Raw genomic sequence first — 65614 nt, forward strand, 5'->3', positions numbered from 1 at the left:
AATGCATGCATGTGATTGTTAATTTACTTGCAAAAAGCCCTTTGCAGAGACTTTCTTGATCTGTAGCTGGTAGCTTCTTCCTTTAATTCGGCAAGGCTTAGCTCACTGCTTGAAACCTGGAAAATTAATAATTAACATTTAGAGCTGCATGGTTGTAGTATCCCGAACGTGTAGAGAGGGTTCTACTAGCCCTGATCATGCATAAGTGAAGTAAATACCGTATAGCGCGAAATGTTCGAGGGGCTTAATTTTCGCGGATTTCGTGGGTTAGAATTCTATACGAAAATTAAGTCCACGAAAATTGTTCTTTAATTAGAATTACCTGCTATCGTGCAAATATTTAAAGGCGTGGCTTCCGGTAAGCAGTCATTCCGCGAACATTGTGCAACGAAATGGTTTTTAGAGGCCAATCCACGAAATATAAGTGCCTCGAAAATTTCGCGCTATACGGTAAGTATACTAAGTTGGATAGAACACTTCCTCTATAGCCTATCAGATTGCAGGCAAACATGATCTAAAAAACTGTTACTATTAATTCATAACAACTTCAATGCAGATATAAATAGATTACGCTGTCAGGCTCCTATATTATACCTCTGCATGTACTTCTTTACACGTAACAATATTATTTTGTCTATAGAAAATCTTCTCAAGCGCTTGTATACCTTTGATAACATTTCCAGCTTGAACTCATCAGGAAGGCACTGGATTGGGCTAAAATTTTGCTGCTTAAACTCGGGCTTTGTAGTCAGAGATTTTGTTGAGAGGGTCTGGTCTTTCAGCTCCCCCTCCTCGTACAAGTTCATGACCGATACGGCCAATGCCCAGACTTCCTTAGTAAAGCTTGCCTGCTTAAAGATATTCTCCATTGTGCAGCGGCCCATATCCTAAGATTTGGACAAATATTATGAGCATGCATGGATCAGTTCTGTAAAGTACAATGTATATTAACAGACGAAATAGTATAATACCTGAGGTAAAATGCATCGCTTGCACACATCCTTCCATTCCACCGAGTCTTTTGGGGTTTCCTCCTCAGGAGCCTTACCGCACATTGAAAACAGTTTCGATCGGCAGGCCTCAAGCTATAATCATAGCAAAATGAATGAACACAGCTTATTTCTTAGAGGAATTTTGAATTCTTTAACTTACATAGTCCCGATGTGTCATCTTGTGGATAAAATGACTATTTGTGTTGTGGCGAGAGGCGAGCCTAAGTGCTTCATCGTCTGTCAGACCAACATACACCTCAGCAAGGACAGTCTGTAGCAACGTATTGTCTGGAGACTTGGCTGCTACTATCCTTCTTGCCAAGGCTGTATGCTGGCCTCCAAGCAGCTCGTACTTATAGGCGTCCACTCTGTTGGTGTCAAACACATCTATGCTCTCGACAGAAATGCACAGAACAGCAATCGGAGGTACACCTGGAGCAGAGGGATCCTTAGTGAACTTCTTCACTAGTTCCTCCACAAATACAGTGTCAACCGTTCTTAAACAGCGTTGTGTTTTGGGTTCTGAGAGGTTTCTCAGCTGGAGATCAATAGTTCCTGCATGCATGCATATACAATATCAAGTGAGAGAAGTTCAATTGTGCCTTGGTGCGCATGCGCAAGCAAGGTTGAAATTGCATGTGTGATACAGTTGGCACACATGCAGCTTACCAATCTTCTTGGTGAAGATCGCATCGTCCATAGTATCTTTGTGCTTCATCCTCTTTCTCGATACTTCCTCCTCCTGCTGACTTCTCTTTTCTCCAAGTTGGTGGCTGCCGTCTATGCTTTGGGTACTTGTCAATGAAGACAGCGGGTGGTCATCCTCAGAGTCACCACCATCAGACAACGCCTCCTCAGTTAGCAACTCCGAACTGGTGGGCAGGGGGCTTACAGGAACTAAGAAGCCTCGGTCAGAATTGAACTGTAGATAAAGTAAGAATATGTACATACATATAGCTGCTGTAACAATTCTAATACCTTATCAGGTTAGCTAGTGTAGATTATAAACACGAGGTTTGTATACAGTGCATGATGTCAAGATATAGAATTCACACGTACAAACATTGATTGCCATGCACTGATTGTATGTTCAACTGTTTTCCCACGCATGATGCATGCATGGGTATATAATATTATAAGCATGCATGCAGACAGCAATTTGAACGGTTATATATTGGTGGGTTAGCGATCATACATGAACTCTATACTATAATTATTAAGTAAACTTTATAATTATATAGAGTTATTATTATGTTAATTTTATGTGCAATGTATGTAAACAAGTGATGTACATGAAAAACGCATTGTACATCAATTATTACATTTTCCCTATCACAAGGATCTATATGACCCCCCCCCCATTATTCCTATGTGAAAACAGGGACTGTATCAACTGTTGTACACCTTAGCAATCACGCAGAAATGGGCAAGACACATTATTATGATACCTTTGTCAGTTGGTTGAAGACTTGAATGAAGTCGACTGCTCTCGCCCCAGGAGACAGCCTCAACAGTCGACAAAATGCTGATTTATTCCATTCAAACTCCTTCCGGTTCAGGAGCACAGTAGTCTTGCATTTAAATGTGACCTGTATGACCAATAAAAACCAGGATTATATCTGTGGTGCTTATTACTAAAATTACAACATTGTTATACATTATAGCTTACCTCAATGGCTTGATCTAGGTATTCTTTAACCTTATCACAAGTCTTTCTAGTAGAAGGAGTACCTATTGAATATACACTTTCCAAGACTGGGCGATTTGGGAGTTTGTAGCTCTTAATCCTTGCACCATTCTTGTACACAGTGATACCACTGACTCCACCCACGAGAAACTCAAAGTGCCACCTCTTGGTTGCAGGCATTCTTCACCTATGCTGTAAACTAGGGAGCTACAGTAGCTAAGCACGTACTACTAAGTGCAGCGCAGTGCAGTGCAGTTTTAAATGCAGCTGAATAGTGCTAGTCCATCGGCGCATGCGCAATAAAGTAGCCATGCGTGAACCCGCAGGTGTGATAGTTCAGTGCGCATGATTTGTGGCTTGCATGCATGCAATGATGAATGATTCATGTCCTCTCTATGATGGCAGTTATAGCCAAGACTCTCTCCTTATTGTGTCACCAGGGACAAGCAGTAAGCAAGACTCACAAACTAGCATCAGGGGTGCATGCACTCCTGCTAGCATAGCTAACAACAAGCAAGACTCTCTCCTCATTGTGTCTCCAGAACTCGAAACAAGCATAGTGCAAGACTCTCTCCTCATTGTGTCTCCAGAACTAGAACAAATCCACAACACAGTGTTACCATCATCATTGATGGCATGGATCAGCACAAGACCAATCTTCCTCGCCTCGCAAAGATCCCAAAGTCTGTGCAGGGATTGCTTCCTCTCAGAACACACGTCACTGGAGTGCTAGTACACACCCGGGCACCTCATGGAAAGTTAGCTCACGTCTACATTGACATGCTGCAATTCCCTCATGACTGCAACGTTACGATTCATGTGCTGCTCAAATCCTTGATTGCTCTAGATCATCTCCCACCAGTTCTCAACATCCAACTGGACAATACAGCAAAAGAAAACAAAAACAAGTTCTTCCTGGGGTTTTGCGCATTGTTGGTAGAACGAAAGATATTCACTAAGGTATCATTATAGTAATTATTACATAGCAACTGCATGCACTGCCCTGCCCTAATGACTATAATTATAATCATTCATGCACACATTGTCAATGCATGGTTGCCCATGCATGCATGCATATGACACTGTATACATTGTGCTATAATAGGTGCGGGTAAACTTCCTACCTGTTGGTCATACTCATGAGGACATTGACCAGCTTTTCTCAAGGATATCTAAGCAGCTCACTCTAAAAGGAGCTGAATCTTTACCAGGTAATAATTATGCATTCATAATTATACATGTAGTATGTAGGTATTATGCATGGTGGTCAATTATAATTATAGCTATAATTATACTTCCTATAAATTTATTAAGGTTGGTTTTGAATTGATTGTGACATTACATAATTATTGTTGCATGTATAATTGTACAGATCTCCAAAAGCAGATTACACAGTCAAGCACACCTACCCCAACGGTTGAGGTACTCAATACTATTTCTGATGTGAGGTCGTGGCTGGAACCTTGTATTGACGGACTAAATGGTCACTCTCTTCCACATTGCTTCAAATTCTTTTTAGAAGATGGGAAAGCTGTGATGTATTTCCGGCATTGGAGCAGTGATGCTTGGTGCAATGCTGATGTAGCAGTGAAACTACTTCTGGCAAGTCCGCATGTAATAACGTTTTTTTTGTCAGTGATCATAATAAATACCGTACAAGCACATGCATACTACATTATGTATGGCAACACACTTTGTGTTAGGGTGTATGCAGTTGTTATAATAATTAATAGCAGTTTTTTACAGACGCTGAAGTTCGAACCATAAGTATATTCTACAGCTCTCTAGGCCCTGATAATACACCCATTCGATTCTTGAATTCTTTAAAAAATTAATGTGCCTATTATGTTCATAAAAATTTGGATTTTGCACTATTATAGCGTAACATTTTTGAGGGTTAAATTTTTGCTGATTCGTGCATTTTACTGTAACAAAAATGGACAATGTATTTATCGACCTACACCTCTTAGGCTATAAATTAAGCTCATGCATTCGTATAGATCAAATTACACGCTTTTAACTTTACATGCAAAATGTTTACTGTGCAGGAGATTCCATGTGGCATTCCAAATAGAGTTCACCTGTCTGACAACAAGATAGACCTGCCACGTCTACACATAGATATTCCAAAGTTTTATTCTTGGATCTCTGATGATGCTCGTATTTGGTGGGAGCAATTTGATATGGACGCTGTCTACTCTGATGATGAATTTGGAATTACCCCCTGGCCCTTGCTACATCTCCAAGAAGGTGAGCAAACTCTCATTTCAATCAGAATTATATACGTAACACCATAATATACTTTACATTACGTATATCACTTATATTCTAATAATTATTACACAGTTCGTCAACTGGCCCAACTCCCAGCCTCAGGATCAGCAGATATGAGCTGTGATGCGCCTCAGAATACCCAGCTTCAAGCTCTATTTGCTGCAGAGAATGAAGAGTGCAATGTAAGCAATAATTATACGACAGTTCAGCACACCTATTGCACTTTCCCTAAATTTATAATAACCTAAATTTAGGTCACTTTGCATAATTCTTCAACTTAGGTATATACGTAATGCATATAAGTATATACACACAATTCCCTAAATTTAGGTCAATGTGTGCATGCACACACACAAATTATACCATCCCTAAATTTAGGTCACTGAGTAGGCTTCCTAAATTTAGGTTGCTTTGTTCACATGGTATCTACCTTCAAATTCAATGTCATACAGGTGTACACTGGCGCCTACCGAAAGCAATCACGGACAGACGTTAGGGAGGTGCAGGATTTAGCAGGTCTCAAGATTGATCAGTTGCTGGCAGTCAGAAGCTGTCCAAGCAGTAACATCGAGCCATGGATTGCTCAACTTCGATCGATCTCAGATTCAGAGGTAGGAGTTGTCTGGATGGAAGGGAAGTACAACAGCAAATGGAAAGTGGCAAGAAGACAGGATCCAGAAAACAAGAGGAAGCGAATTGAGTGGGAAGATTCAGTCACGAAATCCTCAATACTCTTGTACGATTTCCAGTTGACGTCCACCGGTCATCTACGTAAAAAGACAATAGAACATTTAAAGAGTGTATACCAAGAGCTAAAGCAAAGTAACACCTAATGTTGTGTATATTTCATTCTGTTTATCGTGATACAAAATATATCTCTGTTAGCTTCTCCAAATCTAGTATGCTAAACAGAGTCAATAAAAACAAGTTAACACAACCATGGAATACAACAATAACATAACAATGCAGATAAGATTTACAAATAGACAAAAAATCAAACAATTTTTGTTTCACTTAACTAATAAAACAGTGAATTCTATTCTGATCCTGCAAAAGAGAAAGGGAACTTTTAACAGTGAATGTGTTACTTGCAAAACATGTCATTTACTGATTGGCGTGCATGTGAGTTATTCACATGCATAATATAGCTGACGGTTCGAACCGTCAAGTGAATTGGTAGTGACAAATTGCAATTATTATAACTTTTTCTCCTGACAACAAATGCTGCATGCATGGTGATCTGCCACACAGGTCTAAGTAGTGCAAGGATTCCATGCAAAGGTCCTCATTTTATTAACCTGAGGCTATACATAATTATATAAAGCATACACCAGATTGCAAAATTGCAATAATTATAGTCACACTATAACAATGTATCTCTGATTGGCTGCTTCCATAACTTGGCCCTTGGTCAAAAACATTCACTAAGTATCATGCACAGCATGCAGACACACTAAGTTTGCACCCATATATAAACTATCCATATCAAGACTTTCATGCTGAGTGTTTGTTCATTTTAAGAGGATGTACAAAAGGTATCACTATATGGGGGGGGGGGGGGGGGAGTTTGGCTTTTCACCTCTCATTCTATCAGACTCAATGAAAGCACCACGGGTGGTGATGCCTCGGTGGAAGCTTTTTCGACATATAAAGCTATAAAACAATGATTGTTGCTTAAAAGGACGTTATACAGTTACTGTACAGCTATAGTTTAATTTTCAAACTTATAATAATAATTATAATAGGGGCCATGCAAAAAGTAAAGCCGACAGCCTTCAATTTTGCCAATATTCATGCAGATCAGATGCGATACTTACATTATGTAAGATGACTCCTACTGGACTACATGTACACAAGTTGCATGAATGATACCTTATTTCATCGTGCCATAGTGATACAATTCAATTAAACTTGTTTTAAATGAACTGTATAGACAGAACAGGAACCAACTATACCATTTTTGGAGTCCTAAACATAATATTATTATTGTGGTGGCACTGCATGTAAACACATACAACTTCAACTACTGTAAACACAACATAATGCGTACTAATTACAACGCCACTAACAATTTATTATGATTTTCCAGTGGCACACAAAAACTATAAAATTCCAGTTTGGCGTTTATAATTATTACAGTGACGCTTAGCAATAGAACGTATAGAATACTAGTTGCTGCATGGTTATTATAGATCAGTCGTACATGCATGTGACCTCGATTTAAGGCTGGGTTATAATTTCACCTACATCAGCAAATAATAATTTATACTTTTCTTGGCGCTCAATTAGTGTTTGCGATTATACGCCCAGTCCCCTAATAATCTTAAACTTCTTGCAGAAAAGCTAGGGTGGGCGTATTTATTATTTATGTGTTTTAACACTTAGATTGGTTATTATTTAGTTACCATAGTTTGTGTTAGGAATGTTTATGTAATCATCTCTGTTGAGTTTCCTGGAGCAGAGCCTCTCTTAGTAGTCTTTTGTTTTGTACTATAGTTCTTTGTTGTAAAGAGGCCCTGCGCGTCTCTGTGCACTATACCCTGCATGCATGTTCAGTTCTGTCAGTGTCTTTCTGTGATCTCTATTGTATTCTGAAACTCTGTCTAGTTTAACTTGCTCGTCGCTTACTAGCTATAGCTCAAACTGCTGTGCATCAGATCTCTTGCCAATAGTATTTCTCGAGGGTACAATGTGTGCTTAATTATCATGTTTGTGGTTTTATTGCATCTGGTATGGTTGGTTTTAATTAACAAGAAATGAGATTTACAGGAAGTGGTGTCACTTTAAAATAAGGATAGCTTTCCATCAGTGACAAACCAGAAACATGAATTTCATTAACAGTGGGCCTCAATGCTAGGAAACTTAAAAAGCAAGAAGTTTGGCCAGTTGCTAGTGTTTTTTGCTACACAGGTGAGCCTCAATTCCAGGCCTATAATACTATAAAGTAGATCCAATTATAGCCAGAACAATTATATTTTAGCTGCATGTGTTGTATTTATATTATAGCTATAGCACTGTAGTTGAGTTTGTGCCATTCAGTGCCTCCCCTCATTCTTATCTCATGTCCACAGGTTGTTTCTATACTAATGACATGAGGCTGTTAATAGGTGCCATAATAATATGTCTGCTTGTAACGCTCCAGACAGCCATCTCCCAAGACGTACGTTGCAGCCACTGTATACTACAACCTCGATTATCCGGCCCTCCATTATCTGGAACCTTGATTATCTGGCTTGACAATATTTTTTTTTTAATGGGCGTGTCCCTTAAATGCGCGCATGCGCATTGCAGCTGTTACCATGGAGATAGGCCTGCTTATCTTTTGCGCATGCGCAGACAACCATGCGGCACTGCTGTTTATCAATTAAGTGGGTGGATCAAGACGTGGTTTATCTAATTCGATTATCCGGCATATTCAGTTATCCGGCCTGCCTCTGGAACCAAGGTGTCTGGATAATCGAGATTTTACTGTATTGAGCTATAAGGCCACACCAAATTAATCTTATGTTACATATAACAATTATTTTAGTAGTCATGATCAGAGTTCAAATAGGCCACGTGATCTATCAAAACGCAGTGAGGTAGTGACTTGTTATGGTGTTGTGTGATTCTGTTAGTGGGTTTAATTACAGGAAGATACATCACACACTGCCCCTAATCCAGGTCACTGTGAGTAGTAAGCATAATAATTATAGTAAAACGACCACTAATTACGTTTGCGCAAACATTACCGGATAGGAAGCTACCTAGGAACATCCACAAACATGCACAACACCTCAGAATTAGCCCTTTGTTTACTACAGCTAAATCGCTTCTGACCCAATCTGAACCACCTGGATTAATTGGCTAATCCGGATTACAACCCGGTTTACACGAATGCGGATATATTTAATCTGAATTTCAACTTGGATTAAAGGCCTCGTGTAAATCCGGTGTCTGTTCCCCACCTTGCTGACACCCTTAACCTCCGCAAGCATCTTGTTCGTCAAAGAATGTCTATGGCCCAGTCCATACTCTTAGCCTGAGACCTGTGTTGTCAACCCAGGGTTTAATAGTAATACTTACTATTCAGGTCTTCGTCTGTCTATCCTTGCGGATCTCAGATTCGGTCTCAATTTCCAAAACCACCTCTTGAGGTCTGTGGTCTCACAACATTAAAGGTAGAACCTCCTGACTTTTTTGCCAATCTAACGGCTGATGTCCACCCAATCGCCACCAAGTCACGAAAGTAAAGTTAAAAGTGCAACGTCTACTTGGTGAAAGAATTATCAAATCTAGCAAACCTCCCTGGAGGGCTCAAGTTGTGGTTACCCACAATGAAAATCACAAGAACTATAAGAGAATAGTTATGGACTACTCGCAAACTATATCATTTCACTCTTCTGTATGCTTTTCCCTTACCCTAAATTGACGACACTGTCTATTCTATAGCCCAATATCGTGGTTTTTAGCACCATCGATCTACGCAGTGCATAGCAGTAGGTCGGTATTAAGGAAAATGACAAACCTTGCACGGCCTTCCAAGCTGGTGATGCATTGTATTAGTTCACACATATCATCAAGTACCCTTTGGGGTAACGAACGGAGTGGAATGTTTTCAGAGAATCGTGGCTGATGAAAGTGAAACGCCTACCTTTACAATCGTAGCCATAATTATGTGGAAAGACTCAAGAAGAGTACTACGAAAATATATATAGTGCACATGCGCTTTAAATTACCCGGTAATTGTACTACATGTGTTGTAATTTCCACTGCCGTTTTACGCAAGAGTCCATAATAAAAGAAAGATTGAATGAAGCATTACCTTATACCGTATAGCAGGTATATTTCGAATGTATATTATTAAACTGTCTCGGATGACTGTTAGAAAGGTTTTTTAATTTTTGCATGCATGCATATGCTAGTAAATTTAAATTTTCGCAGTAGATACTCAATCAGCGAAAACCACAAACATTTATACCCTCGAAATATATGGTAACTGACCAATCCAAGTGCCTGTGGAGCCGCCACTTGCCTCGAGGCAGGGGCGCTTAGCAATAGTGTTATTGCCAAATTATCCTTTGATCACGTTGTTCAGACAGCAAGTCACGTTACTTTCCTGTTGCACAGCGTTCGATACTCTCTCTCTCTCTCTTTTATTATGGATCTTGCTTATTATTGCAACGCTGCTTAATGGAAGTTTTAGCATTCACAATGACTAATTATAAAGGGGATTGAATGTGTGCATGCATATCGGAGTGTCACATAATAATCACATGACAGGTAAGGATACATACAATGACTGGAAGTACACTGTGGAGTACTCGGAATTTTCATTAGGGCTGGTGACTCCCATCGTGACCTTTGATCCGTACCTGAACCTTACGGGTCTGACAGGGGATGCTCTGTACGAGCTAGACATTGTGGCTAGGGGATTGAATGTCTCAGGAGACCGTCGGCTGTCAGTACCTCTCGTGTTCAGTACAAAGACAGAGGGTGAGTGCATGGGTGAAGCACAGTGCAATGTATGGTAGCGAAGTCGATTTTATTGTTCTATCTTCCCTCCAGCCAACCTTCAGTTTGTGGTGGCTACACAGTCTGGTGTCATAACAACGAACCTCGGCAACAACAATGCACCTCGCTGTGTAGACACAAGCAGTATTGGCTCCATTGGTGTGATATATAACTCTCACACTGACACGCCTACTGGGTCACTGACAGGAGCGTGGGAAATATCTTCTCTCAGATTGTAGGTGGCACGGTTACCATGTCATCCTATTTTGCCTCCAACGCGTTTGCCCTGCGGCTTGACTGAGTCACTAGGAGACTATTCTGGGTACAGGACGGGACAGAAGTAAGTAACTAGTTTATATAATTATGACTCATCGACACCCCCACCCCCCAGATTGATGCTTCAGTCATTATGCCTCGGTGCGCATGCGCAAGCGAGGTATACGGTAGTGTGTTTGTGTGTCTGTCTGTCTGTGTAGACTGCTACAGCTGCTCAAGGATGAATCAAGTGCAAGTAAGAGTTTCTATAGGCTTCTAGTCATGTTTACTTGGATTTTAATTCGTGGATTTGCAAAATAATGCTTCGTTCTCGAGTTATGCCTAGTTTTGCTTACTTGGAATGCCATTGCAGCCTTTTCAGAAGAGCACGTAGCCAAACTTGTTTACCGAGTGTTACTACTCTACTTAGTAGTTAGCTCTGCACTAGAACGCTAGCTATTGGTAGCTGCAAGAGTGAGGAAGAGAGCTGCAAGGCTCTGTTGATGGCAGCCATTAATTTTAGACTTGAACTTTTGGTATCGATCGTTTTTAACAACAATCATGGTCGATCATTACCCACTCTTTAAGTCTGCATGGCAGCAAAATGCAAAAATGTTCATCAGTATAAAAGCTATTAGTAGCTTCATGTTATGTATATATAGCTTTGGCATCTCCACCGAGGCATCAGCACCTGTGGTGCTTTCATTTCTTTATTTAGTATGGCGTCAGTTGAGGGTGAGAAGATCGGGAATGCGGAAGTGTTCCAAACATTCCCCACTGGAATCGATACCATAGCGATTGACGCTACTAATGGGTGAGCAGACATGCATGACTGCATGGCTCTATGTGTGTAGTATACTGTGTTACGCTTCGTGTGTAGCTATAATAATTATGTTATGCTATGTTTTGTTGATATTACCATCCAGTTTTGTGTGTAGTTGTATATTATTATTAACTCTGCTATAATATTTATGATTACCTTCAAGTTGTACGTGTTGTCACAGTCCTAATGCAATTTCTGACAATAAGCTCATGTAGAGTGTGTTAATTGTGTACTTTAGCTCGTGATGCTACTAAATTTGTCCATCTATTGTGCTGTTTGTTAGTTTAATGTATATAAGTGATGCCATGCATTTATTACGTGTTGGTATACATGTACTGGGTATATGTAACCGAGTGATCCAAATTAAATTACCGGTAGTAAGCCTATACTTTAAAATCAGCTTATATACTGAAGCCTACTTTAAAATCAGCTCATATGTAAATAGAACAGTCACAAGAACACAAAAACTAATGCTCACAAAAAAAAGTAACACTCAGTCTCTTTACCCTCCACGAGGTCAATCTCGTGACCTCTGTCGTCACTAACCACAAAAATAACAAAAACACACTACACAACTTAACATAATGAAAGCACCACAGGTGCTGATGCCTCGGTGGAGATGCCAAAGCTACATAACATAAAGCTACTAATTATAATAGCTTATTTTTTATAATTAGCATGCAAACTCAAAGAGTGGGTAATGATCGACCATGATTGTTGTTAAAAACGATCGATGCCAAAAGTTCAAGTCTAAAATTAATGGCGGCCATCAGCAGAGCCTTGCAGCTCTCTTCTCACTCTTGCAGCTACCAATAGCTAGTGTTCTAGTGCAGAGCTAACTACTAAGTAGAGTAGTAACACTCGGTAAACAAGTTTGGCTACGTGCTCTTCTGAAAAGGCTGCAATGACATTCCAAGTAAGCAAAACTAGGCATAACTCAAGAACGAAGCATTATTTTGCAAATCCACGAATTAAAATCCAAGAAAACATGACTAGAAGACTATAGAAACTCTTACTTGCACTTGATTCATCCTTGAGCAGCTGTAGCAGTCTACACACACATGCACACAGACACACAAACACACTACCGTATACCGCACAGGCTCGCTTGCGCATGCGCACTGAGGTATAATAACAGTTCAGTTCCAGTCTTTCACAGTATACATGCATGTACTGCACTGGTAATAATTACGTATTATGGTATCCTAAAGCCTGAGGTCTGAGGGACACTAGCTGAGATACCAAATGCACATGAGCTAATGATTTGGATCCCACTTTAGAGCTAGCAACCGTACAAGCATAATTATGCCTCGAGGCGTAGCCGCACGAGGGATACGGTAAAGCTGACTGTGTGCACGAGGGATACGGTAAAGCTGACTGTGTGTGTGTGTGTGTGTGTGTGTGTCTGTGTGTCTGTGTGTCTGTTCCAGCTGTAACTGCTCAACGGTTGCAACGCGACGAAAACTAACAGCTTCTATAGGCTTCTAGCCACGTTCTCTTGGATTTTGATTCGTGGATTAGCAAACTAAAGCTTCTTTCTCGAGTTATGGCTAGTTTGACTCACATTGAAGGCTGTTGCAGTCTCTTCAGAATCTTTCATAGCATCATCTGTCCGCACAAACTTTCTATTCAACATATGAGTTAGCCTTGCACTAAAGCGCTAGCTTTTTGTTAGCTACAATACTCAGAAAATACCTGTTAAAACAGCTAGCTAGCAGTCCATTTGTGAAATTGATCTCTTTGGACACACCCTTTAATTATTCCTATGGATGTAATGCGCATGCGCGCTCATTCCCCAGATCCAGATCCTCCTGGCAGAATCATATTTTTCTTGAGGGCCTGGTAAGCCACAAAACACTACTATAGATAACAATATGCATGTACACAAGTCTTTTCTTCTTAAATATTATAATTATACACTGCATGAACTACAGATCCAATTTTCTTCTTTCTTGAGGTCCTGGTATTAAAGCCACATAATACAACAATAGATGCATGTAATAAGTCTTTTCTTCTCAGTGACTTTATATAGATAAGCTAACTTTATGAAATAATTATGCACTTCCGCTTATAATTAATTGAAAACAAAATCTTCTTCTTTGTTGCTTCCTAGATCCTTGAGGTCCTGGTATAAGCAGCCACAAAACACAACAATGATACCATAATTATACAATTGCAAGTCAGTTTTAGACAGATTATTTTATACACTTTTTCCTCTTCTATACTTTCTCTTCTATACTTTTGAGCGAAAGCAAATCATGGCGAGAGGCATTAGCACAGCGCCAGCTTGAACACTAGTTATGTATAGGTAAATTTCATTGCCCTCATGCAGGCCTACATTACGACTGAACCAATATCTGAGTTCAATGTGTGCACGAGTAAAGCCGTATATATTAACCCCCGCCATATCATTGTGTATCATGTTGTATCAGAGGAGGGAGGACACGATTAACCTTAGCTCTAATTAGCTAATTATCACGACCTTTTAATTACATTCTTTGAACGATTCATCTTTTTTTCCTTTATAACCTCTACACATTGGACACAAGAGCTAGAGCCTTTTCTCCTACTGGAGGTACCCCTATGGCCAAGTTGTCAGGACCTAAAGGTAATAGGACCTATAAGAAGCACCTCAAGTACTCCTATCTCTAAGATCCCCGTGAGAAGCATCCCAGGCACTCTGATCTTGTCTCTGTGAGAAGCACTCTTGATCCTGGAGACAGGATCCCTATGAGGAGCACCCCAGGCACTCCTGTCTCCAAGATCCCTGTGAGACCCACCCCAGGCACTCCTGTCTCTGTGATAAAGCTGCAACATGGAATTGTTTAGTTCATGCAGAGTGTGAAGAACATCAATGACACTAACAGTCGCAGCTTCTAGCACCCCTTTATTTGTATGGTTTAAAAGGTCGCGATAATTAGCTAATTAGAGCTAAGGTTAATCGTGTCCTCCCTCCTCTGGTACAGACCTTTGCAGAGTTCTTGCAACTGCAGCAACATGCGGTAATTGGTGCCTCACGTGCTGCATATAATTATTGAGGTGTACATCCGGTCACACCCACACACGTAGTTTACCGCGAAAATGAGAAATTCAAAATTTAATAATGATGGCCACATCTTGTGAAAAAAGGAGATGCTCTGCGTATAGCGAAGATCTAAGATGGAGAATAGTTTGGCAGAAAGAAGGCCTAAGCCTTACTAATGACATGATAGCAAGAAATCTAAATATCCACAAATCAACAGTTTCAAGAATATTGTCTCTCTTTCATAGTACAAGTATACTGTCTGTAAGAAAGTGTATGCAAAAGAAAAAGCATATCGAAAGCTTACTACTCCAGTGATTTTAATGATTTTGCACCTTGTGCTAACCAAGCCTGGAATATATTTGCACGAGATACAAACTGAGGTTTCTAGTACACTGCTAGTAGATGTTGACACATCTACAATATGCAGGTGCCTTCATAAGAGTGGTTTCACACGACAAAAGTTGAAGATAACAGCTTCCCAACAAGATGCTTTTCGAAGAGAGCAATATTCCTCGGATGTTTCTGTTTACAACAAAGAAATGCTGGTTTTTGTTGATGAAACTGATGCTGATCACAGGAACCAAATACGCCGGTATGGGTATAGCATTCGCGGTAGACCACTAAGACATTACAAGCTATTAAGTAGGGGTGAGTGAGTATCAGCTATTGCTTGTATATCAGTTGCTGGACTACTGGACGTGAAAATTGTTAAGGAAACAAGTGATGGAGACACGTTTTACAGCTTCGTTCAGAGCAACTTGATTCCACATCTCATGCCCTTCAATGGTGTCAACCCACACTCAGTTGTAGTTATGGACAATTGCACAATTTATCATGTACCAGAAGTAGTTAAATCTATCACTGACATTGGAGCATTGGTGCACTTTCTACCACCATATTCACCAGACTTCAACCCAATTGAGGAAACATTCGCCAAAATAAAGTTATCACTTAAAGCATAATTATGATGATACTATGTTACAGATAAATGACACTGAAATACTTCTCTTGATGGCATTTAGTGAAGTAACACAAGAAGATTGCAGTGGGTGGATCTATGGTGAGCCTTTTGTTTCAAAATGGCGATACAAAATACCATGTGTTGGTGTCCCAAAAATCAACTCGATTTGTTTTATCAACTCGATTTTATCGACTTTATCTGGTAGGGATCGACTCGATGTGTTATATCAACTCGATTTTATCCATTTCATCTGGTAAGGATCGACTCGATGTGTTTTATCAACTCGATTTCTTCCGATGGAGAGGATCGACTCGATTCCAGGCCGCTAGGGAGAAAAGGCGAGTTTCGAGGGCGGCTTGATATCGAGGCTATAGACTATCTGTACTCTTGCAACAAAGGCGCTAGGCTCAGACAAGGCACTGAGACTCTTGAGGCCACAGGCAGGCTACAGCAGGTCAGAGTAGCTGACCCCTGCAGAAAGTCACAGCAGCTTACTTGTGCTGGATCACAGTAAATTAAATCACTAAATGCTTTTCAACTTGACTCTTGAGTTTATGAAACATAGCAAGTAGCTGCTGTGTGATCTCAGGCTCAGAAGGTCCCCATCTGAGCTACTCTGAGCTGCTGTAGGCGTGCCTGTGGCCTCAAGAGTCTCAGTGCCTTGTCTGAGCCTAGCGCCTTCGTTGCACGTTAGAGTACAGCGACTACAGCCTACAGCCATATCAGGCCGCCCTCGAAACTCGCCTTTTCCCCAGCGACCTGGAATCGAGTTGATCCTTACCAGAAGAGTCGCTAAATCGAGTTGATAAAACACGTCGAGTCGATCCCTACCAGATGAAGTCGATAAAATCGAGTTGATAAAACACATCGAGTCGATTTATCCTTCCAGTTTGGGACACCAACACATGGTATTTTGTATCGCCATTTTGAAACAAAAGGCTCACCATATGGATCAACCATTGTGAAATATATCACTAGACTATAAGAATAATTATTAATTTAGCTTACGTAGAGACAATACAATACTTTTTTTCTGTTCATTGTACTCCTTTTCATCAAAGATTCCATCTTCATATAATTGCTTAAGATATCTTAATTGTTCATAATTCTTCATTCGGAGGTCGACACTTTTACCTGGTGAAACTCCTTGTGGGTTAAGGCCAACTGTAGAGTTGCTAGGGGTTGACTTGTCCAAACTCTTGACAATAGCAACAGCAGCAGCACTTAGGACCTCACTTAAGGGTTCTTTACGTGTCTTCTTAGTAGATGGTGTTAAAAACATGGGCACATCAGGTGGGCTATCATAGTCATCATGGATTCCTGAAGAAATCATTCTTGCCCATAAGCGAAGCTTTGGTGCATCATATTCATTACCATGTTTTTCACGTAAGTCCTTAAAAACATTATCTCCCTGCAGATACATCATCCTGCTTTCTTTTACCACCAACAGCACTGTCACTCTGTGTCCGACCATCGCACCACAATGATATCGTACCCCCCTCACTATGTGGTCGATACATCCTCTGTAAATCATCAAATGATATTAATGAAATCTTTGCTTGTTGACTACCCTCTGTATAGCCAACATTAAAGTCAGGGGACAATGAAACAAACTCTTCTTTAATTTTCAGCCTCAGCTCACTAACAGAACGAAGCCGTGAAAAAAAGTTGTTTAAATATCTTGTATTAACCTCACTTTTTTTCTGTGGATTTATAATTTTCACTTTATAAGTATAGGTAGCTCGATCAGCCGGCAGGAGGCAGCTGTGGACTTACAACGGCTCCAGGTGATGCATTCAATTGAATAACTGAGCCACGATTTCCAGGCTGCTGTTGAGTGGTATTCCTAATCATAGTTTGAATGAGGTGAATAGCTTGAGCGTTCACAGAAGTAGAACTTGCCATCATGATCGATCACAGATAAGATAGTCTTTGATCACAGTATACAGTACAAAACATATGTGGATTATTGACCTTTACACTGATAAAAGATGCAGCGCACATGAGGCACCAATTACCGCATGTTGCTGCAGTTGCAAGAACTCTGCAAAGGGGTCTGTACCAGTCGAATGGCCAAGGCCAAATTTACCTCACGAACCGGAAGTACTTCCTGTTGTCTATCTGGACCTGCGGTTTCAAGCTCAATTTCTGCACTAACTTTAGCTCAGTGTAACTTTTTATTCCTTGCACCATAGATGATACAGTACTGACGTGGATGTGAAACGGCCTAGTATCCGGAGGGGTCCACGGGAATTGTCTGAAGCTATCATCGTAACGAGCAGATTATGCTAGAAACCCTGTAACTGTCATGTTTATATAGCAACCAGAGCGTAGTAAACAGTGTTCCGTGTCTGAAAACTGGTGAAAATGACCGGCACACATTGATACTTGCAGTGGGCTTGTAGGTAAGACTAGTTTCTCTAAGCTCATGGGAGAATATCATATTTTAGCATACATTTTCCTGTAAAAATACTTTGTGTGAGATTTTTGGCTTGGACAGTAAATATTCAGGTTACCATTCAGTAGTAATACTTGAAGTACACTGTAAACTACGAGGAGAATCTATGTTTGACAACTGTTATGAAAGTTTAAGTGCTATAGAAAGGGCTAAAGCATGAGTTAGTTGCACTTTTTGCGTGAGATTATTTCTAAACCTGTTGAGCCTACTTTTTGCATATTTAGCTGATGAAAACCTTCATGTATTGATGCAGCAGGAGAATCTATTAACTAAGCATACAGTGAAGTTATTGGAAAAATACAGCCTCAAGAAAAATATGTAAAATCCATGTACATGTTAAACAAAAATTAATACTACGTTCTTATTACAACTACAATTATATGATTTCTATCAATAAGTTCACACGTACATGTACATGTCATTAACTTTCCAAATTGCAGTGTTGTCTTTCGCTGAGCTAAGATATCAATTGCCAAATGTTAGCTAATTATACTATCAAGTGAAATTTATCCCAGGACCTACTCGAGTGCTATACTTCTCTAGGCAACACCATCGGTGAGGACAGCAACGTCCAACCTCTTTTCAAGTGCCGTGTATCTACACTTGTATAGGAATTTCAAACCGGCAAGTTGGAATGTGTCTCTCTCATAGCCACTTCGTAAACGATCAAGAAACAGTTTATCGTGTACTATAAATTAATACTCTGACTATTATAAAATTCTATTATCATAATCGTACAGATTATCAACAATTTTCACCCGTTTGCTTATCTCATGCTAGTGTTATGAGTCAGCCACACTTCTTTTGATCTACATGCATGCTACCAACATTGAGTGACTTGCTTTTGGATATAATTACATGGGTACAGGGGTAGATCTACTATAAAATAATAATTAAATAGACTTAATAGTTAACATCTTGCACTGGACTGTACTTCCTCTACTCATTCTACCTCCTCACAGTCACTACTACTGTCTTAATATTCGCTTAATACACTTGCAGCATCAATATCCTCTCTGTTAATGCATAGATTCTCTTTTATCTATATCTGTCTCTGGCCAGTTCTGCCAACTCACTTACACAGCTGCTTGGTATAACCTCGATAATTCCCTAGGCGTTTATTTGGAACAAATTGCCTAATTTACGGAAACTAGTAAATTACCTCGGATATCCCCGTTACTATGATAGCTTCAAGCAGAATACTGGAATCCGGAAACGTTTCACATCCACGTCAGTACTGTATCATCTATGCTTGCACGTATACAATATATATTTGCATCTTCTTTATTGTTATTGCATCCTCTTAACAACAACATGTATCTCACAATTTTAACACTGAGTCTTGCTTTACACAAGAGCTTTTTGCAGCCACCAAATCTTGCGGTTTTGACCTACCTGCACATTAGCCGATGTAAAAAACGGTTCCGCACTCCCCACCAACTCCAAAGTTTGCATATCAATAGTTCAAAGGCTGATGCGAATTATGTCCAAAAATTGGGCTGTTCTATTGACGTATATTCATCACTTTACAGCATGTCAAAGTGGGCATAGTTTACACAGCACACATGGTTTACAAGAGTTGACCACTTGTCCAAGTTATGGTAAGCTATGAAAACAATGCACACAAAATTGTCAACACAACAAATTTAATACAGAATAATGAGATCTGCTAGAGATACTGGAAGAGAGTCGCGTCATGTAACTTCAGCAGTACATCCAGGCCGATCATGCGAAGAATGTGCTCTATGTAAGAAGAAAGACCTATCCAAGTATTCCCATCCCAAATCCTGGAAAGATCCTTCACTGCTGCAGCAACTCCAAGCCGCTGAGCCTTCTCTCAATGTACAGCCAGAAAGCTGCATCTGCTTGCTTTGTAGGAGGGATGTAAGCGATGTCAATGATATTAGCTTCTCACCTAGATGGAGAAAGAATACAGGTATCATAAAACTGATCTGTTATATTCCTAATTGTACGAACACTGACATTAAAGCCAAGTCAATCGATGCACAACAATTATCAAAATTTTTCCCAGCGGGGCACAATGATGCTACCTTTTCTAACGAAAATGGAACTAACAATGTACCAATTTGCTCATATCACTACATGCAATGGTACAGGCATGCACACGCAACACATAGTGACTGCAAAACATGTGGAAAACATATTCGTAACTACAGCAGAAGCCGTCCTGTGCCAGAGCCAGTAGTACTCCAACATTTCCTAAATACTAATACTGAATTCAAAGGCACCTTTCAACCAGATGATCGTGTGTGTTATGCTTGCTATAAGTCTCATCTTATTGCTGTAAAGCACGTTAATAATTTAGTTACGAGCACAGATGCAGACCTGACAGATCTACTTTCGGAGATAAAACAGAATCTTCCTAGATTGTCAGATGTTCGTACTTGGGAGAATGTAATAGACTACGCTGTTCACATACTAGCTATTACAGTTGGTGAAGGCCTTCTAAAACAGACCGCATTTCTACTACCACAAGTGTATTTGAAATTTAAACTCGAACTAGATTCCATTGCTACAAAATCGGATATACAAAGGAAGACAAAGATCTTCACAGTCATACTTGGCTAAGAAGCTCTCTTTCATCACTGCTACAGCATCACATGGCTTACAGGTGTGCAATTCCAAAATATGTACACTAATATACCGCTATGGGGTGATCTTGTACATGCGCTTACCGTAGCTCTCGGGCAAGGAAACACAAATGTACATGCTAACGAAGAAGATGCTACATGTACGCTTACACAAGTATTAATAGCAAGCTACATGCTCACGCTAACAAACTGATAACAGCTGACTCTGTTGAGCCACACACAATTGAACATTTTGATGTAGATGCATTTGTTGATAATCTTGACCTGGCAATATGGAAGGCTGCATGTCTAATAACACAACCGTCCAACAAGAAATTAACTTATGTCCGAAAAGTCAGAACAGTGTTTACTCTATGCCAGATACTGTTTACCATCAATCGCCAATGCTCTTTCCCCATGCACACACTCATAACTGACGCTATTGACATTTGTGGAGGATCAATTAGATTAAAAACCATGCTAAATTGCTTAGGTGTTTGTGCAAGTAGTGAAACACATGCTAGGTATATGCAATACAGAGTCGAGATGAGGCAAAGGGAGGGACCACTAAATGGACACACACTGGATTGTCCTATCATTGTCTCAGCTGATAATTTAGACTACCAGCAGAGTTTCGCTCGTGTTTACAGTGGTAACCAAAGTATTGGCTGGCATGGTACAACTGTACAAATTTGCTTGTCAAGCTCCGAAGAACCCACACCAATAGAGACAAATGTAGATCTCCCTCAGCCTACATGTAGCTACATGTGTAATTACGACGCTACTAGTCTTGTAAAAAGGCCATACTCAACACGTTCTCCACATAAAAACCAAATTCTAAACTCTCCTAAACCGAAGAAAGCTAGACGAAGTAGAACTGGTGTTGAGAACCAAGCAATTGCTGCTGCTACCATCCCTACACAAGTACCACAGATGCAAGAACTACAGCAAACTGATAAGCCAACCATGACAATGGAAAATTTTGAGCTACGAAAGGAAGAGAAAATGTCATTGGACATATTAGGTGAAATCTGTGAGCAGTACATTGTGCTAAAATTGGCTAATGAAGAGAGCTCAAACTATCTAATCAGTATGCAAATGTACTATTGTCTCTCACAGAATGTACCTTCACCCAATAAAACCTCAATAGTGTACTTCAAAGTTCTAGATGAGAAATGTGACGACAAAGAGACCCTACTTAGTATCATCAATGATCTCTACACAGAATTTATACTGTCTGGTAAGAAGACACACGTAATACTTGAGGGCGACCAAGCTACCTACGAGAGATTACATTCAATCAGAGTAGAATATGGGAACGAAAGCAAATGGCTCATCTTATTCCCTGGGGATTGGCACTTCTTAAAGAATCACCAGGAGGTATTGCTTAAGATATACTTTGATGCAGGTCTGAGTGACCTAGCAAGATCTAGTGGCTACCTGCCAAGGTCATTAGGTACGAATTTCAAACGTACCCACCGGTTTCTTCTTGAATCATGGGAGGCCCTATACAGAGTACTGATGAGATACTTTCTCTCCAAACAAGCTCCCAGTGACTTCCTACAACAAGTATCTGCACTCTTGCAGAATGTTCCTCCATCAGAAAAGCAAGCGAACGCTCACAGAAACCTAAAAGAATTGATTGACACAATTAAAGAGATAGGTAGTGGTGCGTCTGACTTTAAAAGCTATATGAGCAATGAAGCAGAACAGAATCCCACCCTCAAGTTTTGGCTGCAATTCTTGCTCAGTGATTTTTTGGCATATCTTGCACTATACTTAGCAATGCGAAGTGGTAACTGGGAGTTAAGAATGGCAGCTATAAAACTGATGGGACCTCTTTTTACAGCATTTGACAGGCCAAAGTACTCGAAGCTCATACCTCTTCATATAAAAGAAATGTTGTCTGTCCCTGCTGATATTCTCTCTTACCTGAAAAAAAGCATGTTCACTGTTAGCATCCTCGGTTGAGCCTGTCATTCCATCGGTATTGATGAGGCACACGAAATGTGCATCAACAAGGACTGCAAAGAGTACATCACCAGACCATCAGCAGAAAACATGAGTCGCTTGCTTCATTTTTACCTGTAAGAGCAAAAGCGCTAAAAAATTTGGAATCACAAATTTTTGTGGGTAGCAAAGCAAAGCAGCCCGACAATCAAGTCACCAGTTTACATTAAATCCCCGACCAGAACAAGCTAATGACCTTTCTAACTTCAGAGAGATAGGTCTTATTACTCTCAAACAATACATTGACTACTACATTATAAGAACACCAAGTGTAAAGCCACCAAAACACAGAAAGGGGTTACTAACTTTCACCGAAAAACGTACTAGACAAAAGAAAGGCTCTCAAGTTGAAAGGGAACGAAAGCTTCAGCTTGAGGTGTGGAAAAAACGTGTTTCATTCACCGTCACAACAGGGATTAAAGACAACATGTCATACAAACAGTGCATTGAAATCCCAAGAGCAATAGCAACTACTGAACAAGGGTGCAAAGGCGAATATAACCAAGGTATATGAGAAGCGATACAAGCACGTGACACCCCCAATTATTACAACAGCACTAAAAGATGGGTGGTCACCAGATGCTGTCATTACTGAAGGCATGTTCCTAATAAACATCACCCCTTGGAGTTCCCACAGGACAATGGGGGACTATGCTGACTTCTTACTAAAACAGCACATCCTACCGCACTTCAGAAATTCATCAACAACTGAAGTTCACTTACTGTTTGACGATCCAAACTGCCAACAGGACAGCCCGAAGTACTTTGAACGACTTCATAGAGATGAGATCAATCAGATTCCAGATGATCACAGCTGCAGTGGCTTCTCAGCAGACATGATAATACCTCCCAAGTGGAGACAGAATGTCATTAACTGCAGAAAATGCAAGCGACAACTAGTATGCTTTCTTTCTGAATACACTCTTCAGAAAATCAGAAACAGACTTAAGCCTACACAACGATTTATAACAGCTGGAGGTTTTGACGGAGATATGGCAGAGAAGGCAATGTTTGTTACACATCAAACACAACCCATGGTTGATGAGAGGCTAACAAGCAACGCTGAGGAGAGTGACACTAGAATATGGCTACATGTTCTCCATTCAGCAGGGACAAAAAAAAAAGCTTGTTCTAAGCCCTGATACTGATGTGTACCACATAGGACTGACGATCATTGCGGAAACACAGCTAGATGTTATTGTACGACTAAGCCCATTCAATTCTATAGAACAAAGATTACTAGACTTACCAGCTCTTTTGACGAGCTTCAAGAACGACCCAGACTTGGCTGCAGTTGAAGAAAGCAAGATAGCACCAATTATTCAAACATTATTTATTGTCACAGGTTGCGACTACATTTCTTTTTTCACTGGACTAGGAAAAACCACTTTTCTAAACACATTGCTTGAGTACGCCGAATTTATAACATCAAACACAACCAGCACACCTGGTACACTCACAAATGAGCACAATGGGTACTTATCTTTCTTGCGGCTAGTAGGGTGTGCTTATTTTAAGAAGCACAAGTCAGCATTCTTACCTTCATTTCCAACCCCAATGACCTTGTTCAACTCAGTCCAGTCAGCTAGCAATCACCAACGACATGAGCAATGGCTTGACCTTATACGAGACAGGATATGGGCGAGAATTCAGTACGAGGAGGACATGACACCCTCGCATGAAACATTACTTCGACATTGGAAGAGGAGTAGCTGGGTTTCATCTGTATGGAACCAAGCAGCATCAAACCACATTGTACATCCACCACTAGAAGACTTCGGCTGGAAAAAGCCTGATCCAAACACCCTCATGATAGATTGGGACAGTGAAAGTAATGTGTCTAGAATCAGAGAACAAGTGGCGCTCGTTCGGAAAGGCTGTGGCTGTAAAACAGGATGCTCCTCATCACGCTGTAACTGCAAGAAACGTAACGGTTACTGTGGTCCTGGCTGCAAATGTACAGGATGCACTAACCTCCCTGTTGAAGCTCTAGCAGCAGAGCAAGAAGACATTGACAGTGCGAGTGATGAACAGTCGGACGTCAGCAGTGATATCGATGGTAGTCACTTGGACGTTGAAGTCAACCAACTCACGTGTGACATCTTTGGAGACTCTGAAGGTGAAGATTCTATAGCATAGGAGTAAGTTTCTGATTTAAACATAAACTGAGACACTAACTCTCATTAGTCAATGATTTTTATGATCTATATTACACACTTACATGCTGAAAACCACATGACACTTTCAAGTAGCATAAAATCTAGACCAACAATGGGAACAGCTAGATAGCTATTTTAAAATAGACCTACTTGAACAACATTAGCCAACTATAAAGTTGTGATCAGTTGCGGAACCAAAGTTACAGAAGCAGGAGGAAAGGCACCTACAACACACTTGTTCCACATACTGGCTTGTAGCTTCGCTCCAGCACAATTGCACACCTCAATCAGTAGCATGCAGCATAGCCTCGAGACCAGGTACCTATTGCATGTAATTAATTATAGGCGTGGCCGTCCACGCCCATGTACTATCTACTATTATATGAAGCTTTTTATAGCCTAGCTAGCTAGCTAGCTGTGGCCTTCTCTATGGTGTTGTGTTGAGAAGGCTTGCACATGAAGCCAGAAGAGGCTCTCATCTACCTCTATGATGGTTGGATGGTCGTGATGTTTTGAACTGGGTTTCTGACAGACTATGGCAAGTCTTTGACTTTGTGCTTCCAACTGCAACCATAGGGTCATCGTAGAGGTAGATGTGAGCCTCTTCTGGTTTCATAATAGTGTGCAAACCTTCTCGACAACACAATAGAGAATATAAGCCACAGCTTCACAAGAGAGAGAGTTTAAAGACTTAAAAGGGTTTCTGACAGACTATGGCAAGTCTTTGACTTTGTGCTTCCAACTGCAACCATAGGACCATCGTAGAGAGCCTCTTCTGGCTTTAGACAAGTGTGTAAGCCTTCTTGACAACACAATAGAGGGCATAAAGCCACAGGAGACAAGTATTTGTTAAAAATAATACGGAAAGAAACTAGTAAACAAACTAGTTTACGGTATAATTTTACAAAGGTTTACTAACGTGAACGAATCCCCATATTCTGGGAGACTCAGTTTGCGCATGTGCACTATCACCCATGCAATAGAGACCAGGCCGTATTTTAATCGGCCTGGTCTCGAGGCTACATGCAGCACAGACGATACTCTCCATGTTTCTACAGTCATTTCCTATCATGTGACTACTGACTGCTGATTCAAGCCCTCCAAAGTCATAGTGTTTACTCCCCAACATGACGTAATTGGAAATGCATATTTAAGTAACTACCTTAGTTTTACCATAGATAGTAAAGGGTTACCTTTACTATCTATGGTTTTACATGCAACTTCCGGTCTTTGGCCATTCGACTGGTACGTCTGTATATTAGTTGAGATCTGGTTGAGCTGTGTGGTGATCTACTAAGCTAAAGATGCAAGTGACATTAAGCCCTACAGTAAGTGTAGATACGCAATTAGATCATAATACTGATTAATGCTGCTTTTCATTTTACAGATCCTCTGTTTGTTGGGGTGTCTTGCCTATTCTAGTAAGTCGTATTCATTTAATCACACCTAATTGCTAGTTAGAACAGATAAAGTTAGTTCATACGGTACTGTGCTTCTAGCTAAATAAGGCCACACCAAATTAATCTTATGTTTCACGAATTTTCGGGGATTTTAACCGGCCTTGAATCGAGGCTATCCATGCACGTGATACCGTATAGCGCGAAATTTTCGAGGCACTTATATTTCGTGGATTGGCCTCTAAAAGCCATTTCGTTGCACAATGTTCGCAGAATGACTGCTTACCGGAAGCCACGCCTTTAGATCTTGCACGTTATAGCAGGTAAAGAACGATTTTTGTGGACTTAATTTTCGTGTAGGATTGCTAACCCACGAAATCCACGAAAATTAAGCCCCTCGAAAATTTCGCGCTATACGGTATGTTGTACCTCCTCTGGGGGGGAGGCCAGTGCAGCTCAACTCAGCAAAAACGTATGACGTGGGCGGATAATTATTGCTCAATCAAAGTGTAATTAGGGTCTGTGACATCATAATTACTAAAGTCTATTTGCGTTGAGTTCGGCCCCGGTAGTTATGTGGTCAATTATGGCTTCATTTTATGCTTTATGTGGTTGACAGTCCATGCCAGGGACTCTTACATGGAAAATGCTAACTTTTAGCTGGTTGGAGCTAATCAGCTCTACAGCATAGAGATAGAAGCGCTTTCAAGGAATTCAATGGTATATGAAACTGAATTTCAGTGAAGTATGACAAAGTTATGCCAACTTTATGACGGTCAAACTCAACACAAATATACTTTACCTCCGTAGTAAAAATGTGTTGAGCTGGCATGCTGTTTACTATGAAGTCAATGTAAACTAATGCGTTTTTGCAGCCTCTGCATTCTGCAATACAAGCGCTGTTATTCTAAAGAAAAGAAGTTTGTGAAATATTGAAATAAGAGCTACACAATGGTTTTTGTCCCAGAGCATGCCGAGAGTAGATGGGCGTGCTCGTCCAGCCATAAAAGGTGGGGACGGGGTTTCAGCCTTATCTAGCATTCGTTCTGCTGTATCCCGTACTAACTATGCCGCGCCTCTAACCACAGAGCTCAGCTTGCTGCAGAGAAGGGGAGGAGCTGGGATTCCAAGGAATGCATTACGTATAAGCAGTCTGCAATTTGATTGGTGCTGCATGATTTTCTGCAGCAGAACGAATGCTAGATAGGGCTGAAACCCGTCCCCCCATTTTATGGCTTGGGACGGGCACGCCCATCTATGCAGAGAGTGACTGTCAGTGAGCTAGCTATACCTACTATATACACAGTAAGTGCAGTATAGAGCAGTAGTAGTAGAAGGTAAACTACTACTCAAGGATGTACCACCAGTTGTCTGTCACTATAGTATTCTGTAAAGTTCTCTAGTATCCAGTCCAGTTGTCCCAGCATAGATAGAGGAGAAGGGGATTGGCAATGGAAGTGGTTCACGTGATACTTCTACAATGAAGTCTATGTAGAGCTCAGAAACAATCCGTTTTCAGAGGAATGAACGACTCCCTGGTGGGAGTGACCCCCCGGTCATTCATGTGAGGGACTCCCCCAGGAGTGAATGACTCCCTATGCGCATGTTTGTTTGTTCTTGCCAATGTGATCCATTTCCAACAGGCCTCTCACAGATATCAGCCTTGAACTTGGTTGTATAATTATAGTGTAGTCACTACATAGTGCAGTCTTTTGAGGATGTACTTAGTAGCCGTCCGCTGAAATCTCTCAAAGTTAAATTTGGTGGGGAGTCATTCGTAACTAGTAGTCAGTGACCGGGAGAGTTTCCCGGGAAACTTATTGAGTCTAGTCATAGTCAATCAGAGGAGGCACGACAGGCGCGGTGCAGCTTAAGCAATAGTTATCCGCCCACGTCGTATGTTTTTGCTGAGAGTAATCAAGGCTAATTACTTCAGCTGCACCGCGCCTGTCGGACCTCCTCTGATAGTCAATGCATACTCAACTTTTCAAGGTATAATTATTGTCCGGATATTTATATGCCTCGAGGCGTAGCCGCACGAGGGATACGGTAAAGCTGACTGTGTGCCTGTGTGTCTATTCCAGCTGTAACTGCTCAACGGTTGTAATGCGACGAAAACTAACAGCTTCTATAGGCTTCAAGCCACATTCTCTTGGATTTTCATTCGTGGATTAGCAAACTAAATCTTCTTTCTCGAATTATGGCTAGTGGCTAGTTTGACTTACATCATTGAAGGCTGTTGCAGTCTCTTCAGAATCTTTCGTAGCATCATCTGTTCGCACAAACTTTCCATTCAACTTATGAGTTAGCCTTGCACTGAAGGGCCAGCTTTTTGTTAGCTACAAGAGTCAGAAAGAGCTGCTGAAGAAGCTAGCTTTTTTAGTAGCCATTATTAATTTTTGTGAACTTGCAGACATGCACACCCCTTATTCCTGGATGTAATGCGCATGCACGCTCAATACCACGTGTAAGAAAATTCATTTTGAACCCCAGATTGTGGCAGAATCAATTTTCTTTTTTGTTGAGGTCTACAAACCAACCGTTTCTGATGCATGTAACTCTTTTTAGACTGCTTGTTATAGATACTACTTTCTGTGATTGAATTCTGTGATTAAACTCTTTTTAGACTGCTTGTTATATAGATACTACTTTCTGTGATTGAATTCTGTCTTTAATACTTATCTCACAGACTACTGACTATGCCTTTGACAAAGGTTTGCTCCCACTGTTTGGCTATACAGGCCATTTAAGACGATCAGTATGCACTACAGTGCCTTTAGTCTATAGAGTAAATAAACGCAATTTGGTCTGTATTGGTACATATATAAATGTAAATATTTTGAGATTGGAGCATTTCTAAGAAAATATGACGATACTATTGTGTTGGTGAACAAATTATCTAAAACTCATCCAAAAAGATTTCCATGGCAACCAAAGGTGGTGGGTATGTGGTGGTTTATATAACACCAACATTTTCTATAGTGGACAATCGCTTAGCGATGGCAATCGTTTTTGGCTAAGGTATGGAACTTTGGCACAACATTCCTGAATAGACATTATGCATGGTAACATATAGCTTACGTAAGTACAAGTACTGAATTATGGGGTATTTTGGGTGCCCTTTCGCTTAGCGATGGAACTCAAGCAAATTTGTCGGCTAAGGTCTAATTGTTTTTGCACTTTAATTGTTAATAAAATTTCTATCTTTTGATACAAAAAATGTGTCCAGAAATACTTTAGTTCCGGAGATATTTGATGTTACACATCCCATTTTCACCTACAATAATTTCCCACTACAACAATTTTTGGGGAAATATTTTTGAATAATGTTGTAGCTTATTCATTCACTGCAATGGTATCAGCACAATTTCTTAGAATGTTCCAGTCTTGAGATACATTTAAGTTGCAACTACTCACCCTATTGTGGTTTTACTCTCAAAGCTGAAGGCACTGTATTAACTGTGGACACCCCTTTCTTGTGAAACAATCAAAGCACATTGCAAATTATTTCCCTCTTCTATAACACTCTAATACTTTTAAACGAAAGCAAAAACATGGCGAGAGGCAGTAGCAAGCACACGCTTGCAACACTCGTTATTAAAGCACTGGAGTGTCCGTTGTAATTAGAACAACAAAAATTTCCCAAAAGAATGTCCGGGGTAATTAGAAGTGTCCAATAAATTAGAAGATATACGGTACCTTAAGATTATCATGGCACAACAAAACTGTTGTTGTGCCATGCTGAGCTAGATCTGCTAGACTAATATAACTTAGTCATAATTATCATCTAGCAGGTATAATATTATAGCTACTAAGCTACCAGCTATCAGAGCTGCACACAAAAACAGACCCTCTAAAAAATACCTGTGCACAAAAACAGACTCTCCAAAAATAATACCTGTGCACAAAAATCAGAACCCCCCCCCACAACACGTGCATATATAGAAGAGGAAGAGGGATTGGTAACGGAAGCAGGGTCAAGATGGTCGTTCTTGTTCTTGGTTCTTGACCTTGGCTGAATATAACAGCTAGCGCTTGTGTTGTTCATTTGCTTGCTTGGAAAGTATAAATATAATAGTGCAGCCAGCCAGTACATCAACCTATATAGTCGCAAAAGGCTAATTTATGGTTTCAAAGAATGCAATAAAAGGTCAAAGGTTGCAACTAAATCCTGAATCTACGGTGGCTCTGGAGGTCGCGTCATGCGCCAATGTTTGTGACCTTTGACCTCAATATGTGCGCCAATTGTCTTGACATTTAACCTCCAGATATGCGCCATAGGCCGGTTGCATCTTGAACTTTGACCCATGTGTAATCTAAGACTGCTGTCTCTGAGCTGAGACTGTCTTTAGTAGTCTCGAATACCAGCCGTTTCTCATTGTAGCGTGGGAGGATGATCATCCTGTTAATCACGTGGATAATAACCTAGCCTCGATTCCAGGCCGCTCTCAGTTGAGAAAGACGGCCTGGTATACACTGTCTGCGCATGCGTCAGTTGCCCCAAGATTCTTGGGGATCGAGATATCTTAGTAAATTAGTTAGTATATTGTATATTTTACAATGATGTCATTGCACAAATCACAGCAGTTTTAATAAAATAACACAGCTACTTACAACATTTACGACCTAGACTAGTGACTAGTTTTGTTGTGATGGCTTCTACTTCTGTTCTGCTCTTGCTCAAGCTCTCTCCAGTGTTGAAAAGTCAGATTTTGTCTTCTTTTGTACTGTGGTAGAGTGGTAGGCGTTTTTCTGTCAGTACCGACCGGCTCTGGCAAATCTACTTGCTTCCAGACACTTGTTTGATGCCATCTCAGTAAGATCAGTGCTCCTCGTATGAGCCTAGAGTTGTGATGGCGATTTCTCTCTCTTGACACTAAATAGTTTAATCAACCACGTGGGTGACCATAGTACAAAAGGTTAATTGATAAATTACAAAGAGTTTTACTAACAAATTTACTATTGAATCCACCCACGCGCAAACAGTGGTTACCAGGCCCTCTAGTGAGAGGGGCTGGGATCGAGGCTAATAATAACCCACAATTTAGTGCACACTAAATAAAATTGAAAATTGTTATATGTGACAGGGCCTAGGAAAACCCCCCTTAACGCGGCACTAATTAAATTAAGCTATAGGTCAATTTAGTAGAAATGAAAAACATGGGCAAAAAATTTTTTTTTCACAGGTGCTAACTTCAACCCTTCCTCTACCTATCTGTAAAAATTTGGGTCTCTACAAAGCTTTAAACAGGTCTAGCGCGGACTTTGAAGAAACTCACCGAAAGTTCATTTTTTATAATGAAATTTACTGTCTACGTGAGGGGAAATACCCTGGGAATTTCCCTATTATTGTTAATTATTTTTAACAAATAAAAGATGACAACTTGTACAGGACTATTTCATCAGCCCAGTCTTACAATCATCAAGAGGAGCCAGGTATATTATAGCTCCACTTCTTAACAAACATAATTTAGCAACAGAAATAGATTAGAAAGAGCAGCTATCTAGCTAGCTAGCTTGGCGTAGATCCACTCTTGTTTCTTTAGATGTACGTATCCCGTGCCACTTGTCCTCATAAACACTCCATAACAACCTACAGATAAGTAGTAAGTTAAGATAGACACAATATCAATGTCACTTACATTCTAGCCAATAGACTAGCGTTTCTCAGGCCTCTGACACTTACCACCACCTGGGGGAACCATCAATATAAATGTTATACGACAATTCCACGCAGTTTCCTGGGCCCTCCATGATGTGATCACCCATCCCATCAGGCCTGTTACTACTAAGCACAATGGCAGTGATACCAGTACTAAATTAAAGGAGGAAAGCTTCTTATAAGGCTACTAATAAGTTGGATCAAGCCTTAGATCGATACGGACGAATACTAAGTGAAAGACTACCTACAATAGATCACTTAGGCTTCCTTTAAGCTGTATGAAGGACAGAGACACTTTCTGTAGGCTCCATACAAGTGAGGGATCTTTTATAAGACTGATACATTACACAGATAATAAGTACAAGCTTATAACAAGACATGAGAGCTTACCATTTGAGCGACGGGAGTCTTTGCCTCTTTAATTCTTCGAAGATCCTTCCTAGGTGCCAAGCAATTCAGCTACATAGCTATACTAGCTAGCTAGAGAGTCCTAGAACGCCTAGCCTTCATCTAACTAACTTGTCTTCTCCAGAACATCTTTTACGAAGCTTTATGAGTATACGGAAGTGCCCGGAAGGCAATAATTGAACTTCAATTATTCATGACGTTTGAGCGTTTTACTCAAGAGGGCGTTGCAATACCTTGGTAGCGTTCCCTCGAACATATCTCCGGATAGAAAATAGCTAGGAGGTCGATCTTGGTATCATTTTGAAGCTTAGAGAACGCTTTATCCGATTCAACAATAAAAATAAACTCGGGTACACCCGCGTTAAGGGGTGTTTTCCTAGGCCCTGTCACATATTCTTGAAAGCTATATATCTTACATTCTTGTGGGTAAGGCTCCAATGAATATACTCTTCTTGCGGGTAAGGCTCCAATGAATATACTCTACCAACATTCCGTCCGAGGACAGAAAAGTATGCCCAGAGTAACCAGACGGTTCTCTCCCTCCCACGCTTACAATGAGAACCGGCTGGTATTCAAGACTATGTCTTAGCACACTGTATAGGTCCCTAGGTTTATGATACCATAATATAGGCATAATATAGGAAGCAGCTATATTTGTACTCTCCTCCTTGTCAAGATCAGTGAATTTGAATATATTTGAGTACAAGTTGTGCTTTTTCTTCAAGGAATGCATTATAGTTTAAATACAAGTTGCGATTGAGGTACATACATTCATATGTGGTTCTTTAAATCTACAGGCGGGTTTACTATGTATAATTATTTCACAGAAGAGTTACATGGATGTAAAAGTACAGTAGAACCTCGCTAATCCGAATAGAGTGGGACCAGACCCCATCCAAATACATGAAATTTCCGGATGAACAGATGTCATTAATATTATTGACTATGAATATCATTAACGAAGACACTTTTGTACGTGTATTATGATATTACTGTGGCCAGAAGGGAAGCTGCTAGCTAGAATAGTCTTTATCTCAACTTTCTCTCCAATACAGTGAGTCTTGTGAGCTCTCTTTTCGTTTTCTTTGCAGTGGCCATTGTCTTGAGCAGTTTATCAATAAAATTATTGCTGATTCAGCTAAGCAATTTACATTGCGCATGCGCAGTACTCTATTCTACTGACAGCCCCTCCTCTTTTTCAGTTTGCCATTTTGTCCGGATTTGCGAGGTTTCGGATTAAAGGGGTCCAGATTAGCGAGGTTCTACTGTATAGCTATCGACAGGATGTAGGCTGTACGTGTGGGGCAAGTATCTCCATTTTGTGTTAGCATTTTCAGAATCCATTGACTAGCAGTGGGCTGGATGCCCACCCGGGGTACCAGATCAGATGACCTTTATCAACTCCTGGAACTGACTACAATCTACAGAAACAAGATCGTACAAGCAGCCATTAGATTATTTGTTGTAGTCACTTGGCTATGGCCATTGTCACAGACTAACATAGCTCTTATCTTTATATGTATTATATCACACTAGGCAAAATTATTGTATAAGTTTGGAATTGAGAATAGATAAGTGATGCCCATACTATGGGCCATAAAAGAGTTTGATGTCCCTGATGAAGCAGCTGCATGATTAGCCACAAAAACCAGGCATCAAAAATTAATATTTCACCTTAGTCAAAGATCAATAGAGCGGCGATTGGCACATAGAACATTAGACATTGGCGCTTGCCAAGAGGTCAAAAGTCACAACATTGGCGCTGTATCATTGGCGCAAGACGCGACTTCCAGGGCCACTCTTCTTTCAAGCTGATTAGTAGCGTTAAATACAGAATGTTATAGCCGAGGTCGAAGTTCGCGAATTGACTCAATTCTCTCATAAATTAGCCGCCCTTCTAGGATAGTGCAGTGGTAGCCTCGACAAGGCCGTATTTTAATACCGTAGTGCAGTTGGACTATGGTTGTACGTACATTGATTGTAATGATGAGCCACTTAGCCTGAGCTAAAGAAGAAGTTCCTTATTATAATTGTCCCTTCAGGATTCTGCAAATAACTGCTATGCTATGTGTACGTGTATCAGTGCTGAATCATTTCTTGACGTACAAGTAGCTGCAATAATGTAATGCGGAACACAATACAGAATTGTTCTCATGAAGGCAAATTTGTAACTATAACAGAGATAATTAAAGGTTATACATGCAGGGTGTGTGGTGATAGAAACAGTAAACTGTCAGATGAGGGGGTTTAATTAATGTCCGACGGTATCCACTGACTCCACCATTATCATAGAGTCCCTGCAATAAAGAATTACACCTAACATAATTGTTTTGACTTAACAAAGATGCGCACAAGTTCTACCGCCATATCTCATCGATCATTTAATAACTAAAACAAATCAAGAGTGCGTGCGTACTTTAATACGGTAGTACAAAGGTGAATAAGCCCTCACCTCAATAGAGCCAAAGGTATGTGCCTCTCATTTGAAAGAAGACAATCTGTCACGTCAACAAAACTGTATTATTGAGTGGATATCTATGTAAGCATGGCTACAATACTCCTAGCCTCCTCACAGGCCTTGAGAAAAGTACATGCAGCCTGCATGGGATCGAGGCTACAATACCTCTAGGTACTAGAGAATCATAAATACTCTATAACAGACTCAGCTTCTTGGCAGAAAATGATAACGCCACAGCCCATCTTGAAAGTAAACTCTGACCCCAGCTAACCTTCTGTCTTTAATTAGCGAGTCCAAACAAAAAATCTAACTTTATCTCTAAGCTACAGTGTCTGTAATATATGACCATCAGAAAGAGCTCACTTTCAGCTACAAAATGATATGCAACACTTGTGTTTACCTTCAAATTTGACTTCAGGACATCATGCTAAAACACGGAGGTAACGTACCCACTTTTTTATGGGAGGCGTGGCATATTTAAAATTAACCATTATCATATCTTTTAACCTAGAGCACCTACAAACATGCTGCAAAAACTAAAATGAAGCTAAATTTACGTGCTATAAGTACATTATATTGAACTTGACATCAATGAAAGATAGTAAAAAGAGCAGATGATACAAAAAGGACTTCTAAGTCTCCTTTCGTATGTAAATCAAACTGGTATACTGCCGGCCCGTAGACGAGAATCAGTCGATTCGAAATACAGCCATTCTTCACTTGAGGTAGTAGTTAGTAGTAAGTTTGAGGTGTTTACCAAACTTTCCAGGTATGTGGACCTACATTGTATAGTTCACAGTTACATTAGTAAAACCAGTAGGTTTTACATAGGATTGGCAGTGGGTTTGCCCGTGTTTAGCAATATTTCAATTATTTTGACTCATGTTCAAACTGTTCTATCTCTGCAGGGAAAGGCCACATCAAGGAACTGGCTAGACAGATAGTTTATTTAGCCTTTTCTCTCTTTGTATCTCTCATTTCATAATCCATGAACATTTTAATGAATGAATATTGTCATTTTAAAAATTGCACTATTTCGACGTTTCACCGCTCTTTGTCTAGACTCGCAAGCCGTCACTGTTGCAGGCGAACAGTAGACTGGTCAAACTCCGTGTTGAGACTCGTGTTGCACAGTCAGCATATCAGAAAATATTTTAAGTGGCTGCGGTTTTCGTGACGTCAGTATACTGCATGTGATACGTAGAGTTTTCTAGTGAAACGTTACTATCATTGATCTTGTGGTAACCGCATGCGGTTAGTTACCACAAATATCGTGGCAAACGTTACACGAGTCTCAACACAGAGTTTGATCAGTCTACTGTTCGCCTGCAACAGTGACGGCTTGAGAGTCTATCTTTGTCTGACTGACTAAGTAAGTAAGTAAGTGAGTAAGTAAGTAAGTTTCTTGCCCAGCATTTGCTCCAAGTACAGCCATCTCCAGGACATTCTGCACAGGGTTTCCAAACAACTACAACCTGGATTACAAAGCGCTTCTTCAGATTTGCGATTGCTTCCACGAGGTAGATGATCTCTCAGTCTCTATTTCTCTTACCTAGACAATTCCGCCATCTTTAATGACTAGCAATTGCCTTGTGGCCAAATAATAGATAGGCGTGGCTAAGAAACCGTGCGCCTAAAATCAGCTTTTCCAGAGTCTGCTTTTCTTCACACTGTTCAGCTCTAGCTCCCTTTCTCTGACAGGCATGCTATATGCACTGGCTAGATATCATGCTCTTAAAATGGCTGTCATTTAATACTGATTCACAAATTCAACATATCAAGCAATGATTACTCATTACTATAATTATTAGTCCAGAGATATTCGAGAAGATATCTGATTAGTCTTGTCTTCTCTTCTTGAACTTCTGTACTGCCTCTTGACGTTCCACTTATGCATGTCATGATACGTAAACTGTACTGACTGAAAAAGAAAGGGAATCCGACTAGAAAAACATTTGCAATGTGAAAAATTGCTAGGATTGGCCAGGGGAACCACCAAAAAGCGTGGAAACAAGAAATCAGACGAGAGCATAACTCCAATCCGTTACAACGTCATGAACATGTACATTATAGTGTGTTCCAGATCCATCTACCAGCTTCCATCCACCACATCATTCCATGCAGGTCACCAGTACGGTCCGTGCATGTCCCTATGCATGCATGGATGGACTTAGCCTCGAGACGAGGCCGGATTCGAGGCTAGGATGGACTGTGTATACGTGTACATACCTGTGCTCAACACTGCATGTATTAGGAACATAAATTCATCACAAATCATCATGATTATATGCCCGCACATTCCAAAATGGATGTATAAATATATAGGGATCGGTCATCACCCCACCAGTAAAAATTGCGTGGATTGGCTGGGAAAACATGGAAACTACCAATACATGTGAATGACGTTGTAACGGATTGGAGTTATGCTCTCGTCTGATTTCTTGTTTCCACGCTTTTTGGTGGTTCCCCTGGCCAATCCTAGCAATTTTTCACATTGCAAATGTTTTTCTAGTCGGATGTATACTATACTAGTATACATGTATGCTATAGTATATAGCATAGTTTCGTTTTCTTCTGTTCTAGATCTAGTGTTGTTCTAGCCTCGATCCCAGGCCGAGTTTTCGCTTTTATAACGGTTAGGCGAACAACTAGGCCTGGTACTAGTTGTCTGCGCATGCGTCAAATTTTCATTGTATTTGTGGTCGGCAAAAATATTTAATAAATCAATAATCGAAATTTGTACACAGAAAATGCAGAGTGAGTACACAAAAGATGCACATAGGGAGCTGCTTCACAAGGGCCTGGGGAGTTGCCAGTTGTGCTGCAGCACGATTGCAGTGACCCAGGGCAACTTCAAGATGATTGAATGCCTTCAAATTACGTTTCAAAATGATTTAGCAGGCTGCTGGACTTCTCTGATTCTAGGCCCCAACTCGTAATTCAGTTAAACTTTGCTTGAGAAAACGTAGATTCTCTTGATGCCTCTGAGCTACCCAGCAACGCTCGAACGAGCAGGTCATACTCCAGTCCTGTAAGTATAGGACAATATTAAAAGAAACCAAACACGGTTAAACCCTTACCTCAAACTGTCCAGTCTCGACCGTTAGTACAGCCAAGAGGAACAATGTTGGGATAGCTGGATAGTAGCCATTGCTCCTGTACAGAGAAGTAGACATTCTAAATACGTGTAGATCTAAATTTCTCGTATTAAACAGGTTATAGTGTCGTTGTCGACGAGCTGATTGATGGCAGCACCAAGTTCTCTAGCTCACACTCTTCACTTGATCCACCATATTAATGATGATACTATAGTCTACCTAGATCTTACCAAACATGAACAAGACTTGATAGAATATCTGACCTTAACAAGCTTGACAAAGCTTTATACCTCTTCCCTTGTTGTTCAGTCTTCAGAATAATGTTTTCTAAGCTTGAGAAGCTTCAGCTAAGAGCCATTCCAATCGATTCCAATAATGATAAAACGGGAACTGACTTCTATAGTACACGAATATAAATGTCACGAAAGTGAACGAGAATATCCATTCGTCAGAATCTGACGAACGACTGACGCATGCGCAGACAACTAGTACCAGGCCTAGTTGTTCGCCTAACCGTTATAAAAGCGAAAACTCGGCCTGGGATCGAGGCTAGTGTTGTTCAGGCACTGCAAATAATCACTAACTAGATTCAAAATCAGCACAAAGCTAGTAGGCTTGTATTTAATGTGGGTATGTAGACAAGTAGCTTCAAAAATACATGCAAACTATCACCAGTGTTGGTAATAAAAAGGAAGCGCTATGTATAGCAGTAAGACAAGAAACACAATAAATTTCACAGCACTCGCACATTTATATCAAAAGAAATTTTCACTTTAAACAGCACAGTAGTTTCTGCCACACCTACAACTGTACTTTTGAATGAAAAAGTGGTGATGTAATTTAATGACCTTTGGACTCGCTACTTTAATGGCTAGTAAGCTTATTCGTCTGGGGCGCGATAGCTCATGTTTATGGAGAGGATCAAGCTATTGGTGGTGTATAAACCCAGGGGGAACTCAGTTTTACATGTAAAACATGGGCCACGTGGTGTTTTAATTATTGACCCTGCACAGAGGAGGGAGGACACGATTAACCTTAGCTAATAATTAGCTAATTATCGCAACCTTTTATTTGAACGATTTATCTTTTATTCTTTATAACCTCTACATATTACACAAGAGCTAGAGCAAAGTAAGCCTTTTCTCCTACTGGAGATACCCCTATAGCCAAGTTGTCAGGACCTGAAGGTAATAGGACCCCTATCAGAAGCACCTCAAGTACTCCTATCTCCAAGATCCCTGTGAGAAGCATCACAGGCACTCCGATCTTGTCTCTGTGAGAAGCACTCTTGATCCTGTCTCCAGGATCCCTATGAGGAAGCACCCCTAGTGGGAGTATCCCGGTTTTAATTTTCGTGTTACTTCTCTGCCCTCGAAAAACGTGACATTTTGCACCTCACGAAAATCTCCCTCTATACGGTATGCACAGACAGAGCATAATTATATGCTTGTGGCCCATTAGCTTGGCTAGCCTGTGCAAATTGTTCACCTATTATCAAATTATTTATTCAAACACTTGATCAGTGTATTATTCAACTTCATCAGCCTATTATTCAAATTGATTACATCTATTATTCAAAATAATTATTCAACTTACACAGCAGCAAAATAAAATTATTAATTAAGTCATTATTTTAGGTTTTGTACTATAATTATAGTTATTGCCCAGCACTCAGGCATTATGTTGCTCTAGTGCAATTAGCTTCCTTCAGGAGAAAGAAGGCCTGCTATTCTAATTCATGCTACTAAATTCTTGGGTTTTCTTCCCACAACTAGTGGAAAAGGTATATAGTACCCGGGACCAAATGAGTTATTGGGTGGGAGGGTAGGGCATAAATCCAAAAGCAGATTTCATCCACTGCATTTACACACAGTGCAACATGCCGTACAAATGCATGTATTACATTGCGCTACATTACTAGGCATGCATAATGCAGTGCAATATATACATAACAATATCGATATAATTATGTATGTAGAATTTTCTGGTGGATATTATTGTTCTGATAACATTCCACATTTTTATAGCCTCGCACTTATAATAGGCCACAATAATACTTTCTCACTTACCCCACAGGATGCGGGTGGAACACATGTGCATGCACAAATCTACTTCATAGTTTTTGTGGCCTTATACACGGCCATCATGTTATACTATGCTACATGTAGGAACTGCTGTTGGGAGTCTGACCTCGACCTCCATGCCCCTCTCAGCCAATGGAGTCCTAACATTATGTCCAGATGTTCCCCTCTCCATCACCTGCTCACACAACAACACTGCTAGTGGTTCCACTCGCTGGAGGATTACCGGAACCACCACACAAAACTGTAATGCTCTTCTGAGTCACGATCCCCCTGACAACGAGGCTTGTGGTCCATTCATAATCACCTCAACCAGTAACATGGACTCTGTACTGAGCTCCACTGCTGAATTAGTTGCTGTCCCTGAGACACTGGATGGAGCTATGGTTGAGTGTTTGGACGGCGCTGGTAGTGTTGCTGAGTCCTTGGGGATCATCACTATTCAAGTTGTAGGTGAGTCAAGACTGGCTTTTATTGGTACGGCATGCATGTCTTTCTCTTTCAGATCCCACCCCTACTCCTACTTTTGTGTTGTACTCTGTTGATTCTGAAATATTAGGTAGCTTGACAATTAATGTGACCAGTATCGGTGCTTATGGTACTGGTGTTACTTATTCTGGTACTGTGGTGAGAGGAAATGGCTCAGTTCACACGGGTGGTAATATGCTCAATGTGTCGGGTCTGGACTACACTTATAATCACAGTATACATATTATGGGTGCCAGTAATGTGTGTTCTGGACTGCAGAGAAACAATCAGTTCAGCTTTTCCTTCAACATATCAGGTAATTAAACTATATATATAGAGACATGCTGGATGCTATAGTTACTTGCATGCAGAAATTTCCATCATTAAACTGTCTCACTTCATCACATGCTCCAACCCCGCTCTTCCTATCACCTTAACTTGGGACGTTGATCAAGGAGTGAGTTATGCCTGATCTGTTTGAGTGTTGTATACTATCATATATATATAATTATTTATACAGAAGCGATTTTCCACTGATTTAGCAGATCCACTCCAACCTCCTGTGGTTGGTATACCAATCATAAGCTTTGTGGGGGGTACTGTTAGCTCAGCTTCACCCTATACCCTCTCCAACCCAATTGTGGGCGACATGTACAATTTAACTGTGGCTGTTCGTAATGCTGCTGGAGTGGCGACACGAACAAATCTTATTAAAGGTATATATAATATTATATATTCATTGATCGTTGCGCATGTGCTCTAATGTCGGTGCATTCGGCCTTATATAGTTTCTGCAATTGACATTGATGTTGGCACAGTTGCCAGTCAACGTTGCTTGAGTGTCATCGTCAGATCAGAATGCTCCGAGGTTGTTACCTCAGGGGACTTCAGTGTGATTCTTACATATTTGGTTGAGGCATGTCAAACTGTAACCGACTTTGCCAACTCCCAAAGTGTGACTAGAGTAATTACTACACCGGCTGGTGTGTGTATCCCTGTGGAAACTAGATCAATCAAAGAACTTTGTTACACTGCCACTCTCAAGTATCAAAGTACAACCATTACGATTCAAACAAACATGGAATTGCAAAGTTGTCTGGTATTTGCTCTGACAGCTCAGTTGGGGTCAGGGGTCACCTTCACACTCAACCGTGCAGCCGACAACAGTGGAGCAGTAACTCACACCACTGTTGCCACACTGGGATGTGCTAATAGTGCTTTTATACTCTCTAGAGATGAGAATGTGCTTTGTCGTGACGGTGTCTGGGAAATAAATGGAAATATCTCATGTTCTGGTAAAGTTCTGATAAATTAGCATAATAGGTACTAGAGTATTGGAAATAATACTATTAGGCCATAAATGTCCATTTTTGCCGTTACATTGAGTTTTGTGTTCTCAAGGTGAGTATTATGGTCTTGAATCATAATACAGTGGCTTACAGAACAGTCGTCACGGTAAACTTGGCTGTCGACTGTGTGTGTGTCTGTTCCAGCTGTAACTGCTCAACAGTTGCAATGCACATGTATTATTATACATGGTATTCATGTCATGTACGTAACAAGATTGAATTCTGGTAACCAATTTTTCTCCAATAGAGCCTATTTAATTTTGTTAAACTCACCTATATAGGAAGGAAGGCTTTGACTTCATATAATACAGGGAAGCTACAATCCTTTCTCTGAATAACTAGTAACAACAAGTTGACAAGTAATTTAGTGATACATTTTGAGAACTCAATGATTGCCTCACTCAGCAATATTTAGGCTCACGTGATGTTGTCTGGCTTTAATATCACGTGACAGGTAACTTCCACTTTAGACATCGAGTTGCAAGAACTCTGAAAACGTAGTCTCGCGCAGCCAGCCCCGGATGTTTTCTATTTGAACGCTAGGTCGATAACATGGGTCTGGTGAACTTCCTATGTAGAAGTTGTGTCGACACGCCAAAGATTTCTTGGTGTGTTAACTGCTGCGGTCAATTGGAGGCAAAAAGAAAGAAAAGAAGTTATGCAAAGCAGCCTCTTGTTTCCCAACTTGCTACAGTTTCCAGCTAGATCAACTGACAATAACGGCTTATTTATGCTGTAAGTCAGAAGATCACAGAAAGAGAGAGAAGTTTCATGGGTAATTGCACAAAAGCAAGAGCCGTATGAGTTGTAGGTATTTAGCTTCAAGGATGTCTCCTACTAGACCTAAAACTATATAGTGGCAGTACTGCAAATAAGATTTGATTTGATCTTTTGCTCTGAGAACTTCCCCCAAAAGTTCATTATTCACTATTTTTGGGGTGTGGCCTAAATTAATGGCCACACCCATTGTCAGTGGAGTTGTCTTACTGTACAGTAATGACTTGTTATTCACTCAGTCAGTTCCTGTGTTGTATTGTTTACTGTTTAATTATACATGCATGAGTTCTTATTACTAGTTAACACTTCTTTTGTATAGGTCTATCTTATTGCTTTGTGCTCTAGCTCGACGGCCAGCTCCCTATAGCGGCGCCCTTTGTGTATGGGAGCCTCTGCTCCACTGTCTTTGTTGTCTTAGTATTTACCGTCTATTTACCGTCTATGTTTTGTGCATACTGTCAGTTGTTGATCTATGGTTGAATGTTATTAATTTTAATCTTGAACTGCTGCTCGGTGCACGAACTCAACATCTACAATTAATGCACCTATAGTATAATTATAGAAACCACTGGTGATAGTAAATAGTGGTCACAAATAATATTATTCATGGTTGATGACCGCAGTGTGGTTACAATAATTGTGAAAACCACAGTTCTACAAATAAATTATGTACATGTAGTCCTGGTGCTTAGTGCTCAAATCTGTATGGATCTACACATGCAAGAAGGAGAGAAGCTATAGCAACGAGTCACTAGAAAGATCCAGACTGAGCTTAAACCAGGCATGTTATGTTTCAAGGTTCTCAATGGATTCAGTTCTCAGAGCAAAAGATCAAATCAAATCTTATTTGGGGAAAGTGATGAGGGGTAGCCTCGATCCAATTGAATGCTAGGTCGCCTCCTCGGCCTGGTATTGATTGTATCTGGGCGTGTATCTGGGCATGTGCTGTGGTTGCTGTGGTTGCTCAGGTATTCGCTCAAAACAAGTGAATAGAAACACTAATAGTGTATGTAAGCATACTTACTCCGTAAAATCAATTAAATCATAGATATAGGCTTAGCTAGAGTGTGAGGAGCTGTCTTGTGCGAAGGAAGAAGGAGCATCACTCTTGTGAAAGAACAGACCTAGGTTCTCAAGTTTCTGCTATCAGTTGGCTACCTTTGTCTTTGATTGACTACACAATTTAATACTAGCACTTGATTAGACCATTGATTGCCAGATACACTTGGTAGAGTCTATCCTCAGACTCTGGCCATCGATCTCTTGTATACTATGCTCAGGGGTGTCCACAAGTGGCTGGGCCTGGGATGTATTGTCAAATCGAGCAGAAACTTGAGAACCTAGGTCTGTTCTAGTTGGGCGGAGTCCAACCAACGCTGCGCTCTGGGTTGGGTATCAGTACATGTAGCAGTTTTGTTCCACCGGTACTTGAGACAGAGTATGAATATTGTTTAATCTTTAAGTGGCTGACAACCGCGCGCATGGCTCAGGGGTGCGATATAAAGAAATCAATTAACTATTTGGATGGCTATTCTAGCTGACTGGATCTAGCTATAGTTGTTTTGGAATTCAAGAAAGACCTCAGACTCTTAGAGAAAGTAGAAGAATACTGTAGCCTGTAATATAAGATTTAGTACAGGCAGAAATAAACTTTTTCATAATAGTTAGACATCTAGCACAAGGAGAGGTACAGCCAGCTATAAGACTACCCCAAGGCTTCTGAGAAGCTTTTCGAAGACCAAAGAAGGCATACATAACACAGGTTTTGTCCAAACTAATGATCTAATCTTATTGGTAGCACAACAAAACTTAAAACAAAGACAAGTCCTTTTAATTAATTAATACATACTGTTCAAGCTTCATTCATAGATGCTAAGATAGACTATGCTTCTTTTCTAGTAGCCTAGATATCCAGCAGGAGCTGTTTCTGCATTCTCCAGAGAAATACAGTGTCCCAGCTCGCCTTGTCAGCTAAATTGAGCTGTAAGGTTTCCCACTTGAACGCAGCAATCTGATTGGGCTGCAAATTTCTTGCAGTGGGAACAAAACTGCTACATGTACTGATACCCAACCATGAGCGAAGCGTTGGTTGGACTCCGCCCAACTAGGTCTGTTCTTTCACAAGAGTGATGCTCTTTCTTTCTTCGCACAAGACAGCTCCTCACACTCTAGCTAGCTAATCTATGACAAACTAAACTTGCAAAGAATAGACCTATGACACGGAGTTCTTTGTGATTTAACGGTGATTTTACAGAGTAAGTATGCTTATACATACACTATTAGTGTTCCTATTCGCTTCACCTTGCTCAGGTATTCGCTCGTTTTGAGCAAATACCTGAGCAGCTACAGCACATGCCCAGATATACAATCAATACCAGGCCGAGGAGGCGACCTAGCGTTCAATTGGAGACGGATCGGCCTGCGATCGAGGCTAGATGAGGGGCTGATGAGAAAGTACTAATCTATAGTTTGCCTGTGGAATTATGGCTAGTTTGACCATTGATAGTAGAGGAAGAGGGATTGGAAACGCCTGTGATTACAGTAAACAACTGCATTGCTCTTGCTCCGTAAATTATCGTATAATACTACACTCACAATAAATAACAAATGGCAGTCAAAGCAGTTAGAGCAGCTATTAGCAGTTATTCTGGAGGACGAGGAATTCCTATAGTCTTCCTATTGGACACTCCAACGTTTAAAGATTGAAAGAAACTGAGGAGAAGATTAAGAAAACAATATAGATACTATAGTTTAGCTGTTTTTATGTGCAATGTTTTTATACTAATCATCTATATTCAGTTCATACTTCACATACATGACATACATGTAAATCAGATGATATGGCCAACAGATATATAAACTGAAAATAAATCTATCTATAGTGTCTTGGGTGAGATTAAGAAGGGGTTTTCTGTCTTCGTTCTTACTTAATCTTCGAGGTCGAAACTTTGCGGCATCTACACATGTGCAAAAAGGAAGTTGAGATGGTGGAAAGTAGTTCAAGCCACAATATAAACCCTAAGTAATGAGTACCACTAACAATTAAATGCACATATTCATCCAACACCATGAAATAATTACACAAAATGTGCGCATAATCGTAAAAAAGGATACATTTCTCCATCAATAACCAATAAATTACATTGTTCAAGCCATTCAGATGAACGAGTAGGCCTAGAATTAGCTTAACTTGGTCTAAGGAAAGATTCATGAAAGCCTGGAAAATTACACAAAGTAATTTTTTAACGTAGTAAAAAAAATTGTTTTTATTCCTTACTTTTACTGCATCTTTATCACCAGTAAGTATCACTTAAGCTTCCTACGACTTAGATATGGCTACTGTGTCGACTAAGCAGAGTTTCACTAAGAAGTGTACTGTTCACATTTATCAACAACAATTATTGGCAGTAGATCTAGATACACATGGTTCAGCGGAAGTGACGTTTTTACTAGCAACATGTAAGCGTTTCCAATCCCTCCTCCTCTACTATCAATGGTTCATGGTTTGACTCACAGTGAAGGCCTCTTCAGAATCTTTCATAACATCCACTAAAGTACTAGCTGTTTGTTAGCTGTAAGAGCCAGAAAGAGCTGCAAAGCTGTACTGCATGCTATAGCCGTCAACCTATCGTTATTTTAGAGAAATGGGCCTGGGGGAACCCTTGATCCCACCCCTTTTGTTGACAGGAAATGCAATAATGATCCAGAGGGGAGGCCGGACATCATTTGAACTTTCACTAATTAATGACATTCCAGGCCAAATTGCTTTTCGTTTTTTGCTGACTCAGCAGTAAAACACGACTGCATGGATCTAGCTAGCCTCGGTCCCAGGCCGATTTTTTTTTAATAGAACGAAGTTGAAAAATACTGCCTGGTATTGATTGTATCTGGGCGTGGCAGGAACCGGAAACAAAAGCAGAGATTCTTTACATTTTGTTTCCTGCTTTTTTTCTGTAATACTAAAGGTGTACGTAGGGCATTTTACTCCCGTAAAAGTTACAGTAATTTAGCTCCGTGTCATGTTCTCAATTTATAGCTAGCTAGCTATGGCATGCAACGCGTTGTCTTGTTTGAAGCAAGATGGCCTCACTCTCATGGCAGAACAGGCCCAGGCTCTCAAGCTCCTGTTTAAGGGAAGGGACGTGTTTATCTGGTTCCCAACGGGGTATGGCAAGTCTCTCTGCTATATCAGTTGCTACCCTTTTTAATGGACTACAAGCTAGGTAGGACCAAGGCTCCTCCTGTTGACAAAAGTGTTGTTCTTGTTAATTGTCTCTTCCCTTGTATCTCTCATCATGAGACTCACGATTGACCAGATCAGGAGTCTGAACAATAGAGGTGTTTCTGCTGCCATCCTCAGTAGCAATAAAGGAATTGACAAAGATTTGGTTGCTACTGCCAAAGAAGTGTCTTCTGGGAAGTATTTCCTGCTGTATACTGCCCCAGAGGCTGTTGTTGAAGACCACTGTTGGAGGATTCATTTTTTGTTGTACCACGAGTCAATGTATTAAAAAACCACGCCCAGATCACGCCCAAATACAATCAATACCAGGCCTAGTAGGCGACCTAGCGTTCAATTGGAGACGGATCGGCCTGGGGTCGAGGCTAGGATCTAGCTTGTATGGCTATTATGTGCTGATAGGGTTAGGTCCAGTAACCATCACAGACACCAAACACAGATGCAGCGACAGAAACCATGCAGAAACATTGTTAGTTGCCCTCTATAACATGTACTCGTGATTATAGGCCGCCCAACTTTTAGAGGGCGTCTGAAATATAAGACTAGCAGAAGTACAGTAGACGCTACTGCTGAGTCAGCAAACACGAAAAGCAATTTGGCCTTGAATGTCATAATTAGTGAAAGTTCAAGTGAAGTCTGACCTCCTCTGTAATGCATCAGTTTTATTATTCTACATCTGATCAGATAGTGTTTTAATAACTGTGTCAACAATAATTGCATAACATTATATTACTTCTTCTATATAATATTATACCGAAAGAAAAACATGGCGAGAGCATTAGCACAGTGCAGCTTGTAACACTCGTTATGTCTTGTGTCAATGCATGATGGTCAGTTGTGCTGTGTTTTGTCTACATCTTAATGTAACCTTTTTTGGAGAATACATGCACCGTATATCTTCTAATTTATCGGACAGCAAAAAATAATTATTTTGGAAATTATCTGGGTATAATTGGAACAGATTTTTATAGAGCATGCAAAGTGTCCGGAATAATTAGAACAAGCAAGCAGCTGCATGCGAGCTAGCTAAGTTTAATAGAACAAGGTACGACTGAATAGTTGCAATAGCTATCTAAAACTAGCTCTCAAAGCTATCTAACTGCAGCACTCTTAAGTCTTACTTGCCGTCTATGAATGAAACTCAACTTTTCAAGGGTATTGTCCGGATATTTAGAACAAATGTAATATTAAAGCACTGGATTGTCCGTTGTATTAGAACAACGAAAATTGCCCAAAAGAGTGTCCGGGGTAATTAGAAGTGTCCGATAAATTAGAAGATATACGGTAATCGGATTTTTTTACGAGAATATACAATTAAAGAATTTCTTGAAAAAATTATATTTTATCAGGCTAAAAACATCACCGATGCTCATGCTTCATTTTCTACTTTTCGCAGAATTATCGTTTGATGTGAAGTTGATACTAGCCCTTATCCTAACGTTCCTGGTGACCCTGGTTGTTGGAGTTTCCATTGGTGTCGTCATTGTACTTGCAGTGATCAAATATAGGAGGTCTAAGAAGATAACTCCGCAACTGACTGAAACGGAGATGATACCACCACAGCCTGTGATATATGAAGAAATTAAACCAGACCCACACACTTGCAGGAACCTCGCTTATGAGACATTTAAACGTCATGTGTCTGCAAATCAGTAACCTGTATAAGCATGCAGCCTTATATACAGCTAGAACTCTAAGCTTTTTATGTGTTTGTAACAAAGGCTATCTGGCCTGCTATTTAGTTAGATTCAACTAGATTACTTTCACAGTAAATATTGACATTAACATGTGTGTTCTTATCACTATCATGTGTCAATCACATGACACTTACATAATACATAAATTAAATGAATAAGATTACAATGAATAACATAACTAGAATAGGCTATCATCACATGTTGTAAACTATGTACATGATTCACAGTTTTCAGTATCAATCACTTTGCTTTGTTCAGTTGTCAAATGCAACTCCTGTTTTAAACGGCTGTCTCATATTTGGTTCCGTCTCACAATACCCTCTTCTACCTTATATGAGCATGCGCAAGAAGAGCAAAAATTGCAGCATGTGTAATTGTCACATCATGTTGAAAGCATAAATCACAATTCTCTCCTTATAATTAATAGAGTATATACTGATTCATTATCTTTGGTATCGAAAAGTTAGTCATTAGATTCAAGGTAAGCTTATGGTCACTTTTTAGCCACAGCTATTTCTTAAACGCAGCTATAGCTAGCTAGCCATTTTGCTACCGTAGAAACAGGGTTATTAGCACATGGGGTCAATAGCAGAGCTCTATATACAGTAGACTCTCGTTAATCCAGTCACCCTTGGGACAGTGCAGCTTGGCCGGAATAGCGAGGTGGCTGTATTTCAGGAAATAGCCACGGCTTAAAAACGACCTTACCTCGAATCTAATGACTAATTTTAGATTTTTTTATTTTGGGTTAGAGTCTATACAATTATAGGGCAGCCCTTCGCTACCTATTTCCTGCTTAATATTTTTTGAGTTCGTGCACCGAGCAGCGTGCGGCATGCAGTTCAAGATTAAGATTAATACATTCAACCATAGATCAACTGACGGTATGCACAAAACATAGACGGTAAATAGACAGTAAATACAAAGACGGTGGAGCAGAGGCTCCCACACACACAAAGGGTGCCGCTAGGAGCAGGCCGCTGGGCTAGAGCACAAAGCAATAGGATAGACCTATACAAAAGAAGTGTTAACTAGTAAATAAGAACTCATGCGCATGTTGTGCCATAAATCCGAAAATCCGAAATGCCTAAAAAATAGGAAATGAAGAAAAAAAGGTGTGGCCATTATTAAAGGTAAATGAATGCGTACTTGCATGGATCTAGCTATATAGCTACTGGCTAATTGAAGCTCTAGAGTCGAGATGAGTCAATGCCATGGGCAATCATTGAATGGAGTAGTCAAAATCATCTAGTAGATGTATAGCCTAGCTAGTGTGCTGTGCCACAGCCTGTGGCTTGCTGTATCCATTCATCCTCAACCTGATAGTTTCGGTAGTGGGATATACACATATTTTTTCAGTGACACCTATATAAGATCTACTACCCAAGTTTGTGCTCTCTCTATTATCACAATGCATTCTATTTCCAGGTATATAATCAAGGTGTGTACAGAGTGACTGGGCCAGCTTACTGTGGCTCGCTGTTATCCCGTAGATGAAGTTTCAGGATTTGCAAATCCTGAAACAAATTTTGTACACTTTCTGTTAAATTTACAGTCCTTCTATTTCTAGCCATATCTTTAGGGTATGTATAGAGTGACTGAGCCAGCTTACTGTGGCTCAATGTGTTGCTAGCTGTTATCCCGTGGATGAAGTTTCAAGATTTGCGTTAACGCAAATCCTGAAACAAACTTTGCACACATTCTGTTAAATTTACAGTCCTTCTATTTCTAGCATTGCTTCAAGGTGTGTATAGAGTGACTGAGCCAGCTTACAGTGGCTCAATGTGTTGCTGTTATCCCGTGGATGAAGTTTCAGGATTTGTGTTGACACAACTGAAATTAGTTCGTAGCTCTTGGTATCCCGTATAGAGTCTAATTAGACTATCAGTAAAGTTTCAGGATTTGTGTTAACGCAAATCCTGAAACTACATTGTGCAGTCTCCTTTATATTTACAGTCTTTATATTTCCAGCCATATCTTCAGGGTATGTATAGAGTGCATGGCTGAACCAGCTTACTGTGGTTCAATGTGTTGCTGTTATCCCGTGGATGAAGTTTCAGGATTTGTGTTAACGCAAATCCTGAAACTACATTGTGCAGTCTCCTTTCAGTAAACTTACAGCCCGTCTCTTTCCAGCTATAGCTTCAGGGTATGTATAGAGTGAATGTTGCTGTTATCCCGTGGATGAAGTTTCAGGATTTGCGTTAACGCAAATTAAACACTTACACTTTTGTTTTTTAATTTATGATCCTTCTATAGTTCTATAACCATGGCTTCAGGGTATGTATAGAGTGACTGAGCCAGCTTACTGTGGCTCAATGTTTTGCTGTTATCCCGTGGATGAAGTTTCAGGATTTGCGTTAAAACAAATTTTGTACACTTTCTGTTAAATTTACAGTTCTTCTATTTCTAGCCATTGCTTCAGGGTATGTATATAGAGTGACTGAGCCAGCTTACTGTGGCTCAATGTGTTGCTGTTATCCGTGGATGAAGTTTCAGGATTTACGTTAAAGCAAATTTTGTACACATAAATTTACAGTCCTTCTATTTCTAGCCATTGCTTCAGGGTATGTATATAGAGTGACTGAGCCAGCTTATACTGTGGCTCAATATGTTGCTGTTATCCCGTGGATGAAGTTTCAGAATTTGTGTTAACGCAACCCCTGAAATGACTTTGTGCAGTCTCTTTTAAATTTACAGTCCCTCCATCAGCCATGCTTTAATGCTTTGTGCATGCATTTAATTATGTCATGAAGACAATTAAACATATGCATGCACTAATTAATATGCATGAACGTCACACACATAATTATATGCATGGTAATTCCGCCCCAGGTCACAATCTTCACAAACATAAGACACTACTGCATCTCTGTATTGGAGCTTGTAAACCTATATTATTATTAGAGAGATCATTAATTTATAGAAATACAAAATATACCTCTGGGATGAGGTAATTTGTGCAGATTGTGACATGTATTTGCCTAGCCTGTTGAATTTGGCAATAGGTTGCAATCTTAAAAACACAATAGTGAGCTTATTAGAGGTTTGCAAGACCCAACAGGATACAATGCACATGCACTGCTTCCTCAGCTGCTCCTCCGTCATTTTGATCATTCGTGCTGTAGCTATACCCAAGTACTTTGATTTGCATCACTGACAGAACGCAACATTATCAAGCTTTACAGTCACAGTGTGAGGTGATGATATAAAAGAAATGGCTTGAAAAATTGTGACTGACAGACGTGCAGGCATCACTAACACATCAAGTTTGTTTGCATTGTTTGCATTGTTTGCATTGTTGCATTGCATCCTGTTGGGTCTTGCAAGCCTTTTATGGATAAATTGATAACACTATAGCTATAGTTCTGGTAAGTTCTTATGCAGTTCGCGATACATCTGTTACAGGGACTGAATTTGATGACCGAAGTGGTTTTCTGTGAAGTACATGAGTTAGGTGATACAAAGTAGGTAGATCTAGGTAGTGGGAAGATCGAGCATTCCAAAGCCTTACTATATGGTTGAAACAGAAGTGACGGGTGGTATTGTAGTGCAATACATTGTGTACAAGTTTGTTAAGTTATCGAACAAGTTTTTCTACTTGAAGCATTATTGGTGACAAACTTGATGTGCTTGGTTATGTCAAAGTTGTCAGCTGACTGTTGTATATCACAAAGAACATGTAATTCGAGCCAGTATACATTACGTATCGGATTGTTCACCCGCTATTAGGGAATATGCATGAGCTGGGTTTAGACCGTCGTGAGACAGGTTAGTTTTACCCTATACTGATGAAACGTTGTTGCAATAGTAATGCAACTCAGTTTGAGCACATGATAAGTCTATCTTTGTAGTTCATATCCCAGTTTTGTAGTATATATTTGGTGGCTTTACGTTGGGTTTTTTCGAGGCGAGTTATATGTCTTGCGTTGTAGCAAGGGCATATGAATATGTATTAGTTAATGTACAGTGTAGAGGGGTTTATGACAGGGGAGGTGTGGTTTATATTCATACGCCCTCCTTCCACTTACTGTGCAGCAACCAGCCAGAAGAAACAACACAGCTAGCTCTAGACGGTGTCTAGACCAGCTCTCTTCAGCTATGCCAGGCTAGTAGGCAAGCAAAGGTAAGCTTAAATAGCCACTCCTTTATTATTATTAAACTGGCTTTTTTTTTCATTGAATACAGAAGCTGAACAGGCCTAGTGCAGTGCGTGCAGTACTAGTGCTAGTGAGCAAGTCTGCCTGAGCCACCTAGTCTCCCGGATTGTCTCTAAAGCAACTCCTTCTGCAAGCACACAGCAGAATTTTTGATAAACTAGTCTTACAGACTACACCCGACTCTATGTGTTTCATTTATGACATTTTGTTTCTCTTGCAAGACATTTCATTCATCTTCATTCATCGAAAACACCATTATTTTAATTTTAGTTGCATATGCTTGAGGTGCCAATTTATGAGCCATATTTTCCCTTGTAGCCCTGAGGTGCCAATTTATGACAGTTAAACCCCACTAGACTACATGGCAAAAGTGTAGTAGGTGGGAAATATGTATTAGTTAATGTATTAGTGTCATAAACCCCGAGGCACTGTGCATTAATTGATATATGTCCCATCTGATTGGCTGACTGGTTGCTATGCATCAAGCTGCATGACTACCACATAGCAACACTATTCAAACAAGAAGACAACTATAGGAAAAGATAGCTCGTTCACACCAGGGCTGCTGTCCACACTCAAATCCTTGCGCAGCCTGGACAGAATATGAGCAGCCAGCCCCTCCCTCAAAGCGAACGGTACAGAGCCACTCCCCCTCTCTGTTCAATTAGTCAGCCCCTCCCTCCACTTACCATAAGTGTGCAGGATTGGTTATTTATGCATGTTATATTGACAATAGCATGACATTATATGTATAAAACATGCCCACATTATATATGTAACATATAATGTTGATATAAAAATGTATAATGTGCATAATGTCAAGTTCATACAAATGATGTAATAATTATGATATTATGCATTTTATACTTGATGTATAATTGTTATATGCATATTGTGCATAATGTCACATTTTAGTAAGTGGTGTATAATTATTATGCATAATAATATTATGCATAACGTCAAATTTTATATTTGATGTATAATTGAGCTGCATAATGTGCATAATGTCAAATAATTTTTTTAATTGTGTATAATATGCATAATATGCATAATGTCAAATTTGTGAGATCCCAGTTGGGATGTGTTGGTGTTACGGATATAGAATTTGGCTACAGGTACACTTAATTGTGTATGTATATTACGCGTATAATGTGCATAATGTCAGGATTATATGGGTGGTTATAGGGGTATATAAGAGGTTAGGTAACGGTATGCATGGGTAAGGGTTATTTATACTCTATTCATATTTTATGAATATAGTTAATTTAATCGTATGTTCGTTTATTATGTTCTAGAATATAGTATTTTAGAATTAGTTTTGTATATAAGTAAGTATTTTACTTACTTTATTCACTTATTATTGGATATTCTATAACAAATTATTTCAGTTATAGTTAAACAAGTGCAAAAAACATTTTGTGAAAAAATGGGAAAGAGTAGGGTTGGAAGAGCATGTGCACTAAAATAACAAAAAGTTCGAAAACAAGATTGTGGGTTGGTATAGTCTTGCATGCTCCAACTAGTTGGGGGTGGGGCACGATCTTTAACAGTTGGGTCCAGCACTACTTCTCGTTACACCTTTCTTTATTTGAGACGCTCGATCACCTATTTTACCATCAACTTGTATGTGTTTCTACATAATGACGTTTTGAATGAGGCTTTTTCAAATTAACGTTTCTTTTTGTTACAGCACCGAAACACTAGGTGTAAAATTAATATTAAATTTGAGACTCTACAGATGAGCCCTGCCCACCCAAAACTCGAAGTAGTGCTGGACCCAACTGTTAAAGATCGTGCCCCATGCACCCTCAACTAGTTGGAGCATGCAAGACTATACCAACCCACAATCTTGTTTTCGAACTTTTTGTTATTTCAGTGCACATGCTCTTCCAACCCTACTCTTTCCCATTTTTTCACAAAATGTTTTTTGCACTTGTTTGTAAAATTTTTTCACTGCATGCATGTGTTATTTTATAAATAGTCCTGGGAAACCACGTACGTAATTACGTTTTGTTGTTAATTATGTTTTGTTGTGTCTATTCTAATGGGCGTTCCTTTTAGGGTTACCCATCTTGTTCACATCCTTTTGAGCGGCTCATCCAACATGCAACCCTACTTCTCACCATTATTTTTTTCACAAATGTTTTTTTACACTTGTTTGTATCTACACTTTTTTCTTCACAGGTACCATTTATCTATGGTGCTAGCTAGATCAAATATCTTCAGAAGGTGGCAATCCACCTTTACTATGATAAAAAGAGCTAGATCTAGCTTAGTCTCATGAATCAGCCGCCGTTCTTTTGGAACCGTCTGAGCACTCTTGTCATAAAGTCATTTCAAAATGGAATGTTGATTGCTCACAAAACCAATGGAATGTAATTAAATCGTGATCTTACGCCCACACATATTTCCTAATTGTTATACAAATCGCCAAGCGAAGGCATCTCTCTCCACTTGTGTTTTGCTGTGGTGCTAATCTGTGCCCAAGGACCCCTGCTTGCCTTGCTTATGCTTCGTAGCAGCTTCTATGTATGAAGTATTTACCATGCGTAATGCATGCGTAATGATTATCCAAATGCGTTGAGCAAAGTGCAGTTCTTTGCTGCCTCCAAGTTCATCACCTGACTGGACTTCTGCAATTTGATTGGTCAAGACGGAATTCCGTCTTGGCACATAAAACGATGACAAGAGTGCTCAGACGGTGGTTCCAAAAGAACGGCGGCTGATTCATGAGACTAGATCTAGCTAACTGTACTGAATTTTTATTTGCACTGTTGCAGTTTGTGTCTGTTATGATAATTTTCATGAAGTTTTTTGGTCTTATGCATGCAATAATTTATTATCACAAGCTAGCTCAGAGCAGGCGCGCTCAGAATGCAATGAAGAGCTTTACTTGCGAGCATTAACTGGAGCGGTAAGAATCGACAGTGCAAAACACTACTGTTGCTATAGACCTCAAGGGTTGCTAAGATAAGAGGGGTGTGGCCATGCTGTCTGCTATGTCTGAGCATGCTCAGTAGGAAAACAATGGCGAACTGACCTCTGCACCTAATAAAGAAGCCATATCATACACCCTAGCAAATTTAACTTCGAAGGAAAGCGATTAGTTCGGGACGTACCCAAGGCGACAGAGGACACTAATATGTGTCTAGTTTGTGCTGTGGAGCTACAGTTCTCTAGATTATCTCGCGGAAGAACGTGAGGAGAAGAATGACAAAAAGTTGTTGTTTTTTTACTTTTGCTGTTTTTATAACTTTTTCATACAATGTTCAATTCAGTTCATATTTCACACAAATGTCACAAATGATATTGGCAACAGATATATAAACTCAAAATAACTTTGTCTTGCTTCTTGGGTGACATCCAGAGGGGGCCTTTTTGTTGTTTTCGACCCAACCCTACTATTAGCACTACCGTGCTAATGATTATATGTGTTATATAGGGTATAACGTTAGTGCATGTTAGCATAAGGGGTTAGGGGATATAGGGTTATGGTTAGGGGATATAGGGTTATAGGGTAAGGTTAGGGTTAAAGGTAACAGGTTAGGGGGTCATGCAGGGTCGGGGTAAGAGGTTAGAGTTAGGGTAAAGGGGGTAGTTAGGGTATATAGGGTTAGAGTTAGGGTAAAGGGGTTAGGTGGGTAAGGTGATGGGGTCAGGATTAAGGTAAAGGGTTATAGGGTTAGGGTAAGATGTTAGGGTATATAAGGGGTTAGAGTTATAGGGTAAAGGGGTTAGGTGTTAGGTTATAATAGGGTTATAGGGGTAAGAGGTTAGAGTTAGGGTAAAGGGGTTAGGGTTATAGGGGTAAGGTTGGGGTTAGGGTTAGGGTAAGGGATTAATAGGTGTTATGCACATTACACTGGCACATGCAGTTGTGCATATAAGTATGACATTATACACATTGACTTTATAATGTATATAATAATTATAATTATGTCTAACATGTATATAACACTGTGTATAACATGTGTATAACGTGGTATAATTATGCATGTTATGCACATTATACTGATATTTTGAGTCACAGTTGTGCGGAAGTGTGACATTATACAAGTTGACGTTATACTGTATAATGTCTAACATGTATATAACACTGTGTATAACATGTGTATAACGTGGTATAATTATGCATGTTATGCACATTATACTACTATTTGAGTGTACAGTTGTGCGGAAGTGTGACATTATATACATGTTGACTTTATACTGTATAATGTCTAACATGTATATAATACTGTGTATAAAATGCTTATAACATGGTATAATTATGCATGTTATGCACATTATACTATACTATTTTGAGTGTACAGTTGTGCGGAAGTGTGACATTATACTGTATAATGTCTAACATGTATATAACAGTGTATATAACATGCGTATAATGTGGTATAATTATGCATGTTATGCACATTATACTACTATTTTGAGTGTACAGTTGTGCGGAAGTGTGACATTATACAAGTTGACGTTATACTGTATAATGTCTAACATGTATATAATACTGTGTATACATGCGTATAATGTGGTATAATTATGCATGTTATGCACATTATGCATAATTATTATACTGGTATTTTGAGTGTACAGTTGTGCATAAGTGTGATATTATATATTATGTTGATCGTATACTGTTTAATGTATAATGTCTAACATGTGTATAACACTGTGTATAGCATGTGTATAACGTGGTATAATTATGCATGTTATGCACATTATACTGGTATTGAATGAATGCTGACTATCAAAACAATGACATCATAACTGAAATAGTAGACAATACATAATAGTTAGATACTGTTTAGGAGGTATCTATGGGAATTATAAGCCCAAAGGCCTGCTGTAGTATCCCGAGCGAAGCGAGGGTACTACGAGTGCCTGCGGGCTTATAATTCCCATAGATACCGACTAAACAGTATCTAACGAGTTTAGTTGCTAGGTTCATTTCTAAAACTAACCGAAAGAATGGACACGGACGAAGACCTAGGCCTAGCGCCTAGACAAGCTCTTTTCTGAAGAAGTACTTGGCATAATAATGACCGAGCCCATAGACCCCGCCCTCTAAATGTGGAGGCGGAGCTGGCTACTCTTTCTACAGAACAAAGAAAGGAGGAGGAGCTGGACAAGCCAACAGAACCTGCACAATCTTCTCTACCTAACTCAAAGCGAATGAAGCAAAGTGTCTGCAGGCCTCTATTATCACGGCAGGTGCAGTGTACAGTTTGGATAGTGATATCTGCATAAGGTGAATAATTAGAATGGAAATCCCGGGATTGACCTGTTCGATGTTCTTCATGTTCAAGGATGCTTGTTTTGCTGACTTTCGAGTGTGCCTAGACTCCGAAATGAAGCGCTTGCAGAGAGCTGGATTAGGGTCACAAAAGAAGGCTGAACCTCTAATACATACTCCGTGCAACTGCTGCTACTAGACTCTACAACGCTGGAGTGGACGAACAAATGATAATGGAAACAACTGGACACCGAAGCTTGGAAGGAGTTCGCAGCTACAAGAGAACTTCTGAGTGTCAAAAGAAGTCAGTTTCAGACATCCTCAACGTAAAGCCAATTAACATACTGGCACACACTGATCACTCACAGATGGCAGTGCAACAAAACTCACAAACCAACTGCTGTCAATTTATGCCTCCAAACTTTAACTTTAGTGCCTGCAACGTTATACCATCAATCTCTCTATATGCCTACATCCAACAACCAACGTATTAACAGCGACTGAACATTATAATTTTTTGTCATTACCAAAACAAAACAGTTACTTCTCATTGTTTTTTATAATACAATATACAAAAAACATGTTTGAAAAACACAAAAAAATAAGTAATGAATGGTTGTTGTGAACATGAAAATTACAGGTTTATATGAGAATTTACAGGTTAATATGGGAAATATAAACCCTGTACTGACCAATCAGATTGCTGGATTCTGGGCTACTAGTAACTAAAAGAAACTAAGTCATAATTATTATGTATTAGTTAATGTACAGTGTAGAGGGGTTTATGACAGTAAACCTCCTGACTACGAGGGCGTAGGCCTGAGGGAGAGGTGTGGTTTACTGTCATAAACCCCGAGGCACTGTGCATTAACTGATATATGTCTCATCTGATTGGCTGACTGGTTGCTATGCATCCAGCTATATAAGCTTGCATGGCTACCACATAGTAACACTATTCAAACAAGAAGACAACTAGGAAAAAGAGAGCTCGTCCACACCACGTACTATGCAGGGCTCCAGTCCACACAGTCACTCAAAGCCTTGCGATAGAATAATATTATGAGCAGCCGCGGCCAGCCCCTCCCTCCAAGCGACCGGTGTCATAAAATTTTAGGCCCCCCATGAGATTGGGCCCCCCCGGGCCTAGAATTTTAACATTTTAGGCCCCCTCTTAAAATTTTAGGCCCCCCATTAACAGCGTAACAGCGGTAACATTATGTGACAGTGCATTCTCAAAATACACCAATACAGTCTTCTATGGTCTTCACAGTCTATGCATGCAGTGCCAGTTACTGAATATTCAGCTCTCCTCACACACACACATTTCATGCATGTACAGTAGTACCACTAGTCTCACAGCCATCACACTGCACCATGTCATATGCAGCACGAAGCACATAGGTGCCAACTGTCCCGAATTGGTCAGGACTGTCCAAGATTACCCTTGTCCCGAAAGGAAACTGCTATTTACCTCAGATATCCCGGATTTTAAGGTTGCTGCTTCTGAGCTGGGTTACTAAGCTCCAAAAGGCTTATCAAGCCTGACACTACTGCATGCTATAATCTTCAAACAATGAACAAAAACAGCTTTACACAAGAAACTTAGTTTATATAGCAAGGGCATATGAGAGAAGCGCCCTTGTAATAAGTGGGCGGGCTCACTTGTTTGCATGTACATGTACTGTGATTCCACTATAGATACAACAGTTTCTCTCTTGACTTTTATATCTATGATTCCACATTACTTGAAAGCTGACCCAGTGATGCTATTGGAGCATCCCCACAACAATTTACATTTTCTATGTAGGAAAACATGGAGGAAGATATGTATTGTTGTCTTTGCACTGAAAATTGTGTGCTTTATACTTTATAATTATTGTGAATTCACAAAATTTTGCCTCCTTTGGCGACCAGCCGCTTGGGGATAATGCCGCCATGTTTTGTCTTGAAATTTGGCTGAGAAAGTAAGCACAAAAAAGTTGCAAATATGGCGATAGCTATGCACAACATCGATTGTCTTACAGGCAGATCCAACATTGCAGAGCTGCATCAAAGCTCTTATAGGTATGAGTAACTCGAGGCTAGAGTAACTTGAAAGATAAATCTTCCTTCACTTTGAATTCCATGATAGAATAATAATGCAAACAATTTTGCTACTTTGATACAGAGTCTTTGCATGCATGCAGTCTCTTTGATGCTTTGTAACTAATAGAGCTAACCTTACCATAATTCTTTGACTTCGTTCTATCATAGATAAAGATTTCTGTTCGTTTATCTATGGTTCTATCGTGCAGAAAAGAGGGGGGCCTAATCTCACAGTGGGAGGCCTAGAATTTTAACAGATTGGACCCCCTGGGGGGCCTAAAATGTTAACATTCTAGGCCCGGGGGGCCCAAAATTTTAAAATTCTAGGCCCGGGGGGGCCTAAACATGGGGGGGGCCCAAAATTTTATGACACCGGTGTCATAGGATAGAACCTCCGGGCGACAGTTTCTCCCCCGGAGCCTGCGGTCTTAGGACAATGCCTCCCCCCGCGGTGGTTTCGTCCTAGGACAGAATCCCCGCCCCCAGGATATATCATCCGGGTACATGTACCCTGTCAAAACCTGTCAAGGCTTTAGTATAATAAGCGTGCGCGTGCATGCGAAACAGTGTATAGACTGTTAGCAATCAGAATGGCTACTCAACAAGAGTATGAGGACATACTGCTGTACAAGACTGCTGCCAGCAATGCTGGCCAGAAGAAATACAGAGACGGGCTTTCCACTAATGACAAGAGAAGTATAAGAGACAAAGTTCAAAGATATGCTCTGCAGCAACAATGCTTATACCTGCCTGAGAAGGACAGCACTGGCATGCATAGAATGAGAAGAGTTGTGGTGAAGCAAGAGGAGAAAAGCAGGATACTAAACATGTGCCACGATGGACTGGATGGGATGCATTTTGGGAGAGACAAGACCTATGGAAAGGTATATTTATCATTATAATTATCTTATAAAGTATAATTATATCTGTTTCATGCATGTAGGTTGCTCAGGATTTCTACTGGAAAGGCCTACATGCTGACGTCATACAGCTCTGCAAGCACTGCGACAAATGCCAACAAACGAATCACCAACTGCAGAAGCCCAGAGCAGAACTACATCCCATCCCTGTGACAAAGGTCTGGTACAGAGTTGGTATTGACTTGGTAGGACCTCTACCTGAAACAAGCTCTGGAAACAAGTACATTATCACGCTCTCAGACTATTTCTCTAAGTGGCCTGAGGCTGCCCCACTCCCATCAAAATCAGCAGAAGGTGTAGCAAAATTTCTGTTTGACACATTTTGCAGGTATGGGTGGCCAAAAGTGATTCAATCAGACCAAGGAAGAGAGTTTGTCAACGAAATCAACACCCGAATTTTTCGGTTGACTGACATACAGCACTGCGTATCAAGTGCTTACCACCCACAAACAAATGGCCTTGATGAACGCTTCAACCAGACTCTAGTGAACACTCTCAAGAAGGTAATCGATTCTAGTACTGATGACTGGGATCAGCATCTCTCTGCTGCTCTTTATGCCTATCGCATATCAAAACAGGTGAAATTTTAATTATTATATCATGCATGCATATATTATTTTTTGATTGTAGGCGTCATCAAAGTACACACCCTTTTTCCTAATGTTCAATCACCACCCGCGGAAAGCTGTTACTTTTGATATGGATCAACGAGATGGTGCTGACGCTATAGAAGATAGAGGAGATGCTGACCAATTGAGTGGAGAGGAGACTAAAAATGAAGAAGACGGAGAAGACATGGATGGAATTCTCCGAAAATTGATGGAAATTCGTGACCGCTGTCACCTCAATTCCAAGGAGAACATTGCTGCTGCACAACAAAAACAGAAGCAGCAGTATGACAACAAGCATAACTCTTTGAAGGTATTATTTTATATAGCAAACTTTAGCTTATTTTTTGCCATTTTTGTCGTAGAGTTATCCAGTTGGCAGCAGTGTCATGCTAAAGAATATGGCCAATTCTCATCGAATGGGAGGGAAAATGGACTGCACCTGGAAAGGTCCATATATTGTCCATAAAATCCTTGACAAGGGTAGATACGAGTTGCAGTCTGGGAGCGGCAAAGTATTGAAAAAGTGTTACAATGGGGTACTGCTAAAGGAATACTACTCTCCAGGTAAAGTGTGGCTAGCAATAACCTCCTTCTGTCGTGTTCCTTGCTATATAATTATGCTTAAAACATTTTACAGAAACCAACGATGAAGAAAACACTCTTCCTGGCTCTGAAGACAACCACTTTTCTCCAGTCAAATCACCTCCTAAGAATAAACGAATGCCTGACGTACCCTCTCAAAAGTCTGATGTACCCTCTCAAAATCCTGACCTACCCTCTCAAAAGCCTGATGTACCCTCTCAAAAGCCTAACATACCCTCTCAAAAGCCTGACCTACCCTCTCAAAAGCCTGACCTACCCTCTCAAAAGCAAGATAAGCGTGATAAGCGTCCTCTTGACACAAAAGATCCTTGCAAGTCACCTCCTAGGAAGAAACAAAAGAGTCTGGTAATAATATTATATCATAACATGTCTATTTTCTTGGTAGAATAGCTGTGTATAATCTTGTACAATTCTTAGACTTCTGTGTATATGATTATAGGGAACGATGTGGCTGTTGCGTGCAGCCCACCAGTTATTATCGATGCAATTCCTTAAGTTTGAAGGCTGCTATAATACTCTCTTGGCCCAATTAAAGGCATTTCCACCAGTTTCCAATAATCAAGGCCCAGGTAAGACAACGTTTATGTAATTATGATAATTTTACTTGTACACGTGCAGCTGTGCAAATCTTCTTTGTTGAAGAACGACAGCACTGGATTGCCACTTCTCTGTTTAAGGGTGAACTGTATTTATACGACAGGTGCTTCAATGGAACGCTTTCCCCAAGTACTGAGCTCCAGATAGCACAAGTGTATAGCCCATTAATTCAATGCAATGGGCTGTTGATTTCTGTGGTGGCTCTCCAGCAGCAAGAGGGTGCTAACAACTGCGGACTATTTAGCATTGCTGCTGCATATCACGCTGCTATGAACGATAATGTGGATTCTCTAGTGTTTGATGAGGCCAAAATGAGAGCACATCTCATTAAGTGCTTTGAGAAGGGCAAACTCTCACGGTTCCCTCGCACAAAGAAAGCGATGCCCAAAAGACCAACACCACAAACCATTGCCATTACAATATACTGCATGTGCAAGAGACCGGACTCTTTTGAGGATATGGTCATGTGTGACAAATCTAGTGAGTGGTATCACTATCGCTGTGCCAAAATTCGCAAAGAACCAGTAGGTAATTGGTTTTGTTCTGGTTGCATCACTTTATGATTTGTGCACTTTTGGTTATATTTATTGTACTTCTTTCTCTTGCATTGTTGTATATATTGAGTATTGAGATCTATAACATAATAGATACAGCATCTATTGCATCTAGTTAGGCTTTGTCTATGGCTGTTTACTTCGTAGCCTAGACTAGTCCTCTCAGATTACCTGTGGACTGACTTTCACCTGCACCGCAGAATGGGGGAGCTCTGGTCCTGGGGTAGGAGCTTTTGTCCTAGGACAGAAACTCCGGGGGGAGGAATTATCCCAAGGACGGAACCCCCCCTGAGATCCTGTCCTGGGGGAGGCCGTGTCCTGTGACACCAGTACAGAGCCACTCCCCCTCTCTGTGCAATTAGTCAGCCCCTCCCTCCACCGTACTGAACCAGCCAGAAAAAAACAACACAGCTAGCTCTCTTTGGCTATGCCAGGCTAGTAAGCAAGCAAAGGTAAGCTTAAAATAGCCACTCCTATATTATTATTAAACTGGCTTTTTTTTCTTTGAATACAGAAGCTGAACAGAACCTAGTGCAGTGTGTGCAGTACTAGCCTCGATTCGGCCTGGAATCGAGGCTAGTGCAGTACTAGTACTAGTGCTAGTGAGCAAGTCTGCCTGAGCCAGCTAGTCTCCCAGAGTGTCTCTATAAAGCAGCTCCTTCTGCAAGCACACAGCAGAATTTTTGATGAACTAGTCTTACAGACTACACCCGACTCTATGTGTTTCATTTATGACATTTTGTTTCTCTTGCAAGACATTTCATTCATCTTCATTCATCGAAAACACCATTATTTTAATTTTAGTTGCATATGCTTGAGGTGCCAATTTATGAGCCATATTTTCCCTTGTAGCCCTGAGGTGCCAATTTATGACAGTTAAACCCCACTAGACTACATGGCAAAAGTGTAGTAGATGGGAAATATACTAGATTATGGTGGTAATTTGTGACTTTATACATCACTCTATGCAATATAACATGTGTATAATGTGTATAGAACCATGTAAAACCTCTGTATGTATATAACATCCTAAAGTATAAATAGTATAAATAGCCAATCCTGCACTGCTCTCCCACTTACTGCGCAGCAACCAGCCAGAAGAAACAACACAGCTAGCTCTAGACGGTGTCTAGACCAGCTCTCTTAAGCTATGCCAGGCTAGTAGGCAAGCAAAGGTAAGCTTAAAATAGCCACTCCTACATTATTACTAAACTGGCTTCTTTTTATTTAAATACAGAAGCTGAACAGGCCTAGTGCAGTGCAGTGCGTGCAGTACTAGTGCTAGTGAGCAAGGCTCAGCCTGAGCCCTAGCCCTCTCCCAGAGTGTCTCTAAAGCAGCTCCATCTGCAAGCACACAGCAGAATTTTTGATGAACTATAGTCTACAGACTACACCCTCTGTCTCTATGTTTTCATTTATGACATTTTGTTTCTCATGCAAGCATTTTCATTCATCAAAAACACAGTTAATTTATTTTTACTGCATATGCTTGAGGTGCCAATTTATGAGCCATATTTATGCCTCTCGAGGCGTAGCCGCACGAGGGATACGGTAAAGCTGACTGTGTGTGTGTCTGTGTCTGTCTGTCTGTCTGTGTGTGTGTGTATTCCAGCTATAACTGCTCAACGGTTACAATGCGACGAAAACTAACAGCTTCTATAGGCTTCTAGCCACGTTCTCTTGGATTTTGATTCGTGGATTAGCAAACTAAAGCTTCTTTCTCGAGTTATGGCTAGTTTGACTCACATTGAAGGCTGTTGCAGTCTCTTCAGAATCTTTCATAGCATCATCTGTCCGCACAAACTTTCTATTCAACATATGAGTTAGCCTTGCACTAAAGCGCTAGCTTTTTGTTAGCTACAATACTCAGAAAATATCTGTTAATTAAAACAGCTAGCTAGCATGCAGTAGCCATTTGTGAAATTGATCTCTTTGGACACACCCTTTAATTATTCCTGTGGATGTAATGCGCATGCGCGCTCATTCCCCATGTGTGAGAAAATAATATCCAAGATCCAGATCCAGATCCTCCTGGCAGAATCATCTTTGTCTTGAGGGCCTGGTAAGCCACAAAACACTACCATATAACAATATAGATAACAATATGCATGTACACAGGTCTTTTCTTCTTAGATATTATATACACTGAACTACAGATCCTGGAAGAATCAATTTTCTTCTTTCTTGATGTCCTGGTAAGCCACATAATACAATAAATAACAACTTACAATAGATGCATGTAAATAAGTCTTTTCTTCTCAGTGACTTTATATAGATAAGCTAACTTTAATATAAAATTCATTATAGATAACACTCTAATACTTTTGAGCGAAAGCAAAAACATGGCGAGAGGCATTAGCACAGCGCCAGCTTGAACACTAGTTTCCCTTGTAGCCCTAAGGTGCCAATTTATGACAGTTAAACCCCACTAGACTACATGGCAAAAGTGTAGTAGGTGGGAAATATCTCTTTATACACCCTTGGTTGTAGT

General features: G+C 40.2%; 3 protein-coding genes and 4 long non-coding RNA genes across 10 annotated transcripts; 2 read left to right on the top strand and 5 right to left on the bottom strand.

The window, feature by feature from the left end:
• Window positions 1-23: 23 nt before the first annotated feature.
• On the bottom strand, window positions 24-2859 carry LOC135344519 (uncharacterized). The gene is made up of 7 exons (XM_064541734.1): window positions 2662-2859; window positions 2441-2581; window positions 1662-1914; window positions 1153-1547; window positions 972-1085; window positions 666-887; window positions 24-116 (listed from the first exon to the last, which is right to left on the bottom strand). Exons 1-7 carry the CDS (start codon window positions 2857-2859, stop codon window positions 24-26), a joined length of 1416 nt encoding a protein of 471 aa, XP_064397804.1.
• Window positions 2860-3315: 456 nt separating this feature from the next.
• LOC135344551 (uncharacterized) lies at window positions 3316-5802 on the top strand. The gene is made up of 6 exons (XM_064541776.1): window positions 3316-3639; window positions 3785-3890; window positions 4052-4281; window positions 4728-4929; window positions 5026-5135; window positions 5406-5802. The coding sequence occupies exons 1-6, from the start codon at window positions 3316-3318 to the stop codon at window positions 5784-5786; spliced, it is 1353 nt and encodes a 450-aa protein (XP_064397846.1). The 3' UTR covers window positions 5787-5802.
• LOC135344806 (uncharacterized) lies at window positions 4929-6039 on the bottom strand. Its single transcript, XR_010397549.1, has 3 exons — window positions 5973-6039; window positions 5424-5720; window positions 4929-5112 (listed from the first exon to the last, which is right to left on the bottom strand). It is a non-coding gene; the product is annotated as an uncharacterized LOC135344806 (long non-coding RNA).
• Window positions 6040-19462: 13423 nt separating this feature from the next.
• LOC135331038 (uncharacterized) lies at window positions 19463-25656 on the bottom strand. Of its 3 annotated transcripts, XR_010393076.1 has the most exons (8): window positions 24879-25656; window positions 24544-24697; window positions 24110-24485; window positions 23819-23857; window positions 23293-23443; window positions 22492-22644; window positions 22039-22188; window positions 19463-19883 (listed from the first exon to the last, which is right to left on the bottom strand). It is a non-coding gene; the product is annotated as an uncharacterized LOC135331038 (long non-coding RNA). The 3 variants fall into 3 exon arrangements; XR_010392994.1 differs by having other exon boundaries at window positions 24544-25656; XR_010393041.1 differs by having other exon boundaries at window positions 22035-22188; window positions 24544-25656.
• Window positions 25657-25909: 253 nt separating this feature from the next.
• On the top strand, window positions 25910-48620 carry LOC135344395 (uncharacterized). 2 transcript variants are annotated; one of them, XM_064541598.1, is made up of 8 exons: window positions 25910-26056; window positions 26116-26149; window positions 39920-40285; window positions 40338-40616; window positions 40672-40757; window positions 40821-41016; window positions 41089-41595; window positions 48063-48620. In XM_064541598.1, the coding sequence occupies exons 1-8, from the start codon at window positions 26033-26035 to the stop codon at window positions 48320-48322; spliced, it is 1752 nt and encodes a 583-aa protein (XP_064397668.1). In that variant the 5' UTR covers window positions 25910-26032; the 3' UTR covers window positions 48323-48620. The 2 variants fall into 2 exon arrangements, with proteins under 2 accessions (XP_064397668.1, XP_064397675.1); XM_064541605.1 differs by lacking the exons at window positions 25910-26056; window positions 26116-26149 and adding an exon at window positions 38761-39534.
• Window positions 31545-31906, bottom strand: LOC135344839 (uncharacterized). The gene is made up of 2 exons (XR_010397557.1): window positions 31768-31906; window positions 31545-31718 (listed from the first exon to the last, which is right to left on the bottom strand). It is a non-coding gene; the product is annotated as an uncharacterized LOC135344839 (long non-coding RNA).
• Window positions 37377-37849, bottom strand: LOC135344918 (uncharacterized). Its single transcript, XR_010397586.1, has 2 exons — window positions 37734-37849; window positions 37377-37682 (listed from the first exon to the last, which is right to left on the bottom strand). It is a non-coding gene; the product is annotated as an uncharacterized LOC135344918 (long non-coding RNA).
• Window positions 48621-65614: the final 16994 nt, after the last annotated feature.

This window comes from Halichondria panicea, chromosome 1, assembly GCF_963675165.1.
Source record: "Halichondria panicea chromosome 1, odHalPani1.1, whole genome shotgun sequence".
Taxonomy (NCBI): Eukaryota; Metazoa; Porifera; class Demospongiae; order Suberitida; family Halichondriidae; genus Halichondria; species Halichondria panicea.

Excerpts from the sequence above, each read along its gene's own strand:
- LOC135344519 (XM_064541734.1), bottom strand. The coding sequence starts at position 2,859 with ATGCCTGCAACCAAGAGGTGGCACTTTGAGTTTCTCGTGGGTGGAGTC. Across the intron at positions 1,915-2,440 it reads TCTTCAACCAACTGACAAAG|TTCAATTCTGACCGAGGCTT; the intron begins GTATCATAATAA and ends CTTTATCTACAG. Across the intron at positions 1,548-1,661 it reads GATCTTCACCAAGAAGATTG|GAACTATTGATCTCCAGCTG; the intron begins GTAAGCTGCATG and ends GCATGCATGCAG.
- LOC135344551 (XM_064541776.1), top strand. The coding sequence starts at position 3,316 with ATGGATCAGCACAAGACCAATCTTCCTCGCCTCGCAAAGATCCCAAAG. Across the intron at positions 3,891-4,051 it reads AGGAGCTGAATCTTTACCAG|ATCTCCAAAAGCAGATTACA; the intron begins GTAATAATTATG and ends ATAATTGTACAG. Across the intron at positions 4,930-5,025 it reads CTTGCTACATCTCCAAGAAG|TTCGTCAACTGGCCCAACTC; the intron begins GTGAGCAAACTC and ends ATTATTACACAG.
- LOC135344395 (XM_064541598.1), top strand. The coding sequence starts at position 26,033 with ATGCAAGTGACATTAAGCCCTACA. Across the intron at positions 40,617-40,671 it reads CTTTTCCTTCAACATATCAG|AAATTTCCATCATTAAACTG; the intron begins GTAATTAAACTA and ends ACTTGCATGCAG. Across the intron at positions 40,758-40,820 it reads CTTGGGACGTTGATCAAGGA|AAGCGATTTTCCACTGATTT; the intron begins GTGAGTTATGCC and ends TTATTTATACAG.